The sequence below is a fragment of the Hyla sarda genome, unplaced genomic scaffold (assembly GCF_029499605.1).
Source record: "Hyla sarda isolate aHylSar1 unplaced genomic scaffold, aHylSar1.hap1 scaffold_970, whole genome shotgun sequence".
NCBI lineage: Eukaryota > Metazoa > Chordata > Amphibia > Anura > Hylidae > Hyla > Hyla sarda.
The window spans coordinates 33,361-105,449 of NW_026611000.1; the positions used below are offsets into that span (position 1 = coordinate 33,361).

At 36.9% G+C, this 72,089-nt stretch overlaps 5 long non-coding RNA genes across 5 annotated transcripts in view; all 5 read right to left on the bottom strand.

The window, feature by feature from the left end:
* Positions 1-7,566, bottom strand: part of LOC130351371 (uncharacterized) — an 11,018-nt gene extending 3,452 nt beyond the window's left edge. Inside the window, exons 1-3 of the long non-coding RNA XR_008888093.1 lie at positions 6,651-7,566; positions 4,180-4,252; positions 471-584 (exon numbers count right to left, since the gene is read on the bottom strand). This is a non-coding gene — a long non-coding RNA (uncharacterized LOC130351371). The remainder of the gene's footprint in view (positions 1-470; positions 585-4,179; positions 4,253-6,650) is intronic.
* A 7,193-nt stretch (positions 7,567-14,759) lies between these two features.
* LOC130351370 (uncharacterized) lies at positions 14,760-24,322 on the bottom strand. Its single transcript, XR_008888092.1, has 3 exons — positions 23,100-24,322; positions 18,156-20,700; positions 14,760-15,761 (listed from the first exon to the last, which is right to left on the bottom strand). It is a non-coding gene; the product is annotated as an uncharacterized LOC130351370 (long non-coding RNA).
* Positions 24,323-37,007: 12,685 nt separating this feature from the next.
* Positions 37,008-43,851, bottom strand: LOC130351366 (uncharacterized). The gene is made up of 3 exons (XR_008888089.1): positions 42,880-43,851; positions 40,408-40,480; positions 37,008-38,009 (listed from the first exon to the last, which is right to left on the bottom strand). It is a non-coding gene; the product is annotated as an uncharacterized LOC130351366 (long non-coding RNA).
* A 2,001-nt stretch (positions 43,852-45,852) lies between these two features.
* LOC130351365 (uncharacterized) lies at positions 45,853-51,283 on the bottom strand. The gene is made up of 2 exons (XR_008888088.1): positions 50,289-51,283; positions 45,853-47,895 (listed from the first exon to the last, which is right to left on the bottom strand). It is a non-coding gene; the product is annotated as an uncharacterized LOC130351365 (long non-coding RNA).
* A 14,360-nt stretch (positions 51,284-65,643) lies between these two features.
* LOC130351367 (uncharacterized) lies at positions 65,644-70,954 on the bottom strand. Its single transcript, XR_008888090.1, has 2 exons — positions 70,077-70,954; positions 65,644-67,675 (listed from the first exon to the last, which is right to left on the bottom strand). It is a non-coding gene; the product is annotated as an uncharacterized LOC130351367 (long non-coding RNA).
* Positions 70,955-72,089: the final 1,135 nt, after the last annotated feature.

The window sequence follows — 72,089 nt, forward strand, 5'->3', positions numbered from 1 at the left end:
GTAAGGAAAATGGATATTCAAAATATTTTTTTGGGGGGTTCACATATACAATATGTCTACTTTATGTTTGCATCATAAAATTTATGAGTTTTTACTTTTGGAAGACACCAGAGGGCTTCAAAGTTCAGCAGCAATTTTGAAATGTTTCACAAAATTTTCAAACTCGCTATTTTTCATGGACCAGTTCAGGTTTGAAGTGGATTTGAAGGGTCTTCATATTAGAAATACCCTACAAATTACCCCATTATAAAAACTACACCCGCCAAAGTATTCAAAATGACATTCAATAAGTGTATTAACCCTTTAGGTGTTTTACAGGAATAGCAGCAAAGTGAAGGAGAAAATTCAAAATCTTCATTTTTTACACTCGCATGTTCTTGTAGACCCAATTTTTGAATTTTTGCAAGGGGTAAAAAGGAGAAAATTTTTACTTGTATTTGAAACCCAATTTCTCTCGAGTAAGCACATACCTCATATGTCTATGTTAATTGTTCGGCGGGCCCAGTAGAGGGCTCAGAAGGGAAGGAGCGTCAAATGGTTTTTGGGGGGCATGTCACCTTTAGGAAGCCCCTATGGTGCCAGAACTGCAAAAAAAACACATGGCATACCATTTTGGAAACTAGACCCCTCAGGGAACGTAACAAGGGGTAAAGTGAACCTTAATACCCCACAGGTGTTTCACGACTTTTGCATATGTAAAAAAAATATTTTTTTTTTACCTAAAATGCTTGGTTTCCCAAAAATTTTACATTTTTAAAAAGTGTAATAGCAGAAAATACCCCCCAAAATTTGAAACCCTATTTCTCCCGGTTCAGAAAACACCCCATATGGGGGTGAAAATTGCTCTGCTGGCGCACTACAGGTCTCAGAAGAGAAGGAGTCACATTTGGCTTTTTGAAAGCAAATTTTGCTCTGGGGCATGCCGCATTTAGGAAGCCCCTATGGTGCCAGAACAGCAAAAAAAAAACACATGGCATACCATTTTGGAAACTAGACCCCTCGGGGAACGTAACAAGGGGTAATGTGAACCTTAATACCCTACAGGTGTTTCACGACTTTTGCATATGTAAAAAAAAATATTTTTTTTTACCTAATATGCTTGGTTTCCCAAAATTTTTACATTTTTAAAAAGGGTAATAGCAGAAAATACCCCCCAAAATTTGAAGCCCAATTTCTCCCGATTCAGAAAACACCCCATATGGGGGTGAAAAGTGCTCTGCTGGCGCACTACAGGTCTCAGAAGAGAAGGAGTCACATTTGGCTTTTTGAAAGCAAATTTTGCTCTGGGGGGCATGCCGCATTTAGGAAGCCCCTATGGTGCCAGGACAGCAAAAAAAAAAACCCACATGGCATACCATTTTGGAAACTAGACCCCTCGGGGAACGTAACAAGGGGTTAAGTGAACCTTTATACCCCACAGGTGTTTCATGACTTTTGTATATGTAAAAAAAAAAAAAATTTTTTTACAAAAAATGCTTGTTTTCCCAAAAATTTTACATTTTTAAAAAGGGTAATAGCAGAAAATACCCCACAAAATTTGAAGCCCAATTTCTCCCGAGTACGGCGATACCCCATATGTGGCCCTAAACTGTTGCCTTGAAATACGACAGGGCTCCAAAGTGAGAGCGCCATGCGCATTTGAGGCCTAAATTAGGGATTGCATAGGGGTGGACATAGGGGTATTCTACGCCAGTGATTCCCACAGGGTGCCTCCAGCTGTTGTAAAACTCCCAGCATGCCTGGACAGTCAGTGGCTATCTGGCAATACTGGGAGTAGTTGTTTTGCAACAGCTGGAGGCTCCGTTCTGGAAACAGTGGCGTACCAGACGTTTTTCATTTTTATTGGGGAGGGGGGCTGTGTAGGGGTATGTGTATATGTAGTGTTTTTTACTTTTTATTTTATTTTGTGGTAGTGTAGTGTTTTTAGGTTACAGTCGCACGGGCGGGGGTTCACAGTAGTTTCTCACTGGCAGCTTGAGCTGCAGCAGAAAATTTGCCGCACCTCAAACTTGCAGCCGGATACTTACTGTAATCCTCCGCCCATGTGAGTGTACCCTGTACGTTCACATTGGGGGGGGGGGAGGGAACATCCAGCTGTTGCAAAACTACAACTCCCAGCATGTACGGTCTATCAGTGCATGCTGGGAGTTGTAGTTTTGCAACCGCTGGAGGCTCCGTTTTGGAAACAGTGACGTACCAGACATTTTCATTTTTATTGGGGAGGGGGGCTGTGTAGGGGTATGTGTATATGTAGTATTTTTTTACTTTTTATTTTATTGTGTGTTAGTGTAGTGTAGTGTTTTTAGGGTACAGTCGCATGGGCGGGGGGTTCACAGTAGTTTCTCGCTGGCAGTTTGAGCTGCGACAGAAAATTTGCCGCAGCTCAAACTTGCAGCCGGATACTTACTGTAATCCTCCGCCCATGTGAGTGTACCTTGTACGTTCACATTGGGGGGGAAACATCCAGCTGTTGCAAAACTACAACTCCCAGCATGTACGGTCTATCAGTGTATGCTGGGAGTTGTAGTTTTGCAACAGCTGGAGACACACAGGTTGTGAAACACCGAGTTTGGTAACAAACTCAGTGTTTTGCAACCAGTGTGCCTTCAGCTGTTGCAAAAGCTACAACCCCCAGCATGTACGGACAGCGGAAGGGCATGCTGGGTCTTGTAGTTATGCAACAGCCGGAGGCATACTACATTGGCTGGGGATGCTGGGGATTGTAGTTATGCAACAGCTGGAGACACACTGGTTTACTACTTAACTCAGTGTGCCTTCAGCTGTTGCAAAACTACAACTCTCAGCAGTCACCGACAGCCAACGGGCATGCTGGGAGTTGTAGTTATGCAACCACCAGATGCACCACTACAACTCCCAGCATGCACTTTAGCTGATTGTGCAAGCTGGGAGTTGTAGTTACACAACAGCTGAAGGTACACTTTTCCATAGAAAGAATGTGCCTCCTGCTGTTGCAAAACTACAAGTCCCAGCATGCCCATAAGGGCATGCTGGGAGTTGTGGTGGTCTGCCTCCTGCTGTTGCATAACTACAGTTCCCAGCATGCCCTTGTTGCATGCTGGGAGCTGTTGCTAAGCAACAGCAGGAGGCTGTCACTCACCTCCAACTGCTGCTCCACGATGCCGCCGCACAGGTCAGTCCCTCGCCGCCGCCGTCGCTCCTGGGGCCCCGATCCCAACAGGGACGCCGGGGATCGGGGTCCCCAGCACCGGGGGTCGTCTTCCCGCACCCGCCCACGTCCTCCGGAAGAGGGGCGGAGCGGGTTGCGGGAGTGACACCCGCAGCAGGCGCCCTGATTGGTCGGCCGGTAATCCGGCTGACGAATCAGGGCAATCGTGAGGTGGCACCAGTGCCACCTCACTCCTGCAGACTCTGGCTGTTCGGGGCCGTCTCTGACGGCTCCGATCAGCCAGTAATTCCGGGTCATCGGGTCACTGGAGACCCGATTGACCCGGAATCCGCCGCAGATTGCTGGACTGAATTGTCCAGCGATCTGCGGCAATCGCCGACATGGGGGGACATAATGACCCCCCTAGGCGATATGCCGGGATGCCTGCTGAACGATTTCAGCAGGCATCCGGCTCCGGCTCTCCTCCGACTAGCGGTGGGGGCCGGAAATGCTCAGGGCGTATCCATACGCCCTCGGTCCTTAAGGACTTGGAAACGGGGGCGTATGGATACGCCCTATGTCCATAAGTGGTTAAAGTGCAGTGTATTATGCGCTTCATGATTATTTCAACAGGCTATGTATTATTATGGCTCTAGTCTTTTAATATATAGTTTTTTAATTCTCATTATTTTTATAATTATATATTTGTAGCAAAAACAAATTATTGATTTTTTTTTACATTACAGTTATGTTCTAAATCTGCAGTCAGTTTGTCTAAAGGAAACTTGTAAACCTTGGGGTAAGTCGGGTCTATTCTATTAAATATTGATAAAGGAATTCCTACAAATAAAAAACAGATATTAAGGATCATAAATGTTCCTTTTCTCTGTACCTGAGACATGGTTGTGTTATATAAGAAGCTGTCCATAGACGATATGCTTATTAACAACACATATATGTTCATGTATAAGGTGGAGACTATGACATCTCTGCAGGTCTAGATAATACATCTAGCCTGATTGTTATCAGTAATTAATATAAATATTAATTACCTGTCCTGTGGTTCCTTTCTTGCAGTTGACGGGGGTATAGGTCACTTTCACCTTCTCACCGAACATCAGTCACCTGTAAAAAGACACAGGTATGATAACATGTTCCTGATACATGCTACAGACGCTAATATATATAACACTCTAGGGCCAGAACTACTTATCTCAGGGATTATGAAACCGCATAAGAAAAAGGAACAAAAAAAAATGAAACACATTGGGATTTAAATGATAGGGATTTTTATTTCTATAGTAGTGCAGTGTACTACTCCTCCCATCATCCCAGGATGATGTTGACGCAGACTATTGACAGGTTTTTGGAGGGTTTGCTTTTGTAATGTTTGGGTTATGTCTTAATTTTCATTTATTTATTCATACATTTTAAGGGTAATATATGTTTTCTTTGGGGGAGGGGGCAGAACATTTTATAAATTATTATTGTGTATTTCTTTTTTCAAAAGCATTTCTGCCTTTCTACTGTTTTCTTTTTCTTTTTTTGTTGGTGGGGGAGGGGGGGGGGTTAATAAATCATGTTATTACACTTTTATTTTATGGGTTGTTTTTTTCACCCATATTCCCATTAGAGGGCAACCTTTCACCAAAGATCTGATTATTTCTATAAAACACTGCACTACTATTGTGGTGCAGTGTATTATTCCTCTTAGCATTATTCTGACAGGCAGTGCATGGTTATGGCATTGTGAGGGATTTGTATGGGGTTATATAGTTTTTGGGGGAATTTTTATATATTTTTTCTACTTTCTTAATTTTATATTTCATACCAAATATGTTTTTTTAGGGATATTTTTGTAGAAGTTTTTTTCTTTTTTAATTATTTTATTAACCTTCTTTTTCTTTTATTGTTTTTAATGGAAATATGTCACCAGTGTCACCTACACAAAAGTGGCGGTACTGACAGATAGTGCAGGTGACACTGGTGACAACGGTACTTACCTTTTCCCGTTCAGTGGCGGGAATCTCCGGTGATCTTCTCTGTTAAGCTTCAGCTCTGGCCAGCTTGGTGCATGGGCGGAGCATAGGGACATCACCACTGCTGTTCTTTAGCAGCGGGACCAAGCAGGGAGCAGCAGCGGTGATGTCACTAAGCTCTGCCAATGCCCCTAGCCGCTGCTGCTCTCTGCTGGACTCGTAGCAGCAGTGACATTCCTAAGCTCCACTCGTGCCCCAAGCCGAGCCTAGAGCTGAAGCTTAACAGAGAAGATTACCGGAGATCCCCTCCACGGAACGGGACAAGGCAAGGACCTTTGTCATTAGTGTCACCTGCACTATCTGTTGGTACCGACAGGTTAGTGCAGGTGAAACTGGTGACAAATTTCCTTTAACTATTCCCATCAAGGGACTTTGAGCAGCAATCTTTCGATAGCTATGTAATAATACACTGCACTAGTGTCTTACGCCTCTTGTCATTATTCTAAAAGACAATGTATGGTTACAGTATTGTCAGGGGTTTTATTTCGGGTTTTTGGTTTTAAATTTTTTTTTCTTTTTTTAATATGTTTTTTTTTAGGGTGTTCTGTTTGAATATTGTTTTTTTACTTTTTTTTCTTAATTTTTTATTTTTTGGTCTTTTTTTAACAAATTCGATGAGAGGCCTTTCCCCAGTGATCTTGTGATCACCCATATAATACATTGCAATAGTGTTATAGTGCAGTGTATTATCGCTGTCAGCATTATGTTGACAGCCGATTTTTAATTATAGCTTATGTGAGGGGAGAAATGGGTTATTTTTTTTTTATTATTTTTTATATAAACATTTATTTTTTTGTAGGGGTTTGGGTGGGGTGAATTATTTTATAAATTGTTTATTTTTAACTTCATTTACATAGGATCCGAGCAGAATACATTGCCATCTATGATGACGGTAATGTACGCTTGGAACCTCCGGCAATAGTTATTCCGGATGAAAATTCCTAGCTAGCCTTTACGTTTTTTTTACAAAGGGGACTTTTAACAGCGATCTTAAGATCGCTCATATAATACACTGCACTAGTATTAAAGTGCAGGGTATTATGCGCTTCATGATTATTTACACAGGCTATGTATTATTATGGCTATAGTCTTTTAATACATAGTTTTTTAATTCTCATTATTTTTATAATTATATATTTGTAGCAAAAACAAATTATAGATTTTTCTTTACATTACAGTTATGTTCTAAATCTGCAGTCAGTTTGTCTAAAGGAAACTTGTAAACCTTGGGGTAAGTTGGGTCTATTCTATTAAATATTGATAAAGGAATTCCTACAAATAAAAAACAGATATTAAGGATCATAAATGTTCCTATTCTCTGTACCTGAGACATGGTTGTGTTATATAAGAAGCTGTCCATAGACGATATGCTTATTAACAACACATATATGTTCATGTATAAGGTGGAGACTATGACATCTCTGCAGGTCTAGATATTACATCTAGCCTGATTGTTATCAGTAATTAATATAAATATTAATTACCTGTCCTGTGGTTCCTTTCTTGCAGTTGACGGGGGTATAGGTCACTTTCACCTTCTCACCGAACATCAGTCACCTGTAAAAAGACACAGGTATGATAACATGTTCCTGATACATGCTACAGACGCTAATATATATAACACTCTAGGGCCAGAACTACTTATCTCAGGGATTATGAAACCGCATAAGAAAAAGGAACAAAAAAAAATGGAACACATTGGGATTTAGATGATAGGGATTTTTATTTCTATAGTAGTGCAGTGTACTACTCCTCCCATCATCCCAGGATGATGTTGACGCAGACTATTGACAGGTTTTTGGAGGGTTTGCTTTTGTAATGTTTGGGTTATGTCTTAATTTTCATTTATTTATTCATACATTTTAAGGGTAATATATGTTTTCTTTGGGGGAGGGGGCAGAACATTTTATAAATTATTATTGTGTATTTCTTTTTTCAAAAGCATTTCTGCCTTTCTACTGTTTTCTTTTTCTTTTTTTGTTGGTGGGGGAGGGGGGGGGTTAATAAATCATGTTATTACACTTTTATTTTATGGGTTGTTTTTTTCACCCATATTCCCATTAGAGGGCAACCTTTCACCAAAGATCTGATTATTTCTATAAAACACTGCACTACTATTGTGGTGCAGTGTATTATTCCTCTTAGCATTATTCTGACAGGCAGTGCATGGTTATGGCATTGTGAGGGATTTGTATGGGGTTATATAGTTTTTGGGGGAATTTTTATATATTTTTTCTACTTTCTTAATTTTATATTTCATACCAAATATGTTTTTTTAGGGATATTTTTGTAGAAGTTTTTTTTCTTTTTTAATTATTTTATTAACCTTCTTTTTCTTTTATTGTTTTTAATGGAAATATGTCACCAGTGTCACCTACACAAAAGTGGCAGTACTGACATATAGTGCAGGTGACACTGGTGACAACGGTACTTACCTTTTCCCGTTCAGTGGCGGGAATCTCCGGTGATCTTCTCTGTTAAGCTTCAGCTCTGGCCAGCTTGGTGCATGGGCGGAGCATAGGGACATCACCACTGCTGTTCTTTAGCAGCGGGACCAAGCAGGGAGCAGCAGCGGTGATGTCACTAAGCTCTGCCAATGCCCCTAGCCGCTGCTGCTCTCTGCTGGACTCGTAGCAGCAGTGACATTCCTAAGCTCCACTCGTGCCCCAAGCCGGGCCTAGAGCTGAAGCTTAACAGAGAAGATTACCGGAGATCCCCTCCACGGAACGGGACAAGGCAAGGACCTTTGTCATTAGTGTCACCTGCACTATCTGTTGGTACCGACAGGTTAGTGCAGGTGAAACTGGTGACAAATTTCCTTTAACTATTCCCATCAAGGGACTTTGAGCAGCAATCTTTCGATAGCTATGTAATAATACACTGCACTAGTGTCTTACGCCTCTTGTCATTATTCTAAAAGACAATGTATGGTTACAGTATTGTCAGGGGTTTTATTTCGGGTTTTTGGTTTTAAATTTTTTTTTCTTTTTTTAATATGTTTTTTTTTAGGGTGTTCTGTTTGAATATTTTTTTTACTTTTTTTTCTCTATTTTTTATTTTTTGGTCTTTTTTTTAACAAATTCGATGAGAGGCCTTTCCCCAGTGATCTTGTGATCACCCATATAATACATTGCAATAGTGTTATAGTGCAGTGTATTATCGCTGTCAGCATTATGTTGACAGCCGATTTTTAATTATAGCTTATGTGAGGGGAGAAATGGGTTATTTTTTTTTAATTCTTTTTTATATAAACATTTATTTTTTTGTAGGGGTTTGGGTGGGGTGAATTATTTTATAAATTGTTTATTTTTAACTTCATTTACATAGGATCCGGGCAGAATACATTGCCATCTATGATGATGGTAATGTACGCTTGGAACCTCCGGCAATAGTTATTCCGGATGAAAATTCCTAGCTAGCCTTTACGTTTTTTTTACAAAGGGGACTTTTAACAGCGATCTTAAGATCGCTCATATAATACACTGCACTAGTATTAAAGTGCAGTGTATTATGCGCTTCATGATTATTTACACAGGCTATGTATTATTATGGCTATAGTCTTTTAATATATAGTTTTTTAATTCTCATTATTTTTATAATTATATATTTGTAGCAATAACAAATTATAGATTTTTCTTTACATTACAGTTATGTTCTAAATCTGCAGTCAGTTTGTCCAAAGGAAACTTGTAAACCTTGGGGTAAGTTGGGTCTATTCTATTAAATATTGATAAAGGAGTTCCTACAAATAAAAAACAGATATTAAGGATCATAAATGTTCCTATTCTCTGTACCTGAGACATGGTTGTGTTATATAAGAAGCTGTCCATAGACGATATGCTTATTAACAACACATATATGTTCATGTATAAGGTGGAGACTATGACATCTCTGCAGGTCTAGATATTACATCTAGCCTGATTGTTATCAGTAATTAATATAAATATTAATTACCTGTCCTGTGGTTCCTTTCTTGCAGTTGACGGGGGTATAGGTCACTTTCACCTTCTCACCGAACATCAGTCACCTGTAAAAAGACACAGGTATGATAACATGTTCCTGATACATGCTACAGACGCTAATATATATAACACTCTAGGGCCAGAACTACTTATCTCAGGGATTATGAAACCGCATAAGAAAAAGGAACAAAAAAAAATGGAACACATTGGGATTTAGATGATAGGGATTTTTATTTCTATAGTAGTGCAGTGTACTACTCCTCCCATCATCCCTGGATGATGTTGACGCAGACTATTGACAGGTTTTTGGAGGGTTTGTTTTTGTAATGTTTGGGTTATGTCTTAATTTTCATTTATTTATTCATACATTTTAAGGGTAATATATGTTTTCTTTGGGGGAGGGGGCAGAACATTTTTTTAAATTATTATTGTGTATTTCTTTTTTCAAAAGCATTTCTGCCTTTCTACTGTTTTCTTTTTCTTTTTTTGTTGGTTAGGGAGGGGGGGGTTAATAAATCATGTTATTACACTTTTATTTTATGGGTTGTTTTTTTCACCCATATTCCCATTAGAGGGCAACCTTTCACCAAAGATCTGATTATTTCTATAAAACACTGCACTACTATTGTGGTGCAGTGTATTATTCCTCTTAGCATTATTCTGACAGGCAGTGCATGGCTATGGCATTGTGAGGGATTTGTATGGGGTTATATAGTTTTTGGGGGAATTTTTATATATTTTTTCTACTTTCTTAATTTTATATTTCATACCAAATATGTTTTTTTAGGGATATTTTTGTAGAAGTTTTTTTTCTTTTTTAATTATTTTATTAACCTTCTTTTTCTTTTATTGTTTTTAATGGAAATATGTCACCAGTGTCACCTACACAAAAGTGGCGGTACTGAGAGATAGTGCAGGTGACACTGGTGACAACGGTACTTACCTTTTCCCGTTCAGTGGCGGGAATCTCCGGTGATCTTCTCTGTTAAGCTTCAGCTCTGGCCAGCTTGGTGCATGGGCGGAGCATAGGGACATCACCACTGCTGTTCTTTAGCAGCGGGACCAAGCAGGGAGCAGCAGCGGTGATGTCACTAAGCTCTGCCAATGCCCCTAGCCGCTGCTGCTCTCTGCTGGACTCGTAGCAGCAGTGACATTCCTAAGCTCCACTCGTGCCCCAAGCCGGGCCTAGAGCTGAAGCTTAACAGAGAAGATTACCGGAGATCCCCTCCACGGAACGGGACAAGGCAAGGACTGTTGTCATTAGTGTCACCTGCACTATCTGTTGGTACCGACAGGTTAGGGCAGGTGACACTGGTGACAAATTTCCTTTAACTATTCCCATCAAGGAACTTTGAGCAGCAATCTTTCGATAGCTATGTAATAATACACTGCACTAGTGTCTTAGGCCTCTTGTCATTATTCTAAAAGACAATGTATGGTTACAGTATTGTCAGGGGTTTTATTTCGGGTTTTTGGTTTTAAATTTTTTTTTCTTTTTTTAATATGTTTTTTTTTAGGGTGTTCTGTTTAAATATTTTTTTTAACTTTTTTTTCTTTATTTTTTATTTTTTGGTCTTTTTTAACAAATACGATGAGAGGCCTTCCCCCAGTGATCTTTTGATCACCCATGTAATACATTGCAATAGTGTTATAGTGCAGTGTATAATCGCTGTCAGCATTATGTTGACAGCCGATTTTTAATTACCGTATATACTCGAGTATAAGCCGAGTTTTTCAGCACGATTTTTCGTGCTGAAAACACCCCCCTCGGCTTATACTCGAGTGAACTCCCCCACCCGCAGTGGTCTTTAACCTGCGGACTTCCAGAGGTTTCAAAACTACATCTCCCAGCAAGCCCGGGCAGCCATCGGCTGTCCGGGCTTGCTGGGAGTTGTAGTTTTGAAACCTTCGGAGGTCCGCAGGTTGAAGACCACTGCGGCCTTCAACATCATCCAGCCCCCTCTCACCCCCTTTAGTTCTGAGTACTCACCTCCGCTCGGCGCTGGTCCGGTCCTGCAGGGCTGTCCGGTGAGGAGGTCGTCCGGTGGGATAGTGGTTCTGGGCTGCTATCTTCACCGGGGAGGCCTCTTCTAAGCGCTTTGGGCCCGGCCTCAGAATAGTCACGTTGCCTTGACAACGACGCAGATGCGTCGTTGTCAAGGCAACGGCTCTATTCCGGGCCGGAAGCGCGGAGAAGAGGCGCCCCCGGTGAAGATAGCAGCCCGGACCACCTCCTCACCGGACCACCTCGTTACCGGACAGCCCTGCAGGACCGGACCAGCGCCGAGCGGAGGTGAGTACTCAGAACTAAAGGGGGTGAGAGGGGGCTGGATGATGTTGAAGGCCGCAGTGGTCTTCAACCTGCGGACCTCCGGAGGTTTCAAAACTACAACTCCCAGCAAGCCCGGACAGCCGATGGCTGCCCGGGCTTGCTAAGAGTTGTAGTTTTGAAACCTCTGGAGGTCCGCATGTTGAAGGCCGCAGTGGTCTTCAACCTGCGGACCTCCGGAGGTTTCAAAACTACAACTCCCAGCAAGCCCGGACAGCCGATGGCTGCCCGGGCTTGCTGGGAGTTGTAGTTTTGCAACCTCCGGAGGTCCGCAGGTTGAAGACCACTGAGGGCGAATGATGAGAAGAGGATGATGAAGGGGGGGGGTGTGGGGATGATGAAGGGGGGTGGGGATGATGAAGGGGGGGGGGGTGTGGGATGATTACAAGGGGATGATGAAGGGGGGATGTGTGGGATGATAAGGGGATGTGTGGGATGATGACAAGGGGATGATGAAGGGGGGATGTGTGGGATGATAAGGGGATGTGTGGGATGATGACAAGGGGATGATGAAGGGGGGATGTGTGGGATAAGGGGATGTGTGGGATAAGGGGATGTGTGGGATGATGACAAGGGGATGATGAAGGGGGGATGTGTGGGATGATGACAAGGGGATGATGAAGGGGGATGTGTGGGATGATAAGGGGATGTGTGGGATGATGACAAGGGGATGATGAAGGGGGGATGTGTGGGATGATAAGGGGATGTGTGGGATGATGACAAGGGGATGATGAAGGGGGGATGTGTGGGATAAGGGGATGTGTGGGATGATGACAAGGGGATGATGAAGGGGGGATGTGTGGGATGATGACAAGGGGATGATGAAGGGGGGATGTGTGGGATGATAAGGGGATGTGTGGGATGATGACAAGGGGATGATGAAGGGGGGATGTGTGGGATGATAAGGGGATGTGTGGGATGATGACAAGGGGATGATGAAGGGGGGATGTGTGGAATGATGACAAGGGGATGATGAGGATGTTAATGACGGGTCTGGATGATGACAGGGGGGGATGAGGTATTTCCCACCCTAGGCTTATACTCGAGTCAATAACTTTTCCTGGGATTTTGGGTTGAAATTAGGGGTCTCGGCTTATACTCGGGTCGGCTTATACTCGAGTATATACGGTATAGCTTATGTGAGGGGAGAAATGGGTTATTTTTTTTAAATTCTTTTTTATATAAACATTTATTTTTTTGTAGGGGTTGGGGTGGGGTGAATTATTTTATAAATTGTTTATTTTTAACTTCATTTACATAGGAGCCGGGCAGAATACATTGCCATCTATGATGACGGTAATGTACGCTTGGAACCTCCGGCAATAGTTATTCCGGCTGAAAATTCCTAGCTAGCCTTTAAGTTTTTTTTTTACAAAGGGGACTTTTAACAGCGATCTTAAGATCGCTCATATAATACACTGCACTAGTATTAAAGTGCAGTGTATTATGCGCTTCATGATTATTTCAACAGGCTATGTATTATTATGGCTCTAGTCTTTTAATATATAGTTTTTTAATTCTCATTATTTTTATAATTATATATTTGTAGCAAAAACAAATTATTGATTTTTTTTTACATTACAGTTATGTTCTAAATCTGCAGTCAGTTTGTCTAAAGGAAACTTGTAAACCTTGGGGTAAGTCGGGTCTATTCTATTAAATATTGATAAAGGAATTCCTACAAATAAAAAACAGATATTAAGGATCATAAATGTTCCTATTCTCTGTACCTGAGACATGGTTGTGTTATATAAGAAGCTGTCCATAGACGATATGCTTATTAACAACACATATATGTTCATGTATAAGGTGGAAACTATGACATCTCTGCAGGTCTAGATATTACATCTAGCCTGATTGTTATCAGTAATTAATATAAATATTAATTACCTGTCCTGTGGTTCCTTTCTTGCAGTTGACGGGGGTATAGGTCACTTTCACCTTCTCACCGAACATCAGTCACCTGTAAAAAGACACAGGTATGATAACATGTTTCTGATACATGCTACAGACGCTAATATGTACTACTCCTCCCATCATCAAAGGATGATGTTGACGCAGACTATTGACAGGTTTTTGGAGGGTTTGTTTTTGTAATGTTTGGGTTATGTCTTAATTTTCATTTATTTATTCATACATTTTAAGGGTAATATATGTTTTCTTTGGGGGAGGGGGCAGAACATTTTATAAATTATTATTGTGTATTTCTTTTTTCAAAAGCATTTCTGCCTTTCTACTGTTTTCTTTTTCTTTTTTTGTTGGTGGGGGAGGGGGGGGTTAATAAATCATGTTATTACACTTTTATTTTATGGGTTGTTTTTTTCACCCATATTCCCATTAGAGGGCAACCTTTCACCAAAGATCTGATTATTTCTATAAAACACTGCACTACTATTGTGGTGCAGTGTATTATTCCTCTTAGCATTATTCTGACAGGCAGTGCATGGTTATGGCATTGTGAGGGATTTGTATGGGGTTATATAGTTTTTGGGGGAATTTTTATATATTTTTTCTACTTTCTTAATTTTATATTTCATACCAAATATGTTTTTTTAGGGATATTTTTGTAGAAGTTTTTTTCTTTTTTAATTATTTTATTAACCTTCTTTTTCTTTTATTGTTTTTAATGGAAATATGTCACCAGTGTCACCTACACAAAAGTGGCGGTACTGACAGATAGTGCAGGTGACACTGGTGACAACGGTACTTACCTTTTCCCGTTCAGTGGCGGGAATCTCCGGTGATCTTCTCTGTTAAGCTTCAGCTCTGGCCAGCTTGGTGCATGGGCGGAGCATAGGGACATCACCACTGCTGTTCTTTAGCAGCGGGACCAAGCAGGGAGCAGCAGCGGTGATGTCACTAAGCTCTGCCAATGCCCCTAGCCGCTGCTGCTCTCTGCTGGACTCGTAGCAGCAGTGACATTCCTAAGCTCCACTCGTGCCCCAAGCCGGGCCTAGAGCTGAAGCTTAACAGAGAAGATTACCGGAGATCCCCTCCACGGAACGGGACAAGGCAAGGACCTTTGTCATTAGTGTCACCTGCACTATCTGTTGGTACCGACAGGTTAGTGCAGGTGAAACTGGTGACAAATTTCCTTTAACTATTCCCATCAAGGGACTTTGAGCAGCAATCTTTCGATAGCTATGTAATAATACACTGCACTAGTGTCTTACGCCTCTTGTCATTATTCTAAAAGACAATGTATGGTTACAGTATTGTCAGGGGTTTTATTTCGGGTTTTTGGTTTAAAAATTTTTTTTCTTTTTTTATTATGTTTTTTTTTAGGGTGTTCTGTTTGAATATTTTTTTTTACTTTTTTTTCTTTATTTTTTATTTTTTGGTCTTTTTTTTAACAAATTCGATGAGAGGCCTTTCCCCAGTGATCTTGTGATCACCCATATAATACATTGCAATAGTGTTATAGTGCAGTGTATTATCGCTGTCAGCATTATGTTGACAGCCGATTTTTAATTATAGCTTATGTGAGGGGAGAAATGGGTTATTTTTTTTTATTCTTTTTTATATAAACATTTATTTTTTTGTAGGGGTTTGGGTGGGGTGAATTATTTTATAAATTGTTTATTTTTAACTTCATTTACATAGGATCCGGGCAGAATACATTGCCATCTATGATGACGGTAATGTACGCTTGGAACCTCCGGCAATAGTTATTCCGGATGAAAATTCCTAGCTAGCCTTTACGTTTTTTTTTACAAAGGGGACTTTTAACAGCGATCTTAAGATCGCTCATATAATACACTGCACTAGTATTAAAGTGCAGTGTATTATGCGCTTCATGATTATTTCAACAGGCTATGTATTATTATGGCTCTAGTCTTTTAATATATAGTTTTTTAATTCTCATTATTTTTATAATTATATATTTGTAGCAAAAACAAATTATAGATTTTTCTTTACATTACAGTTATGTTCTAAATCTGCAGTCAGTTTGTCCAAAGGAAACTTGTAAACCTTGGGGTAAGTTGGGTCTATTCTATTAAATATTGATAAAGGAATTCCTACAAATAAAAAACAGATATTAAGGATCATAAATGTTCCTATTCTCTGTACCTGAGACATGGTTGTGTTATATAAGAAGCTGTCCATAGACGATATGCTTATTAACAACACATATATGTTCATGTATAAGGTGGAGACTATGACATCTCTGCAGGTCTAGATATTACATCTAGCCTGATTGTTATCAGTAATTAATATAAATATTAATTACCTGTCCTGTGGTTCCTTTCTTGCAGTTGACGGGGGTATAGGTCACTTTCACCTTCTCACCGAACATCAGTCACCTGTAAAAAGACACAGGTATGATAACATGTTTCTGATACATGCTACAGACGCTAATATATATAACACTCTAGGGCCAGAACTACTTATCTCAGGGATTATGAAACCGCATAAGAAAAAGGAACAAAAAAAAATGGAACACATTGGGATTTAGATGATAGGGATTTTTATTTCTATAGTAGTGCAGTGTACTACTCCTCCCATCATCCCAGGATGATGTTGACGCAGACTATTGACAGGTTTTTGGAGGGTTTGTTTTTGTAATGTTTGGGTTATGTCTTAATTTTCATTTATTTATTCATACATTTTAAGGGTAATATATGTTTTCTTTGGGGGAGGGGGCAGAAAATTTTATAAATTATTATTGTGTATTTCTTTTTTCAAAAGCATTTCTGCCTTTCTACTGTTTTCTTTTTCTTTTTTTGTTGGTGGGGGAGGGGGGGGGGTTAATAAATCATGTTATTACACTTTTATTTTATGGGTTGTTTTTTTCACCCATATTCCCATTAGAGGGCAACCTTTCACCAAAGATCTGATTATTTCTATAAAACACTGCACTACTATTGTGGTGCAGTGTATTATTCCTCTTAGCATTATTCTGACAGGCAGTGCATGGTTATGGCATTGTGAGGGATTTGTATGGGGTTACATAGTTTTGGGGGGAATTTTTATATTTTTTCTATTTTCTTAATTTTATATTTCATATCAAATATGTTTTTTTAGGGATATTTTTGTAGACGTTTTTTTTCTTTTTTAATTATTTTATTAACCTTCTTTTTCTTTTATTGTTTTTAATGGAAATATGTCACCAGTGTCACCTACACAAAAGTGGCGGTACTGACAGATAGTGCAGGTGACACTGGTGACAACGGTACTTACCTTTTCCCGTTCAGTGGCGGGAATCTCCGGTGATCTTCTCTGTTAAGCTTCAGCTCTGGCCAGCTTGGTGCATGGGCGGAGCATAGGGACATCACCACTGCTGTTCTTTAGCAGCGGGACCAAGCAGGGAGCAGCAGCGGTGATGTCACTAAGCTCTGCCAATGCCCCTAGCCGCTTCTGCTCTCTGCTGGACTCGTAGCAGCAGTGACATTCCTAAGCTCCACTCGTGCCCCAAGCCGGGCCTAGAGCTGAAGCTTAACAGAGAAAATTACCGGAGATCCCCTCCACGGAACGGGACAAGGCAAGGACATTTGTCATTAGTGTCACCTGCACTATCTGTTGGTACCGACAGGTTAGTGCAGGTGAAACTGGTGACAAATTTCCTTTAACTATTCCCATCAAGGGACTTTGAGCAGCAATCTTTCGATAGCTATGTAATAATACACTGCACTAGTGTCTTACGCCTCTTGTCATTATTCTAAAAGACAATGTATGGTTACAGTATTGTCAGGGGTTTTATTTTGGGTTTTTGGTTTTAAATTTTTTTTTCTTTTTTTAATATTTTTTTTTAGGGTGTTCTGTTTGAATATTTTTTTTAACTTTTTTTTCTTTATTAATTTTTTTTGGTCTTTTTTTTAACAAATTCAATGAGAGGCCTTTCCCCAGTGATCTTGTGATCACCCATATAATACATTGCAATAGTGTTATAGTGCAGTGTATTATCGCTGTCAGCATTATGTTGACAGCCGATTTTTAATTATAGCTTATGTGAGGGGAGAAATAGGTTATTTTTTTTTTATTCTTTTTTATATAAACATTTATTTTTTTGTAGGGGTTTGGGTGGGGTGAATTATTTTATAAATTGTTTATTTTTAACTTCATTTACATAGGATCCGAGCAGAATACATTGCCATCTATGATGACGGTAATGTACGCTTGGAACCTCCGGCAATAGTTATTCCGGATGAAAATTCCTAGCTAGCCTTTACGTTTTTTTTACAAAGGGGACTTTTAACAGCGATCTTAAGATCGCTCATATAATACACTGCACTAGTATTAAAGTGCAGTGTATTATGCGCTTCATGATTATTTACACAGGCTATGTATTATTATGGCTATAGTCTTTTAATACATAGTTTTTTAATTCTCATTATTTTTATAATTATATATTTGTAGCAAAAACAAATTATAGATTTTTCTTTACATTACAGTTATGTTCTAAATCTGCAGTCAGTTTGTCTAAAGGAAACTTGTAAACCTTGGGGTAAGTTGGGTCTATTCTATTAAATATTGATAAAGGAATTCCTACAAATAAAAAACAGATATTAAGGATCATAAATGTTCCTATTCTCTGTACCTGAGACATGGTTGTGTTATATAAGAAGCTGTCCATAGACGATATGCTTATTAACAACACATATATGTTCATGTATAAGGTGGAGACTATGACATCTCTGCAGGTCTAGATATTACATCTAGCCTGATTGTTATCAGTAATTAATATAAATATTAATTACCTGTCCTGTGGTTCCTTTCTTGCAGTTGACGGGGGTATAGGTCACTTTCACCTTCTCACCGAACATCAGTCACCTGTAAAAAGACACAGGTATGATAACATGTTCCTGATACATGCTACAGACGCTAATATATATAACACTCTAGGGCCAGAACTACTTATCTCAGGGATTATGAAACCGCATAAGAAAAAGGAACAAAAAAAAATGGAACACATTGGGATTTAGATGATAGGGATTTTTATTTCTATAGTAGTGCAGTGTACTACTCCTCCCATCATCCCAGGATGATGTTGACGCAGACTATTGACAGGTTTTTGGAGGGTTTGCTTTTGTAATGTTTGGGTTATGTCTTAATTTTCATTTATTTATTCATACATTTTAAGGGTAATATATGTTTTCTTTGGGGGAGGGGGCAGAACATTTTATAAATTATTATTGTGTATTTCTTTTTTCAAAAGCATTTCTGCCTTTCTACTGTTTTCTTTTTCTTTTTTTTGTTGGTGGGGGAGGGGGGGGGGTTAATAAATCATGTTATTACACTTTTATTTTATGGGTTGTTTTTTTCACCCATATTCCCATTAGAGGGCAACCTTTCACCAAAGATCTGATTATTTCTATAAAACACTGCACTACTATTGTGGTGCAGTGTATTATTCCTCTTAGCATTATTCTGACAGGCAGTGCATGGTTATGGCATTGTGAGGGATTTGTATGGGGTTATATAGTTTTTGGGGGAATTTTTATATATTTTTTCTACTTTCTTAATTTTATATTTCATACCAAATATGTTTTTTTAGGGATATTTTTGTAGAAGTTTTTTTCTTTTTTAATTATTTTATTAACCTTCTTTTTCTTTTATTGTTTTTAATGGAAATATGTCACCAGTGTCACCTACACAAAAGTGGCGGTACTGACAGATAGTGCAGGTGACACTGGTGACAACGGTACTTACCTTTTCCCGTTCAGTGGCGGGAATCTCCGGTGATCTTCTCTGTTAAGCTTCAGCTCTGGCCAGCTTGGTGCATGGGCGGAGCATAGGGACATCACCACTGCTGTTCTTTAGCAGCGGGACCAAGCAGGGAGCAGCAGCGGTGATGTCACTAAGCTCTGCCAATGCCCCTAGCCGCTGCTGCTCTCTGCTGGACTCGTAGCAGCAGTGACATTCCTAAGCTCCACTCGTGCCCCAAGCCGGGCCTAGAGCTGAAGCTTAACAGAGAAGATTACCGGAGATCCCCTCCACGGAACGGGACAAGGCAAGGACCTTTGTCATTAGTGTCACCTGCACTATCTGTTGGTACCGACAGGTTAGTGCAGGTGAAACTGGTGACAAATTTCCTTTAACTATTCCCATCAAGGGACTTTGAGCAGCAATCTTTCGATAGCTATGTAATAATACACTGCACTAGTGTCTTACGCCTCTTGTCATTATTCTAAAAGACAATGTATGGTTACAGTATTGTCAGGGGTTTTATTTCGGGTTTTTGGTTTAAAATTTTTTTTTCTTTTTTTATTATGTTTTTTTTTAGGGTGTTCTGTTTGAATATTTTTTTTTACTTTTTTTTCTTTATTTTTTATTTTTTGGTCTTTTTTTTAACAAATTCGATGAGAGGCCTTTCCCCAGTGATCTTGTGATCACCCATATAATACATTGCAATAGTGTTATAGTGCAGTGTATTATCGCTGTCAGCATTATGTTGACAGACGATTTTTAATTATAGCTTATGTGAGGGGAGAAATGGGTTATTTTTTTTTATTCTTTTTTATATAAACATTTATTTTTTTGTAGGGGTTTGGGTGGGGTGAATTATTTTATAAATTGTTTATTTTTAACTTCATTTACATAGGATCCGGGCAGAATACATTGCCATCTATGATGACGGTAATGTACGCTTGGAACCTCCGGCAATAGTTATTCCGGATGAAAATTCCTAGCTAGCCTTTACGTTTTTTTTTACAAAGGGGACTTTTAACAGCGATCTTAAGATCGCTCATATAATACACTGCACTAGTATTAAAGTGCAGTGTATTATGCGCTTCATGATTATTTCAACAGGCTATGTATTATTATGGCTCTAGTCTTTTAATATATAGTTTTTTAATTCTCATTATTTTTATAATTATATATTTGTAGCAAAAACAAATTATAGATTTTTCTTTACATTACAGTTATGTTCTAAATCTGCAGTCAGTTTGTCCAAAGGAAACTTGTAAACCTTGGGGTAAGTTGGGTCTATTCTATTAAATATTGATAAAGGAATTCCTACAAATAAAAAACAGATATTAAGGATCATAAATGTTCCTATTCTCTGTACCTGAGACATGGTTGTGTTATATAAGAAGCTGTCCATAGACGATATGCTTATTAACAACACATATATGTTCATGTATAAGGTGGAGACTATGACATCTCTGCAGGTCTAGATATTACATCTAGCCTGATTGTTATCAGTAATTAATATAAATATTAATTACCTGTCCTGTGGTTCCTTTCTTGCAGTTGACGGGGGTATAGGTCACTTTCACCTTCTCACCGAACATCAGTCACCTGTAAAAAGACACAGGTATGATAACATGTTTCTGATACATGCTACAGACGCTAATATATATAACACTCTAGGGCCAGAACTACTTATCTCAGGGATTATGAAACCGCATAAGAAAAAGGAACAAAAAAAAATGAAACACATTGGGATTTAGATGATAGGGATTTTTATTTCTATAGTAGTGCAGTGTACTACTCCTCCCATCATCCCAGGATGATGTTGACGCAGACTATTGACAGGTTTTTGGAGGGTTTGCTTTTGTAATGTTTGGGTTATGTCTTAATTTTCATTTATTTATTCATACATTTTAAGGGTAATATATGTTTTCTTTGGGGGAGGGGGCAGAACATTTTATAAATTATTATTGTGTATTTCTTTTTTCAAAAGCATTTCTGCCTTTCTACTGTTTTCTTTTTCTTTTTTTTGTTGGTGGGGGAGGGGGGGGGGGTTAATAAATCATGTTATTACACTTTTATTTTATGGGTTGTTTTTTTCACCCATATTCCCATTAGAGGGCAACCTTTCACCAAAGATCTGATTATTTCTATAAAACACTGCACTACTATTGTGGTGCAGTGTATTATTCCTCTTAGCATTATTCTGACAGGCAGTGCATGGTTATGGCATTGTGAGGGATTTGTATGGGGTTATATAGTTTTTGGGGGAATTTTTATATATTTTTTCTACTTTCTTAATTTTATATTTCATACCAAATATGTTTTTTTAGGGATATTTTTGTAGAAGTTTTTTTCTTTTTTAATTATTTTATTAACCTTCTTTTTCTTTTATTGTTTTTAATGGAAATATGTCACCAGTGTCACCTACACAAAAGTGGCGGTACTGACAGATAGTGCAGGTGACACTGGTGACAACGGTACTTACCTTTTCCCGTTCAGTGGCGGGAATCTCCGGTGATCTTCTCTGTTAAGCTTCAGCTCTGGCCAGCTTGGTGCATGGGCGGAGCATAGGGACATCACCACTGCTGTTCTTTAGCAGCGGGACCAAGCAGGGAGCAGCAGCGGTGATGTCACTAAGCTCTGCCAATGCCCCTAGCCGCTGCTGCTCTCTGCTGGACTCGTAGCAGCAGTGACATTCCTAAGCTCCACTCGTGCCCCAAGCCGAGCCTAGAGCTGAAGCTTAACAGAAAAGATTACCGGAGATCCCCTCCACGGAACGGGACAAGGCAAGGACCTTTGTCATTAGTGTCACCTGCACTATCTGTTGGTACCGACAGGTTAGTGCAGGTGAAACTGGTGACAAATTTCCTTTAACTATTCCCATCAAGGGACTTTGAGCAGCAATCTTTCGATAGCTATGTAATAATACACTGCACTAGTGTCTTACGCCTCTTGTCATTATTCTAAAAGACAATGTATGGTTACAGTATTGTCAGGGGTTTTATTTCGGGTTTTTGGTTTTAAATTTTTTTTTCTTTTTTTAATATGTTTTTTTTAGGGTGTTCTGTTTGAATATTTTTTTTTACTTTTTTTTCTTTATTTTTTATTTTTTGGTCTTTTTTTTAACAAATTCGATGAGAGGCCTTTCCCCAGTGATCTTGTGATCACCCATATAATACATTGCAATAGTGTTATAGTGCAGTGTATTATCGCTGTCAGCATTATGTTGACAGCCGATTTTTAATTATAGCTTATGTGAGGGGAGAAATGGGTTATTTTTTTTTTATTCTTTTTTATATAAACATTTATTTTTTTGTAGGGGTTTGGGTGGGGTGAATTATTTTATAAATTGTTTATTTTTAACTTCATTTACATAGGATCCGAGCAGAATACATTGCCATCTATGATGACGGTAATGTACGCTTGGAACCTTCGGCAATAGTTATTCCGGATGAAAATTCCTAGCTAGCCTTTACGTTTTTTTTACAAAGGGGACTTTTAACAGCGATCTTAAGATCGCTCATATAATACACTGCACTAGTATTAAAGTGCAGTGTATTATGCGCTTCATGATTATTTACACAGGCTATGTATTATTATGGCTATAGTCTTTTAATACATAGTTTTTTAATTCTCATTATTTTTATAATTATATATTTGTAGCAAAAACAAATTATAGATTTTTCTTTACATTACAGTTATGTTCTAAATCTGCAGTCAGTTTGTCTAAAGGAAACTTGTAAACCTTGGGGTAAGTTGGGTCTATTCTATTAAATATTGATAAAGGAATTCCTACAAATAAAAAACAGATATTAAGGATCATAAATGTTCCTATTCTCTGTACCTGAGACATGGTTGTGTTATATAAGAAGCTGTCCATAGACGATATGCTTATTAACAACACATATATGTTCATGTATAAGGTGGAGACTATGACATCTCTGCAGGTCTAGATATTACATCTAGCCTGATTGTTATCAGTAATTAATATAAATATTAATTACCTGTCCTGTGGTTCCTTTCTTGCAGTTGACGGGGGTATAGGTCACTTTCACCTTCTCACCGAACATCAGTCACCTGTAAAAAGACACAGGTATGATAACATGTTCCTGATACATGCTACAGACGCTAATATATATAACACTCTAGGGCCATAACTACTTATCTCAGGGATTATGAAACCGCATAAGAAAAAGGAACAAAAAAAAATGGAACACATTGGGATTTAGATGATAGGGATTTTTATTTCTATAGTAGTGCAGTGTACTACTCCTCCCATCATCCCAGGATGATGTTGACGCAGACTATTGACAGGTTTTTGGAGGGTTTGCTTTTGTAATGTTTGGGTTATGTCTTAATTTTCATTTATTTATTCATACATTTTAAGGGTAATATATGTTTTCTTTGGGGGAGGGGGCAGAACATTTTATAAATTATTATTGTGTATTTCTTTTTTCAAAAGCATTTCTGCCTTTCTACTGTTTTCTTTTTCTTTTTTTTGTTGGTGGGGGAGAGGGGGGGGTTAATAAATCATGTTATTACACTTTTATTTTATGGGTTGTTTTTTTCACCCATATTCCCATTAGAGGGCAACCTTTCACCAAAGATCTGATTATTTCTATAAAACACTGCACTACTATTGTGGTGCAGTGTATTATTCCTCTTAGCATTATTCTGACAGGCAGTGCATGGTTATGGCATTGTGAGGGATTTGTATGGGGTTATATAGTTTTTGGGGGAATTTTTATATATTTTTTCTACTTTCTTAATTTTATATTTCATACCAAATATGTTTTTTTAGGGATATTTTTGTAGAAGTTTTTTTCTTTTTTAATTATTTTATTAACCTTCTTTTTCTTTTATTGTTTTTAATGGAAATATGTCACCAGTGTCACCTACACAAAAGTGGCGGTACTGACAGATAGTGCAGGTGACACTGGTGACAACGGTACTTACCTTTTCCCGTTCAGTGGCGGGAATCTCCGGTGATCTTCTCTGTTAAGCTTCAGCTCTGGCCAGCTTGGTGCATGGGCGGAGCATAGGGACATCACCACTGCTGTTCTTTAGCAGCGGGACCAAGCAGGGAGCAGCAGCGGTGATGTCACTAAGCTCTGCCAATGCCCCTAGCCGCTGCTGCTCTCTGCTGGACTCGTAGCAGCAGTGACATTCCTAAGCTCCACTCGTGCCCCAAGCCGAGCCTAGAGCTGAAGCTTAACAGAAAAGATTACCGGAGATCCCCTCCACGGAACGGGACAAGGCAAGGACCTTTGTCATTAGTGTCACCTGCACTATCTGTTGGTACCGACAGGTTAGTGCAGGTGAAACTGGTGACAAATTTCCTTTAACTATTCCCATCAAGGGACTTTGAGCAGCAATCTTTCGATAGCTATGTAATAATACACTGCACTAGTGTCTTACGCCTCTTGTCATTATTCTAAAAGACAATGTATGGTTACAGTATTGTCAGGGGTTTTATTTCGGGTTTTTGGTTTTAAATTTTTTTTTCTTTTTTTAATATGTTTTTTTTAGGGTGTTCTGTTTGAATATTTTTTTTTACTTTTTTTTCTTTATTTTTTATTTTTTGGTCTTTTTTTTTAACAAATTCGATGAGAGGCCTTTCCCCAGTGATCTTGTGATCACCCATATAATACATTGCAATAGTGTTATAGTGCAGTGTATTATCGCTGTCAGCATTATGTTGACAGCCGATTTTTAATTATAGCTTATGTGAGGGGAGAAATGGGTTATTTTTTTTTTATTCTTTTTTATATAAACATTTATTTTTTTGTAGGGGTTTGGGTGGGGTGAATTATTTTATAAATTGTTTATTTTTAACTTCATTTACATAGGATCCGAGCAGAATACATTGCCATCTATGATGACGGTAATGTACGCTTGGAACCTTCGGCAATAGTTATTCCGGATGAAAATTCCTAGCTAGCCTTTACGTTTTTTTTACAAAGGGGACTTTTAACAGCGATCTTAAGATCGCTCATATAATACACTGCACTAGTATTAAAGTGCAGTGTATTATGCGCTTCATGATTATTTACACAGGCTATGTATTATTATGGCTATAGTCTTTTAATACATAGTTTTTTAATTCTCATTATTTTTATAATTATATATTTGTAGCAAAAACAAATTATAGATTTTTCTTTACATTACAGTTATGTTCTAAATCTGCAGTCAGTTTGTCTAAAGGAAACTTGTAAACCTTGGGGTAAGTTGGGTCTATTCTATTAAATATTGATAAAGGAATTCCTACAAATAAAAAACAGATATTAAGGATCATAAATGTTCCTATTCTCTGTACCTGAGACATGGTTGTGTTATATAAGAAGCTGTCCATAGACGATATGCTTATTAACAACACATATATGTTCATGTATAAGGTGGAGACTATGACATCTCTGCAGGTCTAGATATTACATCTAGCCTGATTGTTATCAGTAATTAATATAAATATTAATTACCTGTCCTGTGGTTCCTTTCTTGCAGTTGACGGGGGTATAGGTCACTTTCACCTTCTCACCGAACATCAGTCACCTGTAAAAAGACACAGGTATGATAACATGTTCCTGATACATGCTACAGACGCTAATATATATAACACTCTAGGGCCATAACTACTTATCTCAGGGATTATGAAACCGCATAAGAAAAAGGAACAAAAAAAAATGGAACACATTGGGATTTAGATGATAGGGATTTTTATTTCTATAGTAGTGCAGTGTACTACTCCTCCCATCATCCCAGGATGATGTTGACGCAGACTATTGACAGGTTTTTGGAGGGTTTGCTTTTGTAATGTTTGGGTTATGTCTTAATTTTCATTTATTTATTCATACATTTTAAGGGTAATATATGTTTTCTTTGGGGGAGGGGGCAGAACATTTTATAAATTATTATTGTGTATTTCTTTTTTCAAAAGCATTTCTGCCTTTCTACTGTTTTCTTTTTCTTTTTTTGTTGGTGGGGGAGGGGGGGGGGGGGGGTTAATAAATCATGTTATTACACTTTTATTTTATGGGTTGTTTTTTTCACCCATATTCCCATTAGAGGGCAACCTTTCACCAAAGATCTGATTATTTCTATAAAACACTGCACTACTATTGTGGTGCAGTGTATTGTTCCTCTTAGCATTATTCTGACAGGCAGTGCATGGTTATGGCATTGTGAGGGATTTGTATGGGGTTATATAGTTTTTGGGGGAATTTTTATATATTTTTTCTACTTTCTTAATTTTATATTTCATACCAAATATGTTTTTGTAGGGATATTTTTGTAGAAGTTTTTTTTCTTTTTTAATTATTTTATTAACCTTCTTTTTCTTTTATTGTTTTTAATGGAAATATGTCACCAGTGTCACCTACACAAAAGTGGCGGTACTGACAGATAGTGCAGGTGACACTGGTGACAACGGTACTTACCTTTTCCCGTTCAGTGGCGGGAATCTCCGGTGATCTTCTCTGTTAAGCTTCAGCTCTGGCCAGCTTGGTGCATGGGCGGAGCATAGGGACATCACCACTGCTGTTCTTTAGCAGCGGGACCAAGCAGGGAGCAGCAGCGGTGATGTCACTAAGCTCTGCCAATGCCCCTAGCCGCTGCTGCTCTCTGCTGGACTCGTAGCAGCAGTGACATTCCTAAGCTCCACTCGTGCCCCAAGCCGGGCCTAGAGCTGAAGCTTAACAGAGAAGATTACCGGAGATCCCCTCCACGGAACGGGACAAGGCAAGGACCTTTGTCATTAGTGTCACCTGCACTATCTGTTGGTACCGACAGGTTAGTGCAGGTGAAACTGGTGGCAAATTTCCTTTAACTATTCCCATCAAGGGACTTTGAGCAGCAATCTTTCGATAGCTATGTAATAATACACTGCACTAGTGTCTTACGCCTCTTGTCATTATTCTAAAAGACAATGTATGGTTACAGTATTGTCAGGGGTTTTATTTCGGGTTTTTGGTTTTAAATTTTTTTTTCTTTTTTTAATATGTTTTTTTTTAGGGTGTTCTGTTTGAATATTTTTTTTTACTTTTTTTTCTTTATTTTTTATTTTTTGGTCTTTTTTTTAACAAATTCGATGAGAGGCCTTTCCCCAGTGATCTTGTGATCACCCATATAATACATTGCAATAGTGTTATAGTGCAGTGTATTATCGCTGTCAGCATTATGTTGACAGCCGATTTTTAATTATAGCTTATGTGAGGGGAGAAATGGGTTATTTTTTTTTATTCTTTTTTATATAAACATTTATTTTTTTGTAGGGGTTTGGGTGGGGTGAATTATTTTATAAATTGTTTATTTTTAACTTCATTTACATAGGATCCGGGCAGAATACATTGCCATCTATGATGACGGTAATGTACGCTTGGAACCTCCGGCAATAGTTATTCCGGATGAAAATTCCTAGCTAGCCTTTACGTTTTTTTTACAAAGGGGACTTTTAACAGCGATCTTAAGATCGCTCATATAATACACTGCACTAGTATTAAAGTGCAGTGTATTATGCGCTTCATGATTATTTCAACAGGCTATGTATTATTATGGCTCTAGTCTTTTAATATATAGTTTTTTAATTCTCATTATTTTTATAATTATATATTTGTAGCAAAAACAAATTATAGATTTTTCTTTACATTACAGTTATGTTCTAAATCTGCAGTCAGTTTGTCCAAAGGAAACTTGTAAACCTTGGGGTAAGTTGGGTCTATTCTATTAAATATTGATAAAGGAGTTCCTACAAATAAAAAACAGATATTAAGGATCATAAATGTTCCTATTCTCTGTACCTGAGACATGGTTGTGTTATATAAGAAGCTGTCCATAGACGATATGCTTATTAACAACACATATATGTTCATGTATAAGGTGGAGACTATGACATCTCTGCAGGTCTAGATATTACATCTAGCCTGATTGTTATCAGTAATTAATATAAATATTAATTACCTGTCCTGTGGTTCCTTTCTTGCAGTTGACGGGGGTATAGGTCACTTTCACCTTCTCACCGAACATCAGTCACCTGTAAAAAGACACAGGTATGATAACATGTTCCTGATACATGCTACAGACGCTAATATATATAACACTCTAGGGCCAGAACTACTTATCTCAGGGATTATGAAACCGCATAAGAAAAAGGAACAAAAAAAAATGGAACACATTGGGATTTAGATGATAGGGATTTTTATTTCTATAGTAGTGCAGTGTACTACTCCTCCCATCATCCCTGGATGATGTTGACGCAGACTATTGACAGGTTTTTGGAGGGTTTGTTTTTGTAATGTTTAGGTTATGTCTTAATTTTCATTTATTTATTCATACATTTTAAGGGTAATATATGTTTTCTTTGGGGGAGGGGGCAGAACATTTTTTTAAATTATTATTGTGTATTTCTTTTTTCAAAAGCATTTCTGCCTTTCTACTGTTTTCTTTTTCTTTTTTTGTTGGTGGGGGAGGGGGGGGGGGGTTAATAAATCATGTTATTACACTTTTATTTTATGGGTTGTTTTTTTCACCCATATTCCCATTAGAGGGCAACCTTTCACCAAAGATTTGATTATTTCTATAAAACACTGCACTACTATTGTGGTGCAGTGTATTATTCCTCTTAGCATTATTCTGACAGGCAGTGCATGGTTATGGCATTGTGAGGGATTTGTATGGGGTTATATAGTTTTTGGGGGAATTTTTATTTATTTTTTCTACTTTCTTAATTTTATATTTCATACCAAATATGTTTTTTTAGGGATATTTTTGTAGAAGTTTTTTTTCTTTTTTAATTATTTTATTAACCTTCTTTTTCTTTTATTGTTTTTAATGGAAATATGTCACCAGTGTCACCTACACAAAAGTGGCGGTACTGACAGATAGTGCAGGTGACACTGGTGACAACGGTACTTACCTTTTCCCGTTCAGTGGCGGGAATCTCCGGTGATCTTCTCTGTTAAGCTTCAGCTCTGGCCAGCTTGGTGCATGGGCGGAGCATAGGGACATCACCACTGCTGTTCTTTAGCAGCGGGACCAAGCAGGGAGCAGCAGCGGTGATGTCACTAAGCTCTGCCAATGCCCCTAGCCGCTGCTGCTCTCTGCTGGACTCGTAGCAGCAGTGACATTCCTAAGCTCCACTCGTGCCCCAAGCCGGGCCTAGAGCTGAAGCTTAACAGAGAAGATTACCGGAGATCCCCTCCACGGAACGGGACAAGGCAAGGACCTTTGTCATTAGTGTCACCTGCACTATCTGTTGGTACCGACAGGTTAGTGCAGGTGAAACTGGTGACAAATTTCCTTTAACTATTCCCATCAAGGGACTTTGAGCAGCAATCTTTCGATAGCTATGTAATAATACACTGCACTAGTGTCTTACGCCTCTTGTCATTATTCTAAAAGACAATGTATGGTTACAGTATTGTCAGGGGTTTTATTTCGGGTTTTTGGTTTTAAATTTTTTTTTCTTTTTTTAATATGTTTTTTTTAGGGTGTTCTGTTTGAATATTTTTTTAAACTTTTTTTTCTTTATTTTTTATTTTTTGGTCTTTTTTTTTAACAAATTCGATGAGAGGCCTTTCCCCAGTGATCTTGTGATCACCCATATAATACATTGCAATAGTGTTATAGTGCAGTGTATTATCGCTGTAAGCATTATGTTGACAGACGATTTTTAATTATAGCTTATGTGAGGGGAGAAATGGGTTATTTTTTTTTTTATTCTTTTTTATATAAACATTTATTTTTTTGTAGGGGTTTGGATGGGGTGAATTATTTTATAAATTGTTTATTTTTAACTTCATTTACATAGGATCCGAGCAGAATACATTGCCATCTATGATGACGGTAATGTACGCTTGGAACCTCCGGCAATAGTTATTCCGGATGAAAATTCCTAGCTAGCCTTTACATTTTTTTTACAAAGGGGACTTTTAACAGCGATCTTAAGATCGCTCATATAATACACTGCACTAGTATTAAAGTGCAGTGTATTATGCGCTTCATGGTTATTTCAACAGGCTATGTATTATTATGGCTCTAGTCTTTTAATATATAGTTTTTTAATTCTCATTATTTTTATAATTATATATTTGTAGCAAAAACAAATTATTGATTTTTCTTTACATTACAGTTATGTTCTAAATCTGCAGTCAGTTTGTCTAAAGGAAACTTGTAAACCTTGGGGTAAGTCGGGTCTATTCTATTAAATATTGATAAAGGAATTCCTACAAATAAAAAAACAGATATTAAGGATCATAAATGTTCCTATTCTCTGTACCTGAGACATGGTTGTGTTATATAAGAAGCTGTCCATAGACGATATGCTTATTAACAACACATATATGTTCATGTATAAGGTGGAGACTATGACATCTCTGCAGGTCTAGATATTACATCTAGCCTGATTGTTATCAGTAATTAATATAAATATTAATTACCTGTCCTGTGGTTCCTTTCTTGCAGTTGACGGGGGTATAGGTCACTTTCACCTTCTCACCGGACATCAGTCACCTGTAAAAAGACACAGGTATGATAACATGTTCCTGATACATGCTACAGACGCTAATATATATAACACTCTAGGGCCAGAACTACTTATCTCAGGGATTATGAAACCGCATAAGAAAAAGGAACGAAAAAAAATGGAACACATTGGGATTTAGATGATAGGGATTTTTATTTCTATAGTAGTGCAGTGTACTACTCCTCCCATCATCCCAGGATGATGTTGACGCAGACTATTGACAGGTTTTTGGAGGGTTTGTTTTTGTAATGTTTGGGTTATGTCATAATTTTCATTTATTTATTCATACATTTTAAGGGTAATATATGTTTTCTTTGGGGGAGGGGGCAGAACATTTTATAAATTATTATTGTGTATTTCTTTTTTCAAAAGCATTTCTGCCTTTCTACTGTTTTCTTTTTCTTTTTTTGTTAGTGGGGGAGGGGGGGGTCAATAAATCATGTTATTACACTTTTATTTTATGGGTTGTTTTTTTCACCCTTATTCCCATTAGAGGGCAACCTTTCACCAAAGATCTGATTATTTCTATAAAACACTGCACTACTATTGTGGTGCAGTGTATTATTCCTCTTAGCATTATTCTGACAGGCAGTGCATGGTTATGGCATTGTGAGGGATTTGTATGGGGTTATATAGTTTTTGGGGGAATTTTTATATATTTTTTCTATTTTCTTAATTTTATATTTCATACCAAATATGTTTTTTTAGGGATATTTTTGTAGAAGTTTTTTTTCTTTTTTAATTATTTTATTAACCTTCTTTTTCTTTTATTGTTTTTAATGGAAATATGTCACCAGTGTCACCTACACAAAAGTGGCGGTACTGACAGATAGTGCAGGTGACACTGGTGACAACGGTACTTACCTTTTCCCGTTCAGTGGCGGGAATCTCTGGTGATCTTCTCTGTTAAGCTTCAGCTCTGGCCAGCTTGGTGCATGGGCGGAGCATAGGGACATCACCACTGCTGTTCTTTAGCAGCGGGACCAAGCAGGGAGCAGCAGCGGTGATGTCACTAAGCTCTGCCAATGCCCCTAGCCGCTGCTGCTCTCTGCTGGACTCGTAGCAGCAGTGACATTCCTAAGCTCCACTCGTGCCCCAAGCCGGGCCTAGAGCTGAAGCTTAACAGAGAAGATTACCGGAGATCCCCTCCACGGAACGGGACAAGGCAAGGACTGTTGTCATTAGTGTCACCTGCACTATCTGTTGGTACCGACAGGTTAGGGCAGGTGACACTGGTGACAAATTTCCTTTAACTATTCCCATCAAGGGACTTTGAGCAGCAATCTTTCGATAGCTATGTAATAATACACTGCACTAGTGTCTTAGGCCTCTTGTCATTATTCTAAAAGACAATGTATGGTTACAGTATTGTCAGGGGTTTTATTTCGGGTTTTTGGTTTTAAATTTTTTTTTCTTTTTTTAATATGTTTTTTTTTAGGGTGTTCTGTTTAAATATTTTTTTTAACTTTTTTTTCTTTATTTTTTATTTTTTGGTCTTTTTTAACAAATACGATGAGAGGCCTTCCCCCAGTGATCTTTTGATCACCCATGTAATACATTGCAATAGTGTTATAGTGCAGTGTATAATCGCTGTCAGCATTATGTTGACAGCCGATTTTTAATTATAGCTTATGTGAGGGGAGAAATGGGTTATTTTTTTTAAATTCTTTTTTATATAAACATTTATTTTTTTGTAGGGGTTGGGGTGGGGTGAATTATTTTATAAATTGTTTATTTTTAACTTCATTTACATAGGATCCGGGCAGAATACATTGCCATCTATGATGACGGTAATGTACGCTTGGAACCTCCGGCAATAGTTATTCCGGCTGAAAATTCCTAGCTAGCCTTTAAGTTTTTTTTTTACAAAGGGGACTTTTAACAGCGATCTTAAGATCGCTCATATAATACACTGCACTAGTATTAAAGTGCAGTGTATTATGCGCTTCATGATTATTTCAACAGGCTATGTATTATTATGGCTCTAGTCTTTTAATATATAGTTTTTTAATTCTCATTATTTTTATAATTATATATTTGTAGCAAAAACAAATTATTGATTTTTTTTTACATTACAGTTATGTTCTAAATCTGCAGTCAGTTTGTCTAAAGGAAACTTGTAAACCTTGGGGTAAGTCGGGTCTATTCTATTAAATATTGATAAAGGAATTCCTACAAATAAAAAACAGATATTAAGGATCATAAATGTTCCTATTCTCTGTACCTGAGACATGGTTGTGTTATATAAGAAGCTGTCCATAGACGATATGCTTATTAACAACACATATATGTTCATGTATAAGGTGGTGACTATGACATCTCTGCAGGTCTAGATATTACATCTAGCCTGATTGTTATCAGTAATTAATATAAATATTAATTACCTGTCCTGTGGTTCCTTTCTTGCAGTTGACGGGGGTATAGGTCACTTTCACCTTCTCACCGGACATCAGTCACCTGTAAAAAGACACAGGTATGATAACATGTTCCTGATACATGCTACAGACGCTAATATATATAACACTCTAGGGCCAGAACTACTTATCTCAGGGATTATGAAACCGCATAAGAAAAAGGAACAAAAAAAATGGAACACATTGGGATTTAGATTATAGGGATTTTTATTTCTATAGTAGTGCAGTGTACTACTCCTCCCATCATCCCAGGATGATATTGACGCAGACTATTGACAGGTTTTTGGAGGGTTTGTTTTTGTAATGTTTGGGTTATGTCTTAATTTTCATTTATTTATTCATACATTTTAAGGGTAATATATGTTTTCTTTGGGGGAGGGGGCAGAAAATGTTATAAATTATTATTGTGTATTTCTTTTTTCAAAAGCATTTCTGCCTTTCTACTGTTTTCTTTTTCTTTTTTTGTTGGTGGGGGAGGGAGGGTGTCAATAAATCATGTTAGTACACTTTTATTTTATGGGTTGTTTTTTTCACCCATATTCCCATTAGAGGGCAACCTTTCACCAAAGATCTGATTATTTCTATAAAACACTGCACTACTATTGTGGTGCAGTGTATTATTCCTCTTAGCATTATTCTGACAGGCAGTGCATGGTTATGGCATTGTGAGGGATTTGTATGGGGTTACATAGTTTTTGGGGGAATTTTTATATATTTTTTCTATTTTCTTAATTTTATATTTCATATCAAATATGTTTTTTTAGGGATATTTTTGTAGACGTTTTTTTTTTTTTTTAATTATTTTATTAACCTTCTTTTTCTTTTATTGTTTTGAATGGAAATATGTCACCAGTGTCACCTACACAAAAGTGGCGGTACTGACAGATAGTGCAGGTGACACTGGTGACAACGGTACTTACCTTTTCCCGTTCAGTGGCGGGAATCTCTGGTGATCTTCTCTGTTAAGCTTCAGCTCTGGCCAGCTTGGTGCATGGGCGGAGCATAGGGACATCACCACTGCTGTTCTTTAGCAGCGGGACCAAGCAGGGAGCAGCAGCGGTGATGTCACTAAGCTCTGCCAATGCCCCTAGCCGCTTCTGCTCTCTGCTGGACTCGTAGCAGCAGTGACATTCCTAAGCTCCACTCGTGCCCCAAGCCGGGCCTAGAGCTGAAGCTTAACAGAGAAGATTACCGGAGATCCCCTCCACGGAACGGGACAAGGCAAGGACCTTTGTCATTAGTGTCACCTGCACTATCTGTTGGTACCGACAGGTTAGTGCAGGTGAAACTGGTGACAAATTTCCTTTAACTATTCCCATCAAGGGACTTTGAGCAGCAATCTTTCGATAGCTATGTAATAATACACTGCACTAGTGTCTTACGCCTCTTGTCATTATTCTAAAAGACAATGTATGGTTACAGTATTGTCAGGGGTTTTATTTTGGGTTTTTGGTTTTAAATTTTTTTTTCTTTTTTTAATATTTTTTTTTAGGGTGTTCTGTTTGAATATTTTTTTTAACTTTTTTTTCTTTATTTTTTTTTTGGTCTTTTTTTTTAACAAATTCGATGAGGCCTTTCCCCAGTGATCTTGTGATCACCCATATAATACATTGCAATAGTGTTATAGTGCAGTGTATTATCGCTGTCAGCATTATGTTGACAGCCGATTTTTAATTATAGCTTATGTGAGGGGAGAAATGGGTTATTTTTTTTTTTATTCTTTTTTATATAAACATTTATTTTTTTGTAGGGGTTTGGGTGGGGTGTATTATTTTATAAATTGTTTATTTTTAACTTCATTTACATAGGATCCGGGCAGAATACATTGCCATCTATGATGACGGTAATGTACGCTTGGAACCTCCGGCAATAGTTATTCCGGGTGAAAATTCCTAGCTAGCCTTTACGTTTTTTTTACAAAGGGGACTTTTAACAGCGATCTTAAGATCGCTCATATAATACACTGCACTAGTATTAAAGTGCAGTGTATTATGCGCTTCATGATTATTTCAACAGGCTATGTATTATTATGGCTCTAGTCTTTTAATATATAGTTTTTTAATTCTCATTATTTTTATAATTATATATTTGTAGCAAAAACAAATTATTGATTTTTTTTTACATTACAGTTATGTTCTAAATCTGCAGTCAGTTTGTCTAAAGGAAACTTGTAAACCTTGGGGTAAGTCGGGTCTATTCTATTAAATATTGATAAAGGAATTCCTACAAATAAAAAACAGATATTAAGGATCATGAATGTTCCTATTCTCTGTACCTGAGACATGGTTGTGTTATATAAGAAGCTGTCCATAGACGATATGCTTATTAACAACACATATATGTTCATGTATAAGGTGGAGACTATGACATCTCTGCAGGTCTAGATATTACATCTAGCCTGATTGTTATCAGTAATTAATATAAATATTAATTACCTGTCCTGTGGTTCCTTTCTTGCAGTTGACGGGGGTATAGGTCACTTTCACCTTCTCACCGAACATCAGTCACCTGTAAAAAGACACAGGTATGATAACATGTTTCTGATACATGCTACAGACGCTAATATATATAACACTCTAGGGCCAGAACTACTTATCTCAGGGATTATGAAACCGCATAAGAAAAAGGAACAAAAAAAAAATGGAACACATTGGGATTTAGATGATAGGGATTGTTATTTCTATAGTAGTGCAGTGTACTACTCCTCCCATCATCCCAGGATGATGTTGACGCAGACTATTGACAGGTTTTTGGAGGGTTTGTTTTTGTAATGTTTGGGTTATGTCTTAATTTTCATTTATTTATTCATACATTTTAAGGGTAATATATGTTTTCTTTGGGGGAGGGGGCAGAAAATTTTATAAATTATTATTGTGTATTTCTTTTTTCAAAAGCATTTCTGCCTTTCTACTGTTTTCTTTTTCTTTTTTTGTTGGTGGGGGAGGGGGGGGGGGGGGGTTAATAAATCATGTTATTACACTTTTATTTTATGGGTTGTTTTTTTCACCCATATTCCCATTAGAGGGCAACCTTTCACCAAAGATCTGATTATTTCTATAAAACACTGCACTACTATTGTGGTGCAGTGTATTATTCCTCTTAGCATTATTCTGACAGGCAGTGCATGGTTATGGCATTGTGAGGGATTTGTATGGGGTTATATAGTTTTTGGGGGAATTTTTATATATTTTTTCTACTTTCTTAATTTTATATTTCATACCAAATATGTTTTTTTAGGGATATTTTTGTAGAAGTTTTTTTCTTTTTTAATTATTTTATTAACCTTCTTTTTCTTTTATTGTTTTTAATGGAAATATGTCACCAGTGTCACCTACACAAAAGTGGCGGTACTGACAGATAGTGCAGGTGACACTGGTGACAACGGTACTTACCTTTTCCCGTTCAGTGGCGGGAATCTCCGGTGATCTTCTCTGTTAAGCTTCAGCTCTGGCCAGCTTGGTGCATGGGCGGAGCATAGGGACATCACCACTGCTGTTCTTTAGCAGCGGGACCAAGCAGGGAGCAGCAGCGGTGATGTCACTAAGCTCTGCCAATGCCCCTAGCCGCTGCTGCTCTCTGCTGGACTCGTAGCAGCAGTGACATTCCTAAGCTCCACTCGTGCCCCAAGCCGGGCCTAGAGCTGAAGCTTAACAGAGAAGATTACCGGAGATCCCCTCCACGGAACGGGACAAGGCAAGGACCTTTGTCATTAGTGTCACCTGCACTATCTGTTGGTACCGACAGGTTAGTGCAGGTGAAACTGGTGACAAATTTCCTTTAACTATTCCCATCAAGGGACTTTGAGCAGCAATCTTTCGATAGCTATGTAATAATACACTGCACTAGTGTCTTACGCCTCTTGTCATTATTCTAAAAGACAATGTATGGTTACAGTATTGTCAGGGGTTTTATTTCGGGTTTTTGGTTTAAAAATTTTTTTTCTTTTTTTATTATGTTTTTTTTTAGGGTGTTCTGTTTGAATATTTTTTTTTACTTTTTTTTCTTTATTTTTTATTTTTTGGTCTTTTTTTTAACAAATTCGATGAGAGGCCTTTCCCCAGTGATCTTGTGATCACCCATATAATACATTGCAATAGTGTTATAGTGCAGTGTATTATCGCTGTCAGCATTATGTTGACAGACGATTTTTAATTATAGCTTATGTGAGGGGAGAAATGGGTTATTTTTTTTTATTCTTTTTTATATAAACATTTATTTTTTTGTAGGGGTTTGGGTGGGGTGAATTATTTTATAAATTGTTTATTTTTAACTTCATTTACATAGGATACGGGCAGAATACATTGCCATCTATGATGACGGTAATGTACGCTTGGAACCTCCGGCAATAGTTATTCCGGATGAAAATTCCTAGCTAGCCTTAACGTTTTTTTTTACAAAGGGGACTTTTAACAGCGATCTTAAGATCGCTCATATAATACACTGCACTAGTATTAAAGTGCAGTGTATTATGCGCTTCATGATTATTTCAACAGGCTATGTATTATTATGGCTCTAGTCTTTTAATATATAGTTTTTTAATTCTCATTATTTTTATAATTATATATTTGTAGCAAAAACAAATTATAGATTTTTCTTTACATTACAGTTATGTTCTAAATCTGCAGTCAGTTTGTCCAAAGGAAACTTGTAAACCTTGGGGTAAGTTGGGTCTATTCTATTAAATATTGATAAAGGAATTCCTACAAATAAAAAACAGATATTAAGGATCATAAATGTTCCTATTCTCTGTACCTGAGACATGGTTGTGTTATATAAGAAGCTGTCCATAGACGATATGCTTATTAACAACACATATATGTTCATGTATAAGGTGGAGACTATGACATCTCTGCAGGTCTAGATATTACATCTAGCCTGATTGTTATCAGTAATTAATATAAATATTAATTACCTGTCCTGTGGTTCCTTTCTTGCAGTTGACGGGGGTATAGGTCACTTTCACCTTCTCACCGAACATCAGTCACCTGTAAAAAGACACAGGTATGATAACATGTTTCTGATACATGCTACAGACGCTAATATATATAACACTCTAGGGCCAGAACTACTTATCTCAGGGATTATGAAACCGCATAAGAAAAAGGAACAAAAAAAAATGGAACACATTGGGATTTAGATGATAGGGATTTTTATTTCTATAGTAGTGCAGTGTACTACTCCTCCCATCATCCCAGGATGATGTTGACGCAGACTATTGACAGGTTTTTGGAGGGTTTGTTTTTGTAATGTTTGGGTTATGTCTTAATTTTCATTTATTTATTCATACATTTTAAGGGTAATATATGTTTTCTTTGGGGGAGGGGGCAGAACATTTTATAAATTATTATTGTGTATTTCTTTTTTCAAAAGCATTTCTGCCTTTCTACTGTTTTCTTTTTCTTTTTTTGTTGGTGGGGGAGGGGGGGGGTTAATAAATCATGTTATTACACTTTTATTTTATGGGTTGTTTTTTTCACCCATATTCCCATTAGAGGGCAACCTTTCACCAAAGATCTGATTATTTCTATAAAACACTGCACTACTATTGTGGTGCAGTGTATTATTCCTCTTAGCATTATTCTGACAGGCAGTGCATGGTTATGGCATTGTGAGGGATTTGTATGGGGTTACATAGTTTTGGGGGGAATTTTTATATTTTTTCTATTTTCTTAATTTTATATTTCATATCAAATATGTTTTTTTAGGGATATTTTTGTAGACGTTTTTTTTCTTTTTTAATTATTTTATTAACCTTCTTTTTCTTTTATTGTTTTTAATGGAAATATGTCACCAGTGTCACCTACACAAAAGTGGCGGTACTGACAGATAGTGCAGGTGACACTGGTGACAACGGTACTTACCTTTTCCCGTTCAGTGGCGGGAATCTCCGGTGATCTTCTCTGTTAAGCTTCAGCTCTGGCCAGCTTGGTGCATGGGCGGAGCATAGGGACATCACCACTGCTGTTCTTTAGCAGCGGGACCAAGCAGGGAGCAGCAGCGGTGATGTCACTAAGCTCTGCCAATGCCCCTAGCCGCTGCTGCTCTCTGCTGGACTCGTAGCAGCAGTGACATTCCTAAGCTCCACTCGTGCCCCAAGCCGGGCCTAGAGCTGAAGCTTAACAGAGAAGATTACCGGAGATCCCCTCCACGGAACGGGACAAGGCAAGGACCTTTGTCATTAGTGTCACCTGCACTATCTGTTGGTACCGACAGGTTAGTGCAGGTGAGACTGGTGACAAATTTCCTTTAACAATTCCCATCAAGGGACTTTGAGCAGCAATCTTTCGATAGCTATGTAATAATACACTGCACTAGTGTCTTACGCCTCTTGTCATTATTCTAAAAGACAATGTATGGTTACAGTATTGTCAGGGGTTTTATTTCGGGTTTTTGGTTTTAAATTTTTTTTTCTTTTTTTAATATGTTTTTTTTTAGGGTGTTCTGTTTGAATATTTTTTTAAACTTTTTTTTCTTTATTTTTTATTTTTTGGTCTTTTTTTTTAACAAATTCGATGAGAGGCCTTTCCCCAGTGATCTTGTGATCACCCATATAATACATTGCAATAGTGTTATAGTGCAGTGTATTATCGCTGTCAGCATTATGTTGACTGACGATTTTTAATTATAGCTTATGTGAGGGGAGAAATGGGTTATTTTTTTTTTTTTCTTTTTTATATAAACATTTATTTTTTTGTAGGGGTTTGGGTGGGGTGAATTATTTTATAAATTGTTTATTTTTAACTTCATTTACATAGGATCCGAGCAGAATACATTGCCATCTATGATGACGGTAATGTACGCTTGGAACCTCCGGCAATAGTTATTCCGGATGAAAATTCCTAGCTAGCCTTTACGTTTTTTTTACAAAGGGGACTTTTAACAGCGATCTTAAGATCGCTCATATAATACACTGCACTAGTATTAAAGTGCAGTGTATTATGCGCTTCATGGTTATTTCAACAGGCTATGTATTATTATGGCTCTAGTCTTTTAATATATAGTTTTTTAATTCTCATTATTTTTATAATTATATATTTGTAGCAAAAACAAATTATTGATTTTTCTTTACATTACAGTTATGTTCTAAATCTGCAGTCAGTTTGTCTAAAGGAAACTTGTAAACCTTGGGGTAAGTCGGGTCTATTCTATTAAATATTGATAAAGGAATTCCTACAAATAAAAAAACAGATATTAAGGATCATAAATGTTCCTATTCTCTGTACCTGAGACATGGTTGTGTTATATAAGAAGCTGTCCATAGACGATATGCTTATTAACAACACATATATGTTCATGTATAAGGTGGAGACTATGACATCTCTGCAGGTCTAGATATTACATCTAGCCTGATTGTTATCAGTAATTAATATAAATATTAATTACCTGTCCTGTGGTTCCTTTCTTGCAGTTGACGGGGGTATAGGTCTCTTTCACCTTCTCACCGGACATCAGTCACCTGTAAAAAGACACAGGTATGATAACATGTTCCTGATACATGCTACAGACGCTAATATATATAACACTCTAGGGCCAGAACTACTTATCTCAGGGATTATGAAACCGCATAAAAAAAAGGAACAAAAAAAAATTGGAACACATTGGGATTTAGATGATAGGGATTTTTATTTCTATAGTAGTGCAGTGTACTAATCCTCCCATCATCCCAGGATGATGTTTACGCAGACTATTGACAGGTTTTTGGAGGGTTTGTTTTTGTAATGTTTGGGTTATGTCATAATTTTCATTTATTTATTCATACATTTTAAGGGTAATATATGTTTTCTTTGGGGGAGGGGGCAGAACATTTTATAAATTATTATTGTGTATTTCTTTTTTCAAAAGCATTTCTGCCTTTCTACTGTTTTCTTTTTCTTTTTTTGTTGGTGGGGGAGGGGGGGGGTCAATAAATCATGTTATTACACTTTTATTTTATGGGTTGTTTTTTTCACCCTTATTCCCATTAGAGGGCAACCTTTCACCAAAGATCTGATTATTTCTATAAAACACTGCACTACTATTGTGGTGCAGTGTATTATTCCTCTTAGCATTATTCTGACAGGCAGTGCATGGTTATGGCATTGTGAGGGATTTGTATGGGGTTATATAGTTTTTGGGGGAATTTTTATATATTTTTTCTATTTTCTTAATTTTATATTTCATACCAAATATGTTTTTTTAGGGATATTTTTGTAGAAGTTTTTTTTCTTTTTTAATTATTTTATTAACCTTCTTTTTCTTTTATTGTTTTTAATGGAAATATGTCACCAGTGTCACCTACACAAAAGTGGCGGTACTGACAGATAGTGCAGGTGACACTGGTGACAACGGTACTTACCTTTTCCCGTTCAGTGGCGGGAATCTCTGGTGATCTTCTCTGTTAAGCTTCAGCTCTGGCCAGCTTGGTGCATGGGCGGAGCATAGGGACATCACCACTGCTGTTCTTTAGCAGCGGGACCAAGCAGGGAGCAGCAGCGGTGATGTCACTAAGCTCTGCCAATGCCCCTAGCCGCTGCTGCTCTCTGCTGGACTCGTAGCAGCAGTGACATTCCTAAGCTCCACTCGTGCCCCAAGCCGGGCCTAGAGCTGAAGCTTAACAGAGAAGATTACCGGAGATCCCCTCCACGGAACGGGACAAGGCAAGGACTGTTGTCATTAGTGTCACCTGCACTATATGTTGGTACCGACAGGTTAGGGCAGGTGACACTGGTGACAAATTTCCTTTAACTATTCCCATCAAGGGACTTTGAGCAGCAATCTTTCGATAGCTATGTAATAATACACTGCACTAGTGTCTTAGGCCTCTTGTCATTATTCTAAAAGACAATGTATGGTTACAGTATTGTCAGGGGTTTTATTTCGGGTTTTTGGTTTAAAATTTTTTTTTCTTTTTTTAATATGTTTTTTTTTAGGGTGTTCTGTTTAAATATTTTTTTTAACTTTTTTTTCTTTATTTTTTATTTTTTGGTCTTTTTTAACAAATACGATGAGAGGCCTTCCCCCAGTGATCTTTTGATCACCCATGTAATACATTGCAATAGTGTTATAGTGCAGTGTATAATCGCTGTCAGCATTATGTTGACAGCCGATTTTTAATTATAGCTTATGTGAGGGGAGAAATGGGTTATTTTTTTTAAATTCTTTTTTATATAAACATTTATTTTTTTGTAGGGGTTGGGGTGGGGTGAATTATTTTATAAATTGTTTATTTTTAACTTCATTTACATAGGATCCGGGCAGAATACATTGCCATCTATGATGACGGTAATGTACGCTTGGAACCTCCGGCAATAGTTATTCCGGCTGAAAATTCCTAGCTAGCCTTTAAGTTTTTTTTTTACAAAGGGGACTTTTAACAGCGATCTTAAGATCGCTCATATAATACACTGCACTAGTATTAAAGTGCAGTGTATTATGCGCTTCATGATTATTTCAACAGGCTATGTATTATTATGGCTCTAGTCTTTTAATATATAGTTTTTTAATTCTCATTATTTTTATAATTATATATTTGTAGCAAAAACAAATTATTGATTTTTTTTTACATTACAGTTATGTTCTAAATCTGCAGTCAGTTTGTCTAAAGGAAACTTGTAAACCTTGGGGTAAGTCGGGTCTATTCTATTAAATATTGATAAAGGAATTCCTACAAATAAAAAACAGATATTAAGGATCATAAATGTTCCTATTCTCTGTACCTGAGACATGGTTGTGTTATATAAGAAGCTGTCCATAGACGATATGCTTATTAACAACACATATATGTTCATGTATAAGGTGGTGACTATGACATCTCTGCAGGTCTAGATATTACATCTAGCCTGATTGTTATCAGTAATTAATATAAATATTAATTACCTGTCCTGTGGTTCCTTTCTTGCAGTTGACGGGGGTATAGGTCACTTTCACCTTCTCACCGGACATCAGTCACCTGTAAAAAGACACAGGTATGATAACATGTTCCTGATACATGCTACAGACGCTAATATATATAACACTCTAGGGCCAGAACTACTTATCTCAGGGATTATGAAACCGCATAAGAAAAAGGAACAAAAAAAAATGGAACACATTGGGATTTAGATTATAGGGATTTTTATTTCTATAGTAGTGCAGTGTACTACTCCTCCCATCATCCCAGGATGATGTTGACGCAGACTATTGACAGGTTTTTGGAGGGTTTGTTTTTGTAATGTTTGGGTTATGTCTTCATTTTCATTTATTTATTCATACATTTTAAGGGTAATATATGTTTTCTTTGGGGGAGGGGGCAGAAAATGTTATAAATTATTATTGTGTATTTCTTTTTTCAAAAGCATTTCTGCCTTTCTACTGTTTTCTTTTTCTTTTTTTGTTGGTGGGGGAGGGAGGGTGTCAATAAATCATGTTAGTACACTTTTATTTTATGGGTTGTTTTTTTCACCCATATTCCCATTAGAGGGCAACCTTTCACCAAAGATCTGATTATTTCTATAAAACACTGCACTACTATTGTGGTGCAGTGTATTATTCCTCTTAGCATTATTCTGACAGGCAGTGCATGGTTATGGCATTGTGAGGGATTTGTATGGGGTTACATAGTTTTTGGGGCAATTTTTATATATTTTTTCTATTTTCTTAATTTTATATTTCATATAAAATATGTTTTTTTAGGGATATTTTTGTAGACGTTTTTTTTCTTTTTTAATTATTTTATTAACCTTCTTTTTCTTTTATTGTTTTTAATGGAAATATGTCACCAGTGTCACCTACACAAAAGTGGCAGTACTGACAGATAGTGCAGGTGACACTGGTGACAACGGTACTTACCTTTTCCCGTTCAGTGGCGGGAATCTCTGGTGATCTTCTCTGTTAAGCTTCAGCTCTGGCCAGCTTGGTGCATGGGCGGAGCATAGGGACATCACCACTGCTGTTCTTTAGCAGCGGGACCAAGCAGGGAGCAGCAGCGGTGATGTCACTAAGCTCTGCCAATGCCCCTAGCCGCTTCTGCTCTCTGCTGGACTCGTAGCAGCAGTGACATTCCTAAGCTTCACTCGTGCCCCAAGCCGGGCCTAGAGCTGAAGCTTAACAGAGAAGATTACCGGAGATCCCCTCCACGGAACGGGACAAGGCAAGGACCTTTGTCATTAGTGTCACCTGCACTATCTGTTGGTACCGACAGGTTAGTGCAGGTGAAACTGGTGACAAATTTCCTTTAACTATTCCCATCAAGGGACTTTGAGCAGCAATCTTTCGATAGCTATGTAATAATACACTGCACTAGTGTCTTACGCCTCTTGTCATTATTCTAAAAGACAATGTATGGTTACAGTATTGTCAGGGGTTTTATTTTGGGTTTTTGGTTTTAAATTTTTTTTTTTCTTTTTTTAATATTTTTTTTTAGGGTGTTCTGTTTGAATATTTTTTTTAACTTTTTTTTCTTTATTTTTTTTTTTTTGGTCTTTTTTTTAACAAATTCGATGAGGCCTTTCCCCAGTGATCTTGTGATCACCCATATAATACATTGCAATAGTGTTATAGTGCAGTGTATTATCGCTGTCAGCATTATGTTGACAGCCGATTTTTAATTATAGCTTATGTGAGGGGAGAAATGGGTTATTTTTTTTTTATTCTTTTTTATATAAACATTTATTTTTTTGTAGGGGTTTGGGTGGGGTGTATTATTTTATAAATTGTTTATTTTTAACTTCATTTACATAGGATCCGGGCAGAATACATTGCCATCTATGATGACGGTAATGTACGCTTGGAACCTCCGGCAATAGTTATTCCGGATGAAAATTCCTAGCTAGCCTTTACGTTTTTTTTACAAAGGGGACTTTTAACAGCGATCTTAAGATCGCTCATATAATACACTGCACTAGTATTAAAGTGCAGTGTATTATGCGCTTCATGATTATTTCAACAGGCTATGTATTATTATGGCTCTAGTCTTTTAATATATAGTTTTTTAATTCTCATTATTTTTATAATTATATATTTGTAGCAAAAACAAATTATAGATTTTTCTTTACATTACAGTTATGTTCTAAATCTGCAGTCAGTTTGTCTAAAGGAAACTTGTAAACCTTGGGGTAAGTTGGATCTATTCTATTAAATATTGATAAAGGAATTCCTACAAATAAAAAACAGATATTAAGGATCATAAATGTTCCTATTCTCTGTACCTGAGACATGGTTGTGTTATATAAGAAGCTGTCCATAGACGATATGCTTATTAACAACACATATATGTTCATGTATAAGGTGGAGACTATGACATCTCTGCAGGTCTAGATATTACATCTAGCCTGATTGTTATCAGTAATTAATATAAATATTAATTACCTGTCCTGTGGTTCCTTTCTTGCAGTTGACGGGGGTATAGGTCACTTTCACCTTCTCACCGGACATCAGTCACCTGTAAAAAGACACAGGTATGATAACATGTTCCTGATACATGCTACAGACGCTAATATATATAACACTCTAGGGCCAGAACTACTTATCTCAGGGATTATGAAACCGCATAAGAAAAAGGAACAAAAAAAAATGGAACACATTGGGATTTAGATGATAGGGATTGTTATTTCTATAGTAGTGCAGTGTACTACTCCTCCCATCATCCCAGGATGATGTTGACGCAGACTATTGACAGGTTTTTGAAGGGTTTGTTTTTGTAATGTTTGGGTTATGTCTTAATTTTCATTTATTTATTCATACATTTTAAGGGTAATATATGTTTTCTTTGGGGGAGGGGGCAGAAAATTTTATAAATTATTATTGTGTATTTCTTTTTTCAAAAGCATTTCTGCCTTTCTACTGTTTTCTTTTTCTTTTTTTGTTGGTGGGGGAGGGGGGGGGGTCAATAAATCATGTTATTACACTTTTATTTTATGGGTTGTTTTTTTCACCCATATTCTCATTAGAGGGCAATCTTTCACAAAAGATCTGATTATTTCTATAAAACACTGCACTACTATTGTGGTGCAGTGTATTATTCCTCTTAGCATTATTCTGACAGGCAGTGCATGGTTATGGCATTGTGAGGGATTTGTATGGGGTTATATAGTTTTTTGGGGAATTTTTATATATTTTTTCTATTTTCTTAATTTTATATTTCATACCAAATATGTTTTTTTAGGGATATTTTTGTAGAAGTTTTTTTTCTTTTTTAATTATTTTATTAACCTTCTTTTTCTTTTATTGTTTTTAATGGAAATATTTCACCAGTGTCACCTACACAAAAGTGGCGGTACTGACAGATAGTGCAGGTGACACTGGTGACAACGGTACTTACCTTTTCCCGTTCAGTGGCGGGAATCTCCGGTGATCTTCTCTGTTAAGCTTCAGCTCTGGCCAGCTTGGTGCATGGGCGGAGAATAGGGACATCACCACTGCTGTTCTTTAGCAGCGGGACCAAGCAGGGAGCAGCAGCGATGATGTCACGAAGCTCTGCCAATGCCCCTAGCCACTGCTGCTCTCTGCTGGACTCGTAGCAGCAGTGACATTCCTAAGCTCCACTCGTGCCCCAAGCCGGGCCTAGAGCTGAAGCTTAACAGAGAAGATTACCGGAGATCCCCTCCACGGAACGGGACAAGGCAAGGACCTTTGTCATTAGTGTCACCTGCACTATCTGTTGGTACCGACAGGTTAATGCAGGTGACACTGGTGACAAATTTCCTTTAACTATTCCCATCAAGGGACTTTGAGCAGCAATCTTTCGATAGCTATGTAATAATACACTGCACTAGTGTCTTAGGCCTCTTGTCATTATTCTAAAAGACAATGTATGGTTACAGTATTGTCAGGGGTTTTATTTCGGGTTTTTGGTTTAAAATTATTTTTTCTTTTTTTAATATGTTTTTTTTTAGGGTGTTCTGTTTGAATATTTTTTTTAACTTTTTTTTCTTTATTTTTTATTTTTTGGTCTTTTTTTTTAACAAATTCGATGACAGGCCTTTCCCCAGTGATCTTGTGATCACCCATATAATACATTGCAATAGTGTTATAGTGCAGCGCATTATCGCTGTCAGCATTATGTTGACAGACGATTTTTTAATTATAGCTTATGTGAGGGGAGAAATGGGTTATTTTTTTTTTATTCTTTTTTATATAAACATTTATTTTTTTGTAGGGGTTGGGGTGGGGTGAATTATTTTATAAATTGTTTATTTTTAACTTCATTTACATAGGATCCGGGCAGAATACATTGCCATCTATGATGACGGTAATGTACGCTTGGAACCTCCGGCAATAGTTATTCCGGATGAAAATTCCTAGCTAGCCTTTACGTTTTTTTTACAAAGGGGACTTTTAACAGCGATCTTAAGATCGCTCATATAATACACTGCACTAGTATTAAAGTGCAGTGTATTATGCGCTTCATGATTATTTCAACAGGCTATGTATTATTATGGCTATAGTCTTTTAATATATAGTTTTTTAATTCTCATTATTTTTATAATTATATATTTGTAGCAAAAACAAATTATTGATTTTTCTTTACATTACAGTTATGTTCTAAATCTGCAGTCAGTTTGTCTAAAGGAAACTTGTAAACCTTGGGGTAAGTTGGGTCTATTCTATTAAATATTGAAAAAGGAATTCCTACAAATAAAAAACAGATATTAAGGATCATAAATGTTCCTATTCTCTGTACCTGAGACATGGTTGTGTTATATAAGAAGCTGTCCATAGACGATATGCTTATTAACAACACATATATGTTCATGTATAAGGTGGAGACTATGACATCTCTGCAGGTCTAGATATTACATCTAGCCTGATTGTTATCAGTAATTAATATAAATATTAATTACCTGTCCTGTGGTTCCTTTCTTGCAGTTGACGGGGGTATAGGTCACTTTCACCTTCTCACCAGACATCAGTCACCTGTAAAAAGACACAGGTATGATAACATGTTCCTGATACATGCTACAGACGCTAATATATATAACACTCTAGGGCCAGAACTACTTATCTCAGGGATTATGAAACCGCATAAGAAAAAGGAACAAAAAAAATGGAACACATTGGGATTTAGATGGTAGGGATTTTTATTTCTATAGTAGTGCAGTGTACTACTCTTCCCATCATCCCAGGATGATGTTGACGCAGACTATTGACAGGTTTTTGGAGGGTTTGTTTTTGTAATGTTTGGGTTATGTCTTAATTTTCATTTATTTATTCATACATTTTAAGGGTAATATATGTTTTCTTTGGGGGAGGGGGCAGAAAATTTTATAAATTATTATTGTGCATTTCTTTTTTCAAAAGCATTTCTGCGTTTCTACTGTTTTCTTTTTCTTTTTTTGTTGGTGGGGGAGGGGGGGGTCAATAAATCATGTTATTACACTTTTATTTTATGGATTGTTTTTTTCACCCATATTCCCATTAGAGGGCAACCTTTCACCAAAGATCTGATTATTTCTATAAAACGCTGCACTACTATTGTGGTGCAGTGTATTATTCCTCTTAGCATTATTCTGACAGGCAGTGCATGGTTATGGCATTGTGAGGGATTTGCATGGGGTTATATAGTTTTTGGGGGAATTTTTATATATTTTTTCTATTTTCTTAATTTTATATTTCATACCAAATATGTTTTTTTAGGGATATTTTTGTAGAAGTTTTTTTTCTTTTTTAATTATTTTATTAACCTTCTATTTCTTTTATTGTTTTTAATGGAAATATGTCACCAGTGTCACCTACACAAAAGTGGCGGTACTGACAGTGCAGGTGACACTGGTGACAACGGTACTTACCTTTTCCCGTTCAGTGGCGGGAATCTCCGGTGATCTTCTCTGTTAAGCTTCAGCTCTGGCCAGCTTGGTGCATGGGCGGAGCATAGGGACATCACCACTGCTGTTCTTTAGCAGCGGGACCAAGCAGGGAGCAGCAGCGGTGATGTCACGAAGCTCTGCCAATGCCCCTAGCCGCTGCTGCTCTCTGCTGGACTCGTAGCAGCAGTGACATTCCTAAGCTCCACTCGTGCCCCAAGCCGGGCCCAGAGCTGAAGCTTAACAGAGAAGATTACCGGAGATCCCCTCCACGGAACGGGACAAGGCAAGGACCTTTGTCATTAGTGTCACCTGCACTATCTGTTGGTACCGACAGGTTAGTGCAGGTGACACTGGTGACAAATTTCCTTTAACTATTCCCATCAAGGGACTTTGAGCAGCAATCTTTCGATAGCTATGTAATAATACACTGCACTAGTGTCTTAGGCCTCTTGTCATTATTCTAAAAGACAATGTATGGTTACAGTATTGTCAGGGGTTTTATTTCGGGTTTTTGGTTTAAAATTATTTTTTCTTTTTTTAATATGTTTTTTTTTAGGTTGTTCTGTTTGAATATTTTTTTTAACTTTTTTTTCTTTATTTTTTATTTTTTGGTCTTTTTTTTAACAAATTCGATGAGAGGCCTTTCCCCAGTGATCTTGTGATCACCCATATAATACATTGCAATAGTGTTATAGTGCAGTGTATTATCGCTGTCAGCATTATGTTGACAGACGATTTTTAATAATAGTTTATGTGAGGGGAGAAATGGGTTATTTTTTTTAAATTCTTTTTTATATAAACATTAATTTTTTTGTAGGGGTTGGGGTGGGGTGAATTATTTTATAAATTGTTTATTTTTAACTTCATTTACATAGGATCTGGGCAGAATACATTGCCATCTGTGATGACGGTAATGTACGCTTGGAACCTCCGGCAATAGTTATTCCGGATGAAAATTCCTAGCTAGCCTTTACGTTTTTTTTTACAAAGGGGACTTTTAACAGCGATCTTAAGATCGCTCATATAATACACTGCACTAGTATTAAAGTGCAGTGTATTATGCGCTTCATGATTATTTCAACAGGCTATGTATTATTATGGCTATAGTCTTTTAATATATAGTTTTTTAATTCTCATTATTTTTATAATTATATATTTGTAGCAAAAACAAATTATTGATTTTTCTTTACATTACAGTTATGTTCTAAATCTGCAGTCAGTTTGTCTAAAGGAAACTTGTAAACCTTGGGGTAAGTTGGGTCTATTCTATTAAATATTGAAAAAGGAATTCCTACAAATAAAAAACAGATATTAAGGATCATAAATGTTCCTATTCTCTGTACCTGAGACATGGTTGTGTTATATAAGAAGCTGTCCATAGACGATATGCTTATTAACAACACATATATGTTCATGTATAAGGTGGAGACTATGACATCTCTGCAGGTCTAGATATTACATCTAGCCTGATTGTTATCAGTAATTAATATAAATATTAATTACCTGTCCTGTGGTTCCTTTCTTGCAGTTGACGGGGGTATAGGTCACTTTCACCTTCTCACCGGACATCAGTCACCTGTAAAAAGACACAGGTATGATAACATGTTCCTGATACATGCTACAGATGCTAATATATATAACACTCTAGGGCCAGAACTACTTATCTCAGGGATTAAGAAACCGCATAAGAAAAAGGAACAAAAAAAAAAATGGAACACATTGGGATTTAGATGGTAGGGATTTTTATTTCTATAGTAGTGCAGTGTACTACTCTTCCCATCATCCCAGGATGATGTTGACGCAGACTATTGACAGGTTTTTGGAGGGTTTGTTTTTGTAATGTTTGGGTTATGTCTTAATTTTCATTTATTTATTCATACATTTTAAGGGTAATATATGTTTTCTTTGGGGGAGGGGGCAGAAAATTTTATAAATTATTATTGTGTATTTCTTTTTTCAAAAGCATTTCTGCCTTTCTACTGTTTTCTTTTTCTTTTTTTGTTGGTGGGGGAGGGGGGGGGTCAATAAATCATGTTATTACACTTTTATTTTATGGGTTGTTTTTTTCACCCATATTCCCATTAGAGGGCAACCTTTCACCAAAGATCTGATTATTTCTATAAAACACTGCACTACTATTGTGGTGCAGTGTATTATTCCTCTTAGCATTATTCTGACAGGCAGTGCATGGTTATGGCATTGTGAGGGATTTGTATGGGGTTATATAGTTTTTGGGGGAATTTTTATATATTTTTTCTATTTTCTTAATTTTATATTTCATACCAAATATGTTTTTTTAGGGATATTTTTGTAGAAGTTTTTTTTCTTTTTTAATTATTTTATTAACCTTCTTTTTCTTTTATTGTTTTTAATGGAAATATGTCACCAGTGTCACCTACACAAAAGTGGCGGTACTGACAGATAGTGCAGGTGACACTGGTGACAACGGTACTTACCTTTTCCCGTTCAGTGGCGGGAATCTCCGGTGATCTTCTCTGTTAAGCTTCAGCTCTGGCCAGCTTTGTGCATGGGCGGAGCATAGGGACATCACCACTGCTGTTCTTTAGCAGCGGGACCAAGCAGGGAGCAGCAGCGGTGATGTCACGAAGCTCTGCCAATGCCCCTAGCCGCTGCTGCTCTCTGCTGGACTCGTAGCAGCAGTGACATTCCTAAGCTCCACTCGTGCCCCAAGCCGGGCCTAGAGCTGAAGCTTAACAGAGAAGATTACCGGAGATCCCCTCCACGGAACGGGACAAGGCAAGGACCTTTGTCATTAGTGTCACCTGCACTATCTGTTGGTACCGACAGGTTAGTGCAGGTGACACTGGTGACAAATTTCCTTTAACTATTCCCATCAAGGGACTTTGAGCAGCAATCTTTCTATAACTATGTAATAATACACTGCACTAGTGTCTTAGGCCTCTTGTCATTATTCTAAAAGACAATGTATGGTTACAGTATTGTCAGGGGTTTTATTTCGGGTTTTTGGTTTAAAATTATTTTTTCTTTTTTTAATATGTTTTTTTTTAGGGTGTTCTGTTTGAATATTTTTTTTAACTTTTTTTTCTTTATTTTTTATTTTTTGGTCTTTTTTTTAACAAATTCGATGAGAGCCCTTTCCCCAGTGATCTTGTGATCACCCATATAATACATTGCAATAGTGTTATAGTGCAGCGTATTATCGCTGTCAGCATTATGTTGACAGCCGATTTTTAATTATAGCTTATGTGAGGGGAGAAATGGGTTATTTTTTTTTTATTCTTTTTTATATAAACATTTTTTTTTTTGTAGGGGTTGGGGTGGGGTGAATTATTTTATAAATTGTTTATTTTTAACTTCATTTACATAGGATCCGGGCAGAATACATTGCCATCTATGATGACGGTAATGTACGCTTGGAACCTCTGGCAATAGTTATTCCGGATGAAAATTCCTAGCTAGCCTTTACGTTTTTTGTACAAAGGGGACTTTTAACAGCGATCTTAAGATCGCTCATATAATACACTGCACTAGTATTAAAGTGCAGTGTATTATGCGCTTCATGATTATTTCAACAGGCTATGTATTATTATGGCTATAGTCTTTTAATATATAGTTTTTTAATTCTCATTATTTTTATAATTATATATTTGTAGCAAAAACAAATTATTGATTTTTCTTTACATTACAGTTATGTTCTAAATCTGCAGTCAGTTTGTCTAAAGGAAACTTGTAAACCTTGGGGTGAGTTGGGTCTATTCTATTAAATATTGAAAAAGGAATTCCTACAAATAAAAAACAGATATTAAGGATCATAAATGTTCCTATTCTCTGTACCTGAGACATGGTTGTGTTATATAAGAAGCTGTCCATAGACGATATGCTTATTAACAACACATATATGTTCATGTATAAGGTGGAGACTATGACATCTCTGCAGGTCTAGATATTACATCTAGCCTGATTGTTATCAGTAATTAATATAAATATTAATTACCTGTCCTGTGGTTCCTTTCTTGCAGTTGACGGGGGTATAGGTCACTTTCACCTTCTCACCGGACATCAGTCACCTGTAAAAAGACACAGGTATGATAACATGTTCCTGATACATGCTACAGACGCTAATATATATAACACTCTAGGGCCAGAACTACTTATCTCAGGGATTATGAAACCGCATAAGAAAAAGGAACAAAAAAAAAAAAATGGAACACATTGGGATTTAGATGGTAGGGATTTTTATTTCTATAGTAGTGCAGTATACTACTCTTCCCATCATCCCAGGATGATGTTGACGCAGACTATTGACAGGTTTTTGGAGGGTTTGTTTTTGTAATGTTTGGGTTATGTCTTAATTTTCATTTATTTATTCATACATTTTAAGGGTAATGTATGTTTTCTTTGGGGGAGGGGGCAGAAAATTTTATAAATTATTATTGTGTATTTCTTTTTTCAAAAGCATTTCTGCCTTTCTACTGTTTTCTTTTTCTTTTTTTGTTGGTGGGGGAGGGGGGGGTCAATAAATCATGTTATTACACTTTTATTTTATGGGTTGTTTTTTTCACCCATATTCCCATTAGAGGGCAACCTTTCACCAAAGATCTGATTATTTCTATAAAACACTGCACTACTATTGTGGTGCAGTGTATTATTCCTCTTAGCATTATTCTGACAGGCAGTGCATGGTTATGGCATTGTGAGGGATTTGTATGGGGTTATATAGTTTTTGGGGGAATTTTTATATATTTTTTCTATTTTCTTAATTTTATATTTCATACCAAATATGTTTTTTTAGGGATATTTTTGTAGAAGTTTTTTTTCATTTTTAATTATTTTATTAACCTTCTTTTTCTTTTATTGTTTTTTAATGGAAATATGTCACCAGTGTCACCTACACAAAAGTGGCGGTACTGACAGATAGTGCAGGTGACACTGGTGACAACGGTACTTACCTTTTCCCGTTCAGTGGCGGGAATCTCCGGTGATCTTCTCTGTTAAGCTTCAGCTCTGGCCAGCTTTGTGCATGGGCGGAGCATAGGGACATCACCACTGCTGTTCTTTAGCAGCGGGACCAAGCAGGGAGCAGCAGCGGTGATGTCACTAAGCTCTGCCAATGCCCCTAGCCGCTGCTGCTCTCTGCTGGACTCGTAGCAGCAGTGACATTCCTAAGCTCCACTCGTGCCCCAAGCCGGGCCTAGAGCTGAAGCTTAACAGAGAAGATTACCGGAGATCCCCTCCACGGAACGGGACAAGGCCAGGACCTTTGTCATTAGTGTCACCTGCACTATCTGTTGGTACCGACAGGTTAGTGCAGGTGACACTGGTGACAAATTTCCTTTAACTATTCCCATCAAGGGACTTTGAGCAGCAATCTTTCGATAGCTATGTAATAATACACTGCACTAGTGTCTTAGGCCTCTTGTCATTATTCTAAAAGACAATGTATGGTTACAGTATTGTCAGGGGTTTTATTTCGGGTTTTTGGTTTAAAATTATTTTTTCTTTTTTTAATATGTTTTTTTTTAGGGTGTTCTGTTTGAATATTTTTTTTAACTTTTTTTTCTTTATTTTTTATTTTTTGGTCTTTTTTTAACAAATTCGATGAGAGGCCTTTCCCCAGTGATCTTGTGATCACCCATATAATACATTGCAATAGTGTTATAGTGCAGTGTATTATCGCTGTCAGCATTATGTTGACAGCCGATTTTAATTATAGCTTATGTGAGGGGAGAAATGGGTTATTTTTTTTTTATTCTTTTTTATATAAACATTTATTTTTTTGTAGGGGTTGGGGTGGGGTGAATTATTTTATAAATTGTTTATTTTTAACTTCATTTACATAGGATCTGGGCAGAATACATTGCCATCTGTGATGACGGTAATGTACGCTTGGAACCTCCGGCAATAGTTATTCCGGATGAAAATTCCTAGCTAGCCTTTACGTTTTTTTTTACAAAGGGGACTTTTAACAGCGATCTTAAGATCGCTCATATAATACACTGCACTAGTATTGAAGTGCAGTGTATTATGCGCTTCATGATTATTTCAACAGGCTATGTATTATTATGGCTATAGTCTTTTAATATATAGTTTTTTAATTCTCATTATTTTTATAATTATATATTTGTAGCAAAAACAAATTATTGATTTTTCTTTACATTACAGTTATGTTCTAAATCTGCAGTCAGTTTGTCTAAAGGAAACTTGTAAACCTTGGGGTAAGTTGGGTCTATTCTATTAAATATTGAAAAAGGAATTCCTACAAATAAAAAACAGATATTAAGGATCATAAATGTTCCTATTCTCTGTACCTGAGACATGGTTGTGTTATATAAGAAGCTGTCCATAGACGATATGCTTATTAACAACACATATATGTTCATGTATAAGGTGGAGACTATGACATCTCTGCAGGTCTAGATATTACATCTAGCCTGATTGTTATCAGTAATTAATATAAATATTAATTACCTGTCCTGTGGTTCCTTTCTTGCAGTTGAGGGGGTATAGGTCACTTTCACCTTCTCACCGGACATCAGTCACCTGTAAAAAGACACAGGTATGATAACATGTTCCTGATACATGCTACAGAAGCTAATATATATAACACTCTAGGGCCAGAACTACTTATCTCAGGGATTATGAAACCGCATAAGAAAAAGGAACAAAAAAATAAAAATGGAACACATTGGGATTTAGATGGTAGGGATTTTTATTTCTATAGTAGTGCAGTGTACTACTCTTCCCATCATCCCAGGATGATGTTGACGCAGACTATTGACAGGTTTTTGGAGGGTTTGTTTTTGTAATGTTTGGGTTATGTCTTAATTTTCATTTATTTATTCATACATTTTAAGAGTAATATATGTTTTCTTTGGGGGAGGGGGCAGAAAATTTTATAAATTATTATTGTGTATTTCTTTTTTCAAAAGCATTTCTGCCTTTCTACTGTTTTCTTTTTCTTTTTTTTGTTGGTGGGGGAGGGGGGGTCAATAAATCATGTTATTACACTTTTATTTTATGGGTTGTTTTTTTCACCCATATTCCCATTAGAGGGCAACCTTTCACCAAAGATCTGATTATTTCTATAAAACACTGCACTACTATTGTGGTGCAGTGTATTATTCCTCTTAGCATTATTCTGACAGGCAGTGCATGGTTATGGCATTGTGAGGGATTTGTATGGGGTTATATAGTTTTTGGGGGAATTTTTATATATTTTTTCTATTTTCTTAATTTTATATTTCATACCAAATATGTTTTTTTAGGGATATTTTTGTAGAAGTTTTTTTTCTTTTTTAATTATTTTATTAACCTTCTTTTTCTTTTATTGTTTTTAATGGAAATATGTCACCAGTGTCACCTACACAAAAGTGGCGGTACTGACAGACAGTGCAGGTGACACTGGTGACAACGGTACTTACCTTTTCCCGTTCAGTGGCGGGAATCTCCGGTGATCTTCTCTGTTAAGCTTCAGCTCTGGCCAGCTTGGTGCATGGGCGGAGCATAGGGACATCACCACTGCTGTTCTTTAGCAGCGGAACCAAGCAGGGAGCAGCAGCGGTGATGTCACTAAGCTCTGCCAATGCCCCTAGCCGCTGCTGCTCTCTGCTGGACTCGTAGCAGCAGTGACATTCCTAAGCTCCACTCGTGCCCCAAGCCGGGCCTAGAGCTGAAGCTTAACAGAGAAGATTACCGGAGATCCCCTCCACGGAACGGGACAAGGCAAGGACCTTTGTCATTATTGTCACCTGCACTATCTGTTGGTACCGACAGGTTAGTGCAGGTGACACTGGTGACAAATTTCCTTTAACTATTCCCATCAAGGGACTTTGAGCAGCAATCTTTCTATAACTATGTAATAATACACTGCACTAGTGTCTTAGGCCTCTTGTCATTATTCTAAAAGACAATGTATGGTTACAGTATTGTCAGGGGTTTTATTTCGGGTTTTTGGTTTAAAATTATTTTTTCTTTTTTTAATATGTTTTTTTTTAGGGTGTTCTGTTTGAATATTTTTTTTAACTTTTTTTTCTTTATTTTTATTTTTTGGTCTTTTTTTTTAACAAATTCGATGAGAGGCCTTTCCCCAGTGATCTTGTGATCACCCATATAATACATTGCAATAGTGTTATAGTGCAGTGTATTATCGCTGTCAGCATTATGTTGACAGCCGATTTTTAATTATAGCTTATGTGAGGGGAGAAATGGGTTATTTTTTTTTTATTCTTTTTTATATAAACATTTATTTTTTTGTAGGGGTTGGGGTGGGGTGAATTATTTTATAAATTGTTTATTTTTAACTTCATTTACATAGGATCCGGGCAGAATACATTGCCATCTATGATGACGGTAATGCACGCTTGGAACCTCCGGCAATAGTTATTCCGGATGAAAATTCCTAGCTAGCCTTTACGTTTTTTTTACAAAGGGGACTTTTAACAGCGATCTTAAGATCGCTCATATAATACATTGCACTAGTATTAAAGTGCAGTGTATTATGCGCTTCATGATTATTTCAACAGGCTATGTATTATTATGGCTATAGTCTTTTAATATATAGTTTTTAAATTCTCATTATTTTTATAATCATATATTTGTAGCAAAAACAAATTAATGATTTTTTTTTACATTACAGTTATGTTCTAAATCTGCAGTCAGTTTGTCTAAAGGAAACTTGTAAACCTTGGGGTAAGTTGGGTCTATTCTATTAAATATTGATAAAGGAATTCCTACAAATAAAAAACAGATATTAAGGATCATAAATGTTCCTATTCTCTGTACCTGAGACATGGTTGTGTTATATAAGAAGCTGTCCATAGACGATATGCTTATTAACAACACATATATGTTCATGTATAAGGTGGAGACTATGACATCTCTGCAGGTCTAGATATTACATCTAGCCTTATTGTTATCAGTAATTAATATAAATATTAATTACCTGTCCTGTGGTTCCTTTCTTGCAGTTGACGGGGGTATAGGTCACTTTCAACTTCTCACCGGACATCAGTCACCTGTAAAAAGACACAGGTATGATAACATGTTCCTGATACATGCTACAGACGCTAATATATATAACACTCTAGGGCCAGAACTACTTATCTCAGGGATTATGAAACCGCATAAGAAAAAGGAACAAAAAAAATTGGAACACATTGGGATTTAGATGATAGGGATTGTTATTTCTATAGTAGTGCAGTGTACTACTCCTCCCATCATCCCAGGATGATGTTGACGCAGACTATTGACAGGTTTTTGGAGGGTTTGTTTTTGTAATGTTTGGGTTATGTCTTAATTTTCATTTATTTATTCATACATTTTAAGGGTAATATATGTTTTCTTTGAGGGAGGGGGCAGAAAATTTTATAAATTATTATTGTGTATTTCTTTTTTCAAAAGCATTTCTGCCTTTCTACTGTTTTCTTTGTCTTTTTTTGTTGGTGGGGGAGGGGGGGGGGGTCAATAAATCATGTTATTACACTTTTATTTTATGGGTTGTTTTTTTCACCCATATTCCCATTAGAGGGCAACCTTTCACCAAAGATCTGATTATTTCTATAAAACACTGCACTACTATTGTGGTGCAGTGTATTATTCCTCTTAGCAGTATTCTGACAGGCAGTGTATGGTTATGGCATTGTGAGGGATTTGTATGGGGTTATATAGTTTTTGGGGGAATTTTTATATATTTTTTCTATTTTCTTAATTTTATATTTCATACCAAATATGTTTTTTTAGGGATATTTTTGTAGAAGTTTTTTTTCTTTTTTAATTATTTTATTAACCTTCTTTTTCTTTTATTGTTTTTAATGGAAATATGTCACCAGTGTCACCTACACAAAAGTGGCGGTACTGATAGATAGTGCAGGTGACACTGGTGACAACGGTACTTACCTTTTCCCGTTCAGTGGCGGGAATCTCCGGTGATCTTCTCTGTTAAGCTTCAGCTCTGGCCAGCTTTGTGCATGGGCGGAGCATAGGGACATCACCACTGCTGTTCTTTAGCAGCGGGACCAAGCAGGGAGCAGCAGCGGTGATGTCACGAAGCTCTGCCAATGCCCCTAGCCGCTGCTGCTCTCTGCTGGACTCGTAGCAGCAGTGACATTCCTAAGCTCCACTCGTGCCCCAAGCCGGGCCTAGAGCTGAAGCTTAACAGAGAAGATTACCGGAGATCCCCTCCACGGAACGGGACAAGGCAAGGACCTTTGTCATTAGTGTCACCTGCACTATCTGTTGGTACCGACAGGTTAGTGCAGGTGACACTGGTGACAAATTTCCTTTAACTATTCCCATCAAGGGACTTTGAGCAGCAATCTTTCTATAACTATGTAATAATACACTGCACTAGTGTCTAGGCCTCTTGTCATTATTCTAAAAGACAATGTATGGTTACAGTATTGTCAGGGGTTTTATTTCGGGTTTTTGGTTTAAAATTATTTTTTCTTTTTTTAATATGTGTTTTTTTAGAGTGTTCTGTTTGAATATTTTTTTTAACTTTTTTTTCTTTATTTTTTATTTTTTGGTCTTTTTTTTTAACAAATTCGATGAGAGCCCTTTCCCCAGTGATCTTGTGATCACCCATATAATACATTGCAATAGTGTTATAGTGCAGCGTATTATCGCTGTCAGCATTATGTTGACAGCCGATTTTTAATTATAGCTTATGTGAGGGGAGAAATGGGTTATTTTTTTTTTATTCTTTTTTATATAAACATTTATTTTTTTGTAGGGGTTGGGGTGGGGTGAATTATTTTATAAATTGTTTATTTTTAACTTCATTTACATAGGATCCGGGCAGAATACATTGCCATCTATGATGACGGTAATGTACGCTTGGAACCTCTGGCAATAGTTATTCCGGATGAAAATTCCTAGCTAGCCTTTACGTTTTTTGTACAAAGGGGACTTTTAACAGCGATCTTAAGATCGCTCATATAATACACTGCACTAGTATTAAAGTGCAGTGTATTATGCGCTTCATGATTATTTCAACAGGCTATGTATTATTATGGCTATAGTCTTTTAATATATAGTTTTTTAATTCTCATTATTTTTATAATTATATATTTGTAGCAAAAACAAATTATTGATTTTTCTTTACATTACAGTTATGTTCTAAATCTGCAGTCAGTTTGTCTAAAGGAAACTTGTAAACCTTGGGGTGAGTTGGGTCTATTCTATTAAATATTGAAAAAGGAATTCCTACAAATATAAAACAGATATTAAGGATCATAAATGTTCCTATTCTCTGTACCTGAGACATGGTTGTGTTATATAAGAAGCTGTCCATAGACGATATGCTTATTAACAACACATATATGTTCATGTATAAGGTGGAGACTATGACATCTCTGCAGGTCTAGATATTACATCTAGCCTGATTGTTATCAGTAATTAATATAAATATTAATTACCTGTCCTGTGGTTCCTTTCTTGCAGTTGACGGGGGTATAGGTCACTTTCACCTTCTCACCGGACATCAGTCACCTGTAAAAAGACACAGGTATGATAACATGTTCCTGATACATGCTACAGACGCTAATATATATAACACTCTAGGGCCAGAACTACTTATCTCAGGGATTATGAAACCGCATAAGAAAAAGGAACAAAAAAAAAAAAATGGAACACATTGGGATTTAGATGGTAGGGATTTTTATTTCTATAGTAGTGCAGTGTACTACTCTTCCCATCATCCCAGGATGATGTTGACGCAGACTATTGACAGGTTTTTGGAGGGTTTGTTTTTGTAATGTTTGGGTTATGTCTTAATTTTCATTTATTTATTCATACATTTTAAGGGTAATGTATGTTTTCTTTGGGGGAGGGGGCAGAAAATTTTATAAATTATTATTGTGTATTTCTTTTTTCAAAAGCATTTCTGCCTTTCTACTGTTTTCTTTTTCTTTTTTTGTTGGTGGGGGAGGGGGGGGGGGGTCAATAAATCATGTTATTACACTTTTATTTTATGGGTTGTTTTTTTCACCCATATTCCCATTAGAGGGCAACCTTTCACCAAAGATCTGATTATTTCTATAAAACACTGCACTACTATTGTGGTGCAGTGTATTATTCCTCTTAGCATTATTCTGACAGGCAGTGCATGGTTATGGCATTGTGAGGGATTTGTATGGGGTTATATAGTTTTTGGGGGAATTTTTATATATTTTTTCTATTTTCTTAATTTTATATTTCATACCAAATATGTTTTTTTAGGGATATTTTTGTAGAAGTTTTTTTTCATTTTTAATTATTTTATTAACCTTCTTTTTCTTTTATTGTTTTTAATGGAAATATGTCACCAGTGTCACCTACACAAAAGTGGCGGTACTGACAGATAGTGCAGGTGACACTGGTGACAACGGTACTTACCTTTTCCCGTTCAGTGGCGGGAATCTCCGGTGATCTTCTCTGTTAAGCTTCAGCTCTGGCCAGCTTTGTGCATGGGCGGAGCATAGGGACATCACCACTGCTGTTCTTTAGCAGCGGGACCAAGCAGGGAGCAGCAGCGGTGATGTCACTAAGCTCTGCCAATGCCCCTAGCCGCTGCTGCTCTCTGCTGGACTCGTAGCAGCAGTGACATTCCTAAGCTCCACTCGTGCCCCAAGCCGGGCCTAGAGCTGAAGCTTAACAGAGAAGATTACCGGAGATCCCCTCCACGGAACGGGACAAGGCCAGGACCTTTGTCATTAGTGTCACCTGCACTATCTGTTGGTACCGACAGGTTAGTGCAGGTGACACTGGTGACAAATTTCCTTTAACTATTCCCATCAAGGGACTTTGAGCAGCAATCTTTCGATAGCTATGTAATAATACACTGCACTAGTGTCTTAGGCCTCTTGTCATTATTCTAAAAGACAATGTATGGTTACAGTATTGTCAGGGGTTTTATTTCGGGTTTTTGGTTTAAAATTATTTTTTCTTTTTTTAATATGTTTTTTTTTAGGGTGTTCTGTTTGAATATTTTTTTTAACTTTTTTTTCTTTATTTTTTATTTTTTGGTCTTTTTTTTAACAAATTCGATGAGAGGCCTTTCCCCAGTGATCTTGTGATCACCCATATAATACATTGCAATAGTGTTATAGTGCAGTGTATTATCGCTGTCAGCATTATGTTGACAGCCGATTTTTAATTATAGCTTATGTGAGGGGAGAAATGGGTTATTTTTTTTTTATTCTTTTTTATATAAACATTTATTTTTTTGTAGGGGTTGGGGTGGGGTGAATTATTTTATAAATTGTTTATTTTTAACTTCATTTACATAGGATCCGGGCAGAATACATTGCCATCTATGATGACGGTAATGTACGCTTGGAACCTCCGGCAATAGTTATTCCGGATGAAAATTCCTAGCTAGCCTTTACGTTTTTTTTACAAAGGGGACTTTTAACAGCGATCTTAAGATCGCTCATATAATACACTGCACTAGTATTAAAGTGCAGTGTTTTATGCGCTTCATGATTATTTCAACAGGCTATGTATTATTATGGCTATAGTCTTTTAATATATAGTTTTTTAATTTTCATTATTTTTATAATTATATATTTGTAGCAAAAACAAATTATTGATTTTTCTTTACATTACAGTTATGTTCTAAATCTGCAGTCAGTTTGTCTAAAGGAAACTTGTAAACCTTGGGGTAAGTTGGGTCTATTCTATTAAATATTGAAAAAGGAATTCCTACAAATAAAAAACAGATATTAAGGATCATAAATGTTCCTATTCTCTGTACCTGAGACATGGTTGTGTTATATAAGAAGCTGTCCATAGACGATATGCTTATTAACAACACATATATGTTCATGTATAAGGTGGAGACTATGACATCTCTGCAGGTCTAGATATTACATCTAGCCTGATTGTTATCAGTAATTAATATAAATATTAATTACCTGTCCTGTGGTTCCTTTCTTGCAGTTGACGGGGGTATAGGTCACTTTCACCTTCTCACCGGACATCAGTCACCTGTAAAAAGACACAGGTATGATAACATGTTCCTGATACATGCTACAGACGCTAATATATATAACACTCTAGGGCCAGAACTACTTATCTCAGGGATTATGAAACCGCATAAGAAAAAGGAACAAAAAAAAAATGGAACACGTTGGGATTTAGATGGTAGGGATTTTTATTTCTATAGTAGTGCAGTGTACTACTCTTCCCATCATCCCAGGATGATGTTGACGCAGACTATTGACAGGTTTTTAGAGGGTTTGTTTTTGTAATGTTTGGGTTATGTCTTAATTTTCATTTATTTATTCATACATTTTAAGGGTAATATATGTTTTCTTTGGGGGAGGGGGCAGAAAATTTTATACATTATTATTGTGCATTTCTTTTTTCAAAAGCATTTCTGCGTTTCTACTGTTTTCTTTTTCTTTTTTTGTTGGTGGGGGAGGGGGGGGGGTCAATAAATCATGTTATTACACTTTTATTTTATGGGTTGTTTTTTTCACCCATATTCCCATTAGAGGGCAACCTTTCACCAAAGATCTGATTATTTCTATAAAACACTGCACTACTATTGTGGTGCAGTGTATTATTCCTCTTAGCATTATTCTGACAGGCAGTGCATGGTTATGGCATTGTGAGGGATTTGTATGGGGTTATATAGTTTTTGGGGGAATTTTTATATATTTTTTCTATTTTCTTAATTTTATATTTCATACCAAATATGTTTTTTTAGGGATATTTTTGTAGAAGTTTTTTTTCTTTTTTAATTATTTTATTAACCTTCTATTTCTTTTATTGTTTTTAATGGAAATATGTCACCAGTGTCACCTACACAAAAGTGGCGGTACTGACAGTGCAGGTGACACTGGTGACAACGGTACTTACCTTTTCCCGTTCAGTCGCGGGAATCTCCGGTGATCTTCTCTGTTAAGCTTCAGCTCTGGCCAGCTTGGTGCATGGGCGGAGCATAGGGACATCACCACTGCTGTTCTTTAGCAGCGGGACCAAGCAGGGAGCAGCAGCGGTGATGTCACTAAGCTCTGCCAATGCCCCTAGCCGCTGCTGCTCTCTGCTGGACTCGTAGCAGCAGTGACATTCCTAAGCTCCACTCGTGCCCCAAGCCGGGCCTAGAGCTGAAGCTTAACAGAGAAGATTACCGGAGATCCCCTCCACGGAACGGGACAAGGCAAGGACCGTTGTCATTAGTGTCACCTGCACTATCTGTTGGTACCGACAGGTTAGTGCAGGTGACACTGGTGACAAATTTCCTTTAACTATTCCCATCAAGGGACTTTGAGCAGCAATCTTTCGATAGCTATGTAATAATACACAGCACTAGTGTCTTAGGCCTCTTGTCATTATTCTAAAAGACAATGTATGGTTACAGTATTGTCAGGGGTTTTATTTTGGGTTTTTGGTTTAAAATTATTTTTTCTTTTTTTAATATGTTTTTTTTTAGGGTGTTCTGTTTGAATATTTTTTTTAACTTTTTTTTCTTTATTTTTTATTTTTTGGTCTTTTTTTTAACAAATTCGATGAGAGGCCTTTCCCCAGTGATCTTGTGATCACCCATATAATACATTGCAATAGTGTTATAGTGCAGTGTATTATCGCTGTCAGCATTATGTTGACAGCCGATTTTTAATTATAGTTTATGTGAGGGGAGAAATGGGTTATCTTTTTTTAATTCTTTTTTATATAAACATTAATTTTTTTGTAGGGGTTGGGGTGGGGTGAATTATTTTATAAATTGTTTATTTTTAACTTCATTTACATAGGATCTGGGCAGAATACATTGCCATCTGTGATGACGGTAATGTACGCTTGGAACCTCCGGCAACAGTTATTCCGGATGAAAATTCCTAGCTAGCCTTTACGTTTTTTTTTACAAAGGGGACTTTTAACAGCGATCTTAAGATCGCTCATATAATACACTGCACTAGTATTAAAGTGCAGTGTATTATGCGCTTCATGATTATTTCAACAGGCTATGTATTATTATGGCTATAGTCTTTTAATATATAGTTTTTTAATTCTCATTATTTTTATAATTATATATTTGTAGCAAAAACAAATTATTGATTTTTCTTTACATTACAGTTATGTTCTAAATCTGCAGTCAGTTTGTCTAAAGGAAACTTGTAAACCTTGGGGTAAGTTGGGTCTATTCTATTAAATATTGAAAAAGGAATTCCTACAAATAAAAAACAGATATTAAGGATCATAAATGTTCCTATTCTCTGTACCTGAGACATGGTTGTGTTATATAAGAAGCTGTCCATAGACGATATGCTTATTAACAACACATATATGTTCATGTATAAGGTGGAGACTATGACATCTCTGCAGGTCTAGATATTACATCTAGCCTGATTGTTATCAGTAATTAATATAAATATTAATTACCTGTCCTGTGGTTCCTTTCTTGCAGTTGACGGGGGTATAGGTCACTTTCACCTTCTCACCGGACATCAGTCACCTGTAAAAAGACACAGGTATGATAACATGTTCCTGATACATGCTACAGACGCTAATATATATAACACTCTAGGGCCAGAACTACTTATCTCAGGGATTATGAAACCGCATAAGAAAAAGGAACAAAAAAAAAATGGAACACATTGGGATTTAGATGGTAGGGATTTTTATTTCTATAGTAGTGCAGTGTACTACTCTTCCCATCATCCCAGGATGATGTTGACGCAGACTATTGACAGGTTTTTGGAGGGTTTGTTTTTGTAATGTTTGGGTTATGTCTTAATTTTCATTTATTTATTCATACATTTTAAGGGTAATATATGTTTTCTTTGGGGGAGGGGGCAGAAAATTTTATAAATTATTATTGTGTATTTCTTTTTTCAAAAGCATTTCTGCCTTTCTACTGTTTTCTTTTTCTTTTTTTGTTGGTGGGGGAGGGGGGGGTCAATAAATCATGTTATTACACTTTTATTTTATGGGTTGTTTTTTTCACCCATATTCCCATTAGAGGGCAACCTTTCACCAAAGATCTGATTATTTCTATAAAACACTGCACTACTATTGTGGTGCAGTGTATTATTCCTCTTAGCATTATTCTGACAGGCAGTGCATGGTTATGGCATTGTGAGGGATTTGTATGGGGTTATATAGTTTTTGGGGGAATTTTTATATATTTTTTCTATTTTCTTAATTTTATATTTCATACCAAATATGTTTTTTTAGGGATATTTTTGTAGAAGTTTTTTTTCTTTTTTAATTATTTTATTAACCTTCTTTTTCTTTTATTGTTTTTAATGGAAATATGTCACCAGTGTCACCTACACAAAAGTGGTGGTACTGACAGATAGTGCAGGTGACACTGGTGACAACGGTACTTACCTTTTCCCGTTCAGTCGCGGGAATCTCCGGTGATCTTCTCTGTTAAGCTTCAGCTCTGGCCAGCTTGGTGCATGGACGGAGCATAGGGACATCACCACTGCTGTTCTTTAGCAGCGGGACCAAGCAGGGAGCAGCAGCGGTGATGTCACTAAGCTCTGCCAATGCCCCTAGCCGCTGCTGCTCTCTGCTGGACTCGTAGCAGCAGTGACATTCCTAAGCTCCACTCGTGCCCCAAGCCGGGCCTAGAGCTGAAGCTTAACAGAGAAGATTACCGGAGATCCCCTCCACGGAACGGGACAAGGCAAGGACCGTTGTCATTAGTGTCACCTGCACTATCTGTTGGTACCGACAGGTTAGTGCAGGTGACACTGGTGACAAATTTCCTTTAACTATTCCCATCAAGGGACTTTGAGCAGCAATCTTTCGATAGCTATGTAATAATACACTGCACTAGTGTCTTAGGCCTCTTGTCATTATTCTAAAAGACAATGTATGGTTACAGTATTGTCAGGGGTTTTATTTTGGGTTTTTGGTTTAAAATTATTTTTTCTTTTTTTAATATGTTTTTTTTTAGGGTGTTCTGTTTGAATATTTTTTTTAACTTTTTTTTCTTTATTTTTTATTTTTTGGTCTTTTTTTTAACAAATTCGATGAGAGGCCTTTCCCCAGTGATCTTGTGATCACCCATATAATACATTGCAATAGTGTTATAGTGCAGTGTATTATCGCTGTCAGCATTATGTTGACAGCCGATTTTTAATTATAGTTTATGTGAGGGGAGAAATGGGTTATCTTTTTTTAATTCTTTTTTATATAAACATTAATTTTTTTGTAGGGGTTGGGGTGGGGTGAATTATTTTATAAATTGTTTATTTTTAACTTCATTTACATAGGATCTGGGCAGAATACATTGCCATCTGTGATGACGGTAATGTACGCTTGGAACCTGCGGCAATAGTTATTCCGGATGAAAATTCCTAGCTAGCCTTTACATGTTTTTTTTACAAAGGGGACTTTTAACAGCGATCTTAAGATCGCTCATATAATACACTGCACTAGTATTAAAGTGCAGTGTATTATGCGCTTCATGATTATTTCAACAGGCTATGTATTATTATGGCTATAGTCTTTTAATATATAGTTTTTTAATTCTCATTATTTTTATAATTATATATTTGTAGCAAAAACAAATTATAGATTTTTCTTTACATTACAGTTATGTTCTAAATCTGCAGTCAGTTTGTCTAAAGGAAACTTGTAAACCTTGGGGTAAGTTGGGTCTATTCTATTAAATATTGATAAAGGAATTCCTACAAATAAAAAACAGATATTAAGGATCATAAATGTTCCTATTCTCTGTACCTGAGACATGGTTGTGTTATATAAGAAGCTGTCCATAGACGATATGCTTATTAACAACACATATATGTTCATGTATAAGGTGGAGACTATGACATCTCTACAGGTCTAGATATTACATCTAGCCTGATTGTTATCAGTAATTAATATAAATATTAATTACCTGTCCTGTGGTTCCTTTCTTGCAGTTGACGGGGGTATAGGTCACTTTCACCTTCTCACCGGACATCAGTCACCTGTAAAAAGACACAGGTATGATAACATGTTCCTGATACATGCTACAGAAGCTAATATATATAACACTCTAGGGCCAGAACTACTTATCTCAGGGATTATGAAACCGCATAAGAAAAAGGAACAAAAAAATAAAAATGGAACACATTGGGATTTAGATGGTAGGGATTTTTATTTCTATAGTAGTGCAGTGTACTACTCTTCCCATCATCCCAGGATGATGTTGACGCAGACTATTGACAGGTTTTTGGAGGGTTTGTTTTTGTAATGTTTGGGTTATGTCTTAATTTTCATTTATTTATTCATACATTTTAAGGGTAATATATGTTTTCTTTGGGGGAGGGGGCAGAAAATTTTATAAATTATTATTGTGTATTTCTTTTTTCAAAAGCATTTCTGCCTTTCTACTGTTTTCTTTTTCTTTTTTTTGTTGGTGGGGGAGGGGGGGGGTCAATAAATCATGTTATTACACTTTTATTTTATGGGTTGTTTTTTTCACCCATATTCCCATTAGAGGGCAACCTTTCACCAAAGATCTGATTATTTCTATAATACACTGCACTACTATTGTGGTGCAGTGTATTATTCCTCTTAGCATTATTCTGACAGGCAGTGCATGGTTATGGCATTGTGAGGGATTTGTATGGGGTTATATAGTTTTTGGGGGAATTTTTATATATTTTTTCTATTTTCTTAATTTTATATTTCATACCAAATATGTTTTTTTAGGTATATTTTTGTAGAAGTTTTTTTTCTTTTTTAATTATTTTATTAACCTTCTTTTTCTTTTATTGTTTTTAATGGAAATATGTCACCAGTGTCACCTACACAAAAGTGGCGGTACTGACAGACAGTGCAGGTGACACTGGTGACAACGGTACTTACCTTTTCCCGTTCAGTGGCGGGAATCTCCGGTGATCTTCTCTGTTAAGCTTCAGCTCTGGCCAGCTTGGTGCATTGGCGGAGCATAGGGACATCACCACTGCTGTTCTTTAGCAGCGGAACCAAGCAGGGAGCAGCAGCGGTGATGTCACTAAGCTCTGCCAATGCCCCTAGCCGCTGCTGCTCTCTGCTGGACTCGTAGCAGCAGTGACATTCCTAAGCTCCACTCGTGCCCCAAGCCGGGCCTAGAGCTGAAGCTTAACAGAGAAGATTACCGGAGATCCCCTCCACGGAACGGGACAAGGCAAGGACCTTTGTCATTATTGTCACCTGCACTATCTGTTGGTACCGACAGGTTAGTGCAGGTGACACTGGTGACAAATTTCCTTTAACTATTCCCATCAAGGGACTTTGAGCAGCAATCTTTCGATAGCTATGTAAGAATACACTGCACTAGTGTCTTAGGCCTCTTGTCATTATTCTAAAAGACAATGTATGGTTACAGTATTGTCAGGGGTTTTATTTCGGGTTTTTGGTTTAAAATTATTTTTTCTTTTTTTAATATGTTTTTTTTTAGGGTGTTCTGTTTGAATATTTTTTTTAACTTTTTTTTCTTTATTTTTATTTTTTGGTCTTTTTTTTTAACAAATTCGATGAGAGGCCTTTCCCCAGTGATCTTGTGATCACCCATATAATACATTGCAATAGTGTTATAGTGCAGTGTATTATCGCTGTCAGCATTATGTTGACAGCCGATTTTTAATTATAGCTTATGTGAGGGGAGAAATGGGTTATTTTTTTTATTCTTTTTTATATAAACATTTATTTTTTTGTAGGGGTTGTGGTGGGGTGAATTATTTTATAAATTGTTTATTTTTAACTTCATTTACATAGGATCCGGGCAGAATACATTGCCATCTATGATGACGGTAATGTACGCTTGGAACCTCCGGCAATAGTTATTCCGGATGAAAATTCCTAGCTAGCCTTTACGTTTTTTTTACAAAGGGGACTTTTAACAGCGATCTTAAGATCGCTCATATAATACATTGCACTAGTATTAAAGTGCAGTGTATTATGCGCTTCATGATTATTTCAACAGGCTATGTATTATTATGGCTATAGTCTTTTAATATATAGTTTTTTAATTCTCATTATTTTTATAATCATATATTTGTAGCAAAAACAAATTAATGATTTTTTTTTACATTACAGTTATGTTCTAAATCTGCAGTCAGTTTGTCTAAAGGAAACTTGTAAACCTTGGGGTAAGTTGGGTCTATTCTATTAAATATTGATAAAGGAATTCCTACAAATAAAAAACAGATATTAAGGATCGTAAATGTTCCTATTCTCTGTACCTGAGACATGGTTGTGTTATATAAGAAGCTGTCCATAGACGATATGCTTATTAACAACACATATATGTTCATGTATAAGGTGGAGACTATGACATCTCTGCAGGTCTAGATATTACATCTAGCCTTATTGTTATCAGTAATTAATATAAATATTAATTACCTGTCCTGTGGTTCCTTTCTTGCAGTTGACGGGGGTATAGGTCACTTTCAACTTCTCACCGGACATCAGTCACCTGTAAAAAGACACAGGTATGATAACATGTTCCTGATACATGCTACAGACGCTAATATATATAACACTCTAGGGCCAGAACTACTTATCTCAGGGATTATGAAACCGCATAAGAAAAAGGAACAAAAAAAATTGGAACACATTGGGATTTAGATGATAGGGATTGTTATTTCTATAGTAGTGCAGTGTACTACTCCTCCCATCATCCCAGGATGATGTTGACGCAGACTATTGACAGGTTTTTGGAGGGTTTGTTTTTGTAATGTTTGGGTTATGTCTTAATTTTCATTTATTTATTCATACATTTTAAGGGTAATATATGTTTTCTTTGAGGGAGGGGGCAGAAAATTTTATAAATTATTATTGTGTATTTCTTTTTTCAAAAGCATTTCTGCCTTTCTACTGTTTTCTTTGTCTTTTTTTGTTGGTGGGGGAGGGGGGGGGGGTCAATAAATCATGTTATTACACTTTTATTTTATGGGTTGTTTTTTTCACCCATATTCCCATTAGAGGGCAACCTTTCACCAAAGATCTGATTATTTCTATAAAACACTGCACTACTATTGTGGTGCAGTGTATTATTCCTCTTAGCAGTATTCTGACAGACAGTGTATGGTTATGGCATTGTGAGGGATTTGTATGGGGTTATATAGTTTTTGGGGGAATTTTTATATATTTTTTCTATTTTCTTAATTTTATATTTCATACCAAATATGTTTTTTTAGGGATATATTTGTAGAAGTTTTTTTTCTTTTTTAATTATTTTATTAACCTTCTTTTTCTTTTATTGTTTTTAATGGAAATATGTCACCAGTGTCACCTACACAAACCGTGGCGGTACCTGACAGATAGTGCAGGTGACACTAGGTGACAAAGGTCCTTACCTTTTCCCGTTCCGTGGAGGGGATCTCCGGTGATCTTCTCTGTTAAGCTTCAGCTCTAGGCCCGCTTGGTGCATCGGAGTGGAGCATAGGGAATGTCCACTGCTGTCTTAGCAGCGGGACCAAGCAGAGGAGCAGCAGCGGTGCTAGGGGCATTGCCAATGCCCCTAGCCGCTGCTGCTCTCTGCTGGACTCGTAGCAGCAGTGACATTCCTAAGCTCCACTCGTGCCCCAAGCCGGGCCTAGAGCTGAAGCTTAACAGAGAAGATTACCGGAGATCCCCTCCACGGAACGGGACAAGGCAAGGACCTTTGTCATTAGTGTCACCTGCACTATCTGTTGGTACCGACAGGTTAGTGCAGGTGACACTGGTAACAAATTTCCTTTAACTATTCCCATCAAGGGACTTTGAGAAGCAATCTTTCGATAGCTATGTAATAATACACTGCACTAGTGTCTTAGGCCTCTTGTCATTATTCTAAAAGATAATGTATGGTTACAGTATTGTCAGGGGTTTTATTTCGGGTTTTTGGTTTAAAATTATTTTTTATTTTTTTAATATTTTTTTTTTAGGGTGTTCTGTTTGAATATTTTTTTTAACTTTTTTTTCTTTATTTTTTATTTTTTGGTCTTTTTTTTTTAACAAATTCGATGAGAGGCCTTTCCCCAGTGATCTTGTGATCACCCATATAATACATTGCAATAGTGTTATAGTGCAGTGTATTATCGCTGTCAGCATTATGTTGACAGCCGATTTTTAATTATAGCTTATATGAGGGGAGAAATGGGTTATTTTGTTTTAATTCTTTTTTATATAAACATTAATTTTTTTGTAGGGGTTGGGGTGGGGTGAATTATTTTATAAATTGTTTATTTTTAACTTCATTTACATAGGATCTGGGCAGAATACATTGCCATCTGTGATGACGGTAATGTACGCTTGGAACCTCCGGCAATAGTTATCCCGGATGAAAATTCCTAGCTAGCCTTTACGTTTTTTTTTACAAAGGGGACTTTTAACAGCGATCTTAAGATCGCTCATATAATACACTGCACTAGT